Below are 63,558 nucleotides of genomic sequence, written 5' to 3'. Positions count from 1 at the left end.
CACACAAAAATTAGTATGAACCTACCGCATTTCCCTGCTTGGGACTATTTGTGTTGGTGACATCTGTAGCTTTTTCAGCACACGTGTTAGGGTGAGGGTGGGGAACAAATTCCAAAGCAGAACACATCGTTAATATAGAACTGTTTCAAGCAGGTCTCACTGCTTTCCTTCCAATAGTAGTAGGTCACTTGAAAAAATTTCTGTTATAAAGCAGATCCCCCAAATTTCTGTCTGTACCCCCAAGCATAAAAACCCACTTATGCTCCAACTTATGGTGTTGGGAGGCAAGGGGACAAGTATTACATGCGTCACAATGCAAACTCTATCTCTTATGTGTGTGACAAAAGGATAGAACTTGTTTCATGACGTCATAGGACAGATTCTGTCATGTTGGCTTCAAGGCTACAGCAGTTGCTCACAGCACTTAGACTCTGGCATTGTATCACCAAAATGTCAGGACTGTTCTGATTCATACCCCATTCTTGTGCCATGCTAGGTGAGGAAGGGGGTGTTGGAAGAAAACTAAATCTGAGTGTGAGATGTGTGGTGATGTAGAGATTCATATGAAGCCCAGATTCAAATCTCAACTTGCTGTTATTCAACCTTGTCTGTTTCACACGGCTGTTGTGGAGGTGGTACATGTGGGCAAATGTGTAGGAATGTGTTGGGAAAAAGGCAAGTTAAATTAAATGAAGGAGTTAATAACAGGATAGGCAAGAAACACAACGTGTGAACATTATTCAGGTTGGCTAACATTATTTTGGTAGTGTAAAATAGGTTTCCAGCTAACAAAAATAGGCTTCACAAAACAATTAGCACATTCATATAGAAGCAAGTCCAACAGGTTCAGATTTCTACTTCATAAATGTAGAAGGCTTGCATCTCTATTCAGAATAAAGTTGTGTATAAGATTACAACTCACCACTAAGCTGAACATTGTATACCTCCATAGATATTTCATGGTCCAAAGCACTGTGCCACTCAAACCCAGTAATTTGGAACAATGAGTGTGCATGAATTATTGCCCTCATATCCTATTTTGTGATGAACATTTTGAGGTTCAACTTATTGTGAGACTATAAAACATAATCTTTTAGGATCTTGTGGGCACTCACCCAACCTATGAAGCCACAATGTGATTTCTTTGCTTAGACATGGCAGGCTATGTGAACATAATAGTGCTATTTTGTCGTGGAGGTCAGTATTTTTCACATTCTGTAAATTCATCTGCTGTTTTTACTCTTTAGTCCAGCAGAGGTAGACATGCCTTCCCAGGCAAATTTTCACTTAGCTTCTTTTAGCCTCATTACTTCTTACAAAGTCCCTGCCTCTCCTTATTTTTCTAAAACTTGATTTTTATTTAGACAGAGCTGCCAAGGAGGTTAAGGTTTCTTTTCAAACCAGCTGGGCAGAATGCCACATTCAGTCCTAAAGCATCAGCTATCCCTGGGACAGATAATTGGAAGGCAACTGCACACTTACATTTTTGGACAATGTTTTGTTTGAACGAGTGATTAAAATCTACTATCAATTATTACATTGGTGTTCTGGGATTTGAAACCATAGTTTACCATTTATGAAGACGTCTGTGTAATTTGCTTCAGTGTCCACAAAAGAAATTTAGTTCCTCCTATCAAATTGTTTGTTGGCATGTCTTGTGATATCATAGATCCTCCCACCACTTGCACTCTCATTCATGGTGTCAAATACAAACCATCCTGCAGCAGTTAACTTACATTGTCAATAACAGCATTAAGAAAAGGATGAGGACTATGTGTTATGGTCTCCATTCTAAATCAGGTTAAGGAACGACCCTGGATTGGGCTGCAAAAATATGGACCATTCATAATGGAAGCTGAAGAAATAGTGTATCACCTGGTTAGCTGCTGCAAGAAGATCACCCAGACTTAGTACAAACAATGGTATGACAAAGTAACAATGGTGCGTTGGAAGATCTGCAAGAAAATACTATTTGCCTGCAAGCAAGAAGTGGTGGGACCACAGAATACAGTAGCCAAAGTACTACCGTGTTTCTCCAACAATACGGCCTCCACCAATAGGAAGCCCCAGCATGATTTATTGGCATAAAATCAAATTAAGCCCCTCCCCCAAATTAAGGCCCATATTAAACATGCGAAATGGGGGAATGGCGCGGGGGGGCTTGCCGTTAGGAAGTACTTTGTTGCATGCCCGGATATGGTGCTGCCTGCGTTGGTGGAGCACTTCATATCGGGAGACCTTCCGCCACCGTTAATTTCCCTTCCCCTTGCTGCCGTAGCATTACAGCAACGCCGCGGCGTTTGGCGCAGCCACGTGCAGCCAGTCAGGGCTCCTCCTGCAACCGAGCCCTGAGGAGACACTTGGCTTAGCTCCAGACGGGTCGGCAGTGACACTCTCTGGTGCGGCCACCTCAGCTTGCCAGCCTTGCCCCGCTATGAGACGATACTGTGACAGCCGCTGCTGCCGCACTCCCTTCTCTTTCCTCGCCTCTCCTCCCTTCTCCGGCAGGAGTGTGCGCGCCTGCTGCCACTGCCGCCGCCTCCTGAGGCCATCTGGGGCGGGCAGGTGGGAAAGCAAGCAAGGTGGCTGCGCTGTCTTCTTTTTCTCAGCGAAGCGCCGCCGCTTGCCGCCGCCACCGCCACCTGCGATGGCGCAGGAGGCGGTGGAGGCACCCAAATGTCACCAAGGCAACGAGTGCCTCCCCGCCGGGCCCTCCGCTCATCCCGCCAGGGCCGTGGCAGAGCCGTGCGCGCTGGGCAGAACCAGGAAACACCCGCGGCTTGCCTGCCACGGCCCTGGAGGCACTTCCTGTCAGCCTCAGCTAGAGAAAAGAGCCAGCCTCTCGGAGCACGCCGGCGTCTTTCCTCTCTCTCTATGTGTATGAAAGAGCTCGCAGGCTCACTGCCGCCCGAAGGAGGGGAGGAACACTCCACAGGCAAGGAAGGCGCCATGAAGGGCCGCGGGAGGGCCCCGCGCAGCGCCCCGCGGCGCGCACCGCAGGGGGGAACGCGCCCAGAACACCCCGCGAGGAGCAGGGACACCCAGCCACCGGGCAGGCCGCCTTAAAAGGTAGAAAGTGAAAAAGCTAAAGCACTCTGGACCTTTAGAATTCAAAGAGACAAACACCTGTCATATAAACATCCAGACTTAACAATTGTTTTTTTTTTTTTTAAAAAAAATGTTTTAAAAATAACAGAAGAAATTCCAGTTCAATCTCTTTCGTTTGGCTTTTTTTTTTTCTAGTGTTCTTCCTCTACCAAGTGAGTCTTCAGGCAGACTACCCAACTGCCAGTAGACTGAGCTTTTCATAAAGGGACAGAACATACTTTGAAGTTCATTTTATTTCACACCACATGGCAAATTAGCTTTCTTCCTAATTAAGGTTCAGTTTTATATGTGCTAATTGCCCTAGGTGCGCTTTAACCTGCACTTTAAATCTTTGATTAAATGAAGGTAATATTCGTAAATCATGCCATAGAAGATTCCCCTATCCCCCCCAAAAAATTTTTTAATGCTTTGGCTTACGTTATATATATATCTACATAAGAAAAGATGTGAATGTAAGAAAAACAGGTTTAAAGCAAAGGATGTTGTGGCCAGCTAACAAATTCTTGTTATATAGAGCAAGCTTCTCTAATTTGAATCCTCCAGTTATGTCAGAACAATTCACCAACATTTCAATTTAACGTGGTCAAAATGCCAGCTGTCAACTCCATCTCTTAAAACTGTCAGGGTTAGGGTCATTTGGTAAGGTCAATTTGATGTTCCAATTAATTCTACAAACATATATGCCAAACGATAGGCAAGCCAAAATCTTCTACCACTCTCTTCTCAATGCCAGATGATTTACACAGTAAGATTTAGTAGAACGCTTAGTTTTTAAGCATGTTTATTACTATTATTTGATAGGTGCCATTATAAATACATCAAGAAAGCAGTTTGGAACAAACCACTGCCTAATTTCTATTGCATTTCTGAGATTCCCTGGAAGTCATGGCATTTCAATAAAAAAATCCCTTTTTATGTTGTAGGACTACACTAAGAAACAGACACATTTGGTTTTTCAAAGCTTGCATATTTAAAACCAGATTCATCCAAGGATGTGTGTCCATCTTACTACCTTCATCATGCTCATTTTGTCTTAAAGGGAAACTTCATGTCAGGTAATTATATCTAATAGTCCACAGCTAGCTTCTGCTGCTCAACCTGTTTCAGATAGCACCGCCAAATAAACTCTTATTATGCTTTGGTAAGTTTGGCTCTAGCAGTGGTTGAATGCCACCTAGAGAAGGAAAGGTGAACTAAGTCATGCTAGAGAACAGAAAGCCAGCAATTGAGAATGAAATGCTAGAAAAACAGAACTGAGCTACAACATAGAGCTGTAACAATGAAACTGGTTGAATTTCTCAAATGTTTAAAAGTCAGCGGTGAACTATGTATCAAAGCTTTGGAATTTGTTTATCAGGAATTACGGTTTTATCCAGGGTGGAGGCAGCTGAAGGAAACATGTTGAGGAATTGGAATGTGGCATTGTTCCCAGATGTCAAGAAATGGTTGTCAAAAATGGATGATGTATCTCCCTTGCAGACATGTTGATCTTTTACAATAATATTTTATTGCATTATAGTCATTAATAAACCAATAATGGTCAACAGTCTGAAAGGTTATTCTTTCAGAGGTATTTTTTTACCGGTTCCCTCAATTCCTTCAAACATGACAAAAATTCTAATGTACTGATTTCGCTGGAAAAATTGAGATATGGTCAGATATATATATATACTCGTTTTGAAAATAGCCCATGTTTAATTGGAGAACAGTCAAACATCTGCACAGGGTACGTTTCATGACATTTTGTATTATGTCATAAACTGTTTTATGATAGTTTTTCTTATATTTTATAAAATTTCAATTCCAATGTCATGGGTCCCCAATTTTGGGTCCATTGTGTAAGTTAGCTTATTTGCGGTACCTTGGTTCAAACATTATTGCCTTATGTTGTACTACTTCGCCCAGTTAATGGTTACAGAAATAAGAGTTTTAGTAATATATAGATAAGGTTCAAGGTAGTTTTTTTTCTTTATTTTCTTTTTTAGTTTGTTTTTTTAGCTTGTTTGGAGATTCTCTTTTCTAATTTTTAAAAATAGCTTTAGATTGTTGTGTATACATAAAACAAAGAAATAAAAATCAGTGGAAGAAAAGAAATATGACTAATTGAATTTCACTTACTTTAAAAATAAACATTTTTCAGAGGTAGAAATAATTTGTTAGACTGGAATTTGTATGATCACTATTTTTGTAATGATCTATTCACCCTAATGAACAGGAAATCAGTTTTAGGTAAGATTATTTGGGCATGGAAATTTATATTCTAGTTTAGAAGACATGACGAGTTATTTGAGTATCATTCACACCGATAAGAAACATAGACTAAAAACCAGGGACAACAGCAATTTTCACAGCATTGTAACTTATTCCATGGTGATGTCTTTGGTCTAAAATGAAATGTTAACAAAAGAAACCAGAAAAGTAATCCCAGGCAGTCCAAAGTTTATTTCTCATAGGTGAGAAACAAAAGTATAATGGAAACCAAACCAAACTGCATGTACAGTATTGATTGTATATAATCTTTGCATGTAGTATTGCCTTCAACTCAGGTTGAATATTGCAAGCAGCAAGATTTGCTCATTCCTAGTCTATATCCTTCTTAGCCTTCATTCTCTTTGTAGAAATCTCTTTGCACTAGACTTTCCTTTCTCCCCAAAAAAGGTAATCCAACATCTCCCACTCCAAAATGACAGGTAGAGCAGTACAGCAATGTCCACAGGAATAACACTTTTTAAAAACAAATAATTCCACATTTAAAAAGTAATTGAAAAACAATCACAACAAACTGGATCGTATACTAATCTAAAATGTTTTAAAATGGAATGAGGCAACAAGGAATTCAGAAGGCAAGTCTAAAAATCTACAAATGGGAGCAATCTTCCAGAATTCTCAATGTAAAGATTAATAGCAGTGTTATCACTTCAATTCAGCAGCAGTGAAGAAAACACTTGAATCTGACAGATCTGATTCAGAATACACAGCTTCCTTTATTTCTAGCAGTCTAAGTCTAATTGCTGTGGAAAGTAAAGCACAAGTACATCATCCCTGCAAGCTAATGATGCTTTGAGGCAATAGATTTCATTAAAACTAACCAATACAGAAAAGGCCATGAATGAAGATTTTCTTGGATTTCTGAAGAGTGGAACAAAACTAACATGAAAGTGTCAGATCATAGATGTCTTTCCTGTCCCTGAAAAGAGTTAATTAAGGAGTGTTCATCTACTCAGCTTAGTCATGCATCTTTTAACATGCCATATTTATATATTTTAAAAATATTTAGGTCAGAATCCAAGCTATGCACTGAAGCATTACAAGAATGTGGGGATGCAATCACTGCTGGCGGTCTTCCAAAGGCATATCCCAAGATCCAACATCGCAGGAATTACCAAGAGATTGGAAAACTTATCCCCATACATGGGCCCCTCCATCTCAATGTTAGGGAGTATTAACATAAACTCTAGTTTTGCAAGAGATATGGATGCCCGTCCCGTGTACAATAAAGGTACCTACATATGTCATCTATAAGAGCTGTGTCTGTATATTAAATTGTATTGTAAACCTAATGCCTAACTCTAGGAAGGTGAATAGGAATCTTATTATTGACTTTAGCAGAGCCATAATCCTGCATGTTTCAGTATCTGCAAAAAAAGAAAGGCTCTTTGAAAAAGTGAGAATTATTAACCTCAAAATGTATTTTTTGGGGGAAATGTTCCTAAGGACAGTAAAATTGACCAGCTTTGCTCTTGAATATAAAGGGAGGAAAACAACTGGTCTGTCTTTCTGCAACTGACAAGCAATAAAGAAATGGAACTTAGTGAGGGAACAGATATTTGAGAATTATGTAAATATGTGTATGGAACGATCACAAATTTCAAAATATGAATGAGAAACCAGCTTCACTTGGATCCCCCTGCCCTGCCCCAACATGCACAGATTTAGCAGAATTGCAGCAAATAGGTTATAGCAGTTTTTAATGCAAGGGTCACACATTTATGAGTGGGGGGAAAGGGGGAGCTTTCTACAGCTTAGCAGCTGCAGCGTGACTATTCAAAAAAAGCAGAGCATCTGTAGCACATAAGGTGATGCAGGTTGTGGTGGCCTTTTCCTATGTACATATTTGTGTGCTGAAGCCTTTACAACAGATCAGACTTTGGGTGCATTGCCTGTGGCACTCTCAAAGCTAGCAATACCTCCCAGACAATGGCAAAAGTTGGGTTCTTGTTCCATTGATCACCTTGGACAAGACTCTTGGCATTATCTGCCCTGTAGCCCACATGAAGCATACAAAGGAAGCCAAGGCAAAGAAAACTCAGAATTATTTCACTTCTGACACCTCAGTGTTTAATACTTCATTTCCTTTTCAGGGAATGTCTAAGAATAGGCATTAAAGGTTTATTCTATGATTATTTCCTTAGAGACAAAAAAGGGGGGGCGGGGGGGAAATCCAGGAAGTTTCTGTGTGAGTTTGTATATAGTGCTCCTTGTTTTCTTTTCCTTTTTTTGTTTAAATAGCAATGCTGAATGATGCTTTCCTAGAACAAGCGCTTTATCAGGCCAAGGAGATTGTTGTAAAAGCGTCAGCATGTAGTTTGGCTTAAAATCTAAGGTCAAGTTTTACTATTATTGGTCAGAAGGCCTACCTGATATACTTTAAAGAAGGAACAGTCTTCTGTAGCTGCCAGAAAACAAAGGGCAACACGCTTACGTAAATATCTGTTCCTGTGTTAATAAGTACTATATGGACCCAATCCATACGTAATAGGATTGTGAATTCAAGGCATTCAACAGAATTAAATATTATTTTAAAAACACTACAAAAATTTGGAATATGCTTTGTAATACTCAGCAATCTCAAGACTCAAAAATGGAAGTGCTGCTTCCTAAAACTGAATATAGCACAGAAGGGCTTAGTAACCAAAAAAAGCAAAGGCAGTATAGCAATCAAAAAGTTATGCTGAAGAATGCAAAAATGCAAAACAAAAGGTAAAAACACACAGCCACGGGCATATAAACCAACTGGCTGACAGTTAACTTTGAATCATACTTCTCAACTAAACAAAAGATCTTCATAAGGCCTTCACCCGACCATGGGGCCTCTCCAGAGCAAGCAATTGCTTTGCCTTTGAAACCTTTTCAACTGTCTTGAGTGTCAAATGCAATTAATGCCAATGAATGGCAAGGGACAGCAGCTAATGATTTGCAATACACAGATTAATTCCCTCTTAACAAAGTCCAAGGCCTCCAATGACTGAAGAGTTTGTTCCCGTCAATCTCCTCCTCATATCTTGTTGACTTTCAAGTAGGGAATTCAAATCCAGGCCCGGTCTTCCTTCTTTTCTCTCAGGCACGATTCTGAGAGAAATCTAGAAAAGTCTTCTCTCTCTCTTTCTCTCTTTCTTTCTTTATCTCTTGCCAACCCCATTCGTTACTTTTGTTTTTGAATGACGATTTCTCCTCCTGGATGAATGGCTGTCACTGTTGCTTGAGGGTTTGGGTGGACTGTCTTCCATTCCTAACAAGCAATTGGGCACATACACAAAAGCACATAAGAGATAATCACTTAATTTACTCTTTGGTTTGGTTTGGTTTTTCAGTCAAGGCAAATTCTGGATTATTGAATGCATATTGAAAGTTTAGTTGAAACCAACATGCCATCTAGTGGTTAAGCTGCCTTCTAACTAATTTTACAAGTCATTAAGTAAGCTGATTATTGTGGAATACTCATATGGCTACCTTTTAAGCAACACCATGAAAAATCTGCTGAACCTTGAAAGGCCAAGCTCCTGCTGGATAGATGTACCTGATGCAATTTTATATATTATCAAATTTTATATAATTTTAAATATCATGGTATGCTACCTAAATTTTAATTATCATCACATTTTTGTAATGTGTATGAAAACCTCAATATATTTTGCTATTTTGGACTTAACTCACAGTTCTAGACAAGTTTTTTATAGATGTATTTTAAACATCATGTTAAGAATACATCAGTTCCATCACACGTACAGGAGAGCATCTTCAGAAAGAGGCCACGGGCGTCCTTCAACTATCGAGAAAGACTGAAACAAAAGGTGAATTCTGGTGTTCCCTTTTCTGTTCTTCTTAATGTAGGTATGGAAAATGCTTGAGTGCTACGATGTTGAGAAACTACTTTAATCATTCAAAGAACATTCGTTTTTCACATTGTTTTGGTGCACAAAACCTACTGGTGAACATGGATCCTTCCACCTGTTGAACATGGGGCTCCAGCAACTATTTAAATTATTAAGTATATTTGTAGCACCTTGGTTTATTATTGCATAAAAAGTTTGAGAGTCACAAGCTACCTCAATAACTCCAAAGGCCATGGAATAAGGTTTCCATGCAGATGATAGGACTGACTGACCAGGAGCCACTAATGTTTACATAATAATACTAATGCCTTTACAATTCCTCAAAATCTTCTAGAACAGACTGATCAGGATAGTCCTCTAGAATGTCTCAATAGATAAAATAATGCATAGTTAGATACAGCTCTTGTTAAACCCCTTTAATTCTAGAGATAATTATAATGAACCCTAAGAATAATATAGAGATCATCGGCAAAGGTGGCAAAGGGTATGAAAGCAGATTGTGTGAATTCACAAGTGCTTCATGAAAGCTTGAACTAAATGAAATTTTGGTGCTATTTCCTCCATTGATATGACAAATAAATATACCAGAGCAAGCAACAGTACCTCTAGTGGTTTTAGGGTTATGCCAGGACACATCAGGGATGTACAAACTTTCTTCACATTCTGACAATGTCTGTTGAGATAAATAATATAAAAAATAAAAAATAATATATTTTATAAATAATATAAAATGTTTGATAATACTTGTAGCAAAGAAACACTATCAGTTTAATAATTGAGATAACTAAGTTAATATTTGGAATTCACTTTTTTATTTCTTCTTCAATTATATAAATTTTATCAACAAGTGATAAAGGAACCCTTGCTCTCATCTGTAACTGTATGCAAATGACCATGTTGAGCCCGAGGGAGGGGGTCAAGCATGTTATAAGCCATAAGTCCCTGCAAGCCCACAAGAGAATGTTGAATGTTAATTCCGGCTCATTTCCCTTGATCATTAGTAGCTTAGATTCATGTAGAGAGCTTCTTGCAATAAATCTTTATACTCATTTGAACTGCCTAAATCTCTTCTTGACCGCAATCCTGTTTCACATCACCTTTTGCCCGTCTGTTCAAACACAAATGACTCATCATTTCCTCTCCAACTCTACTCGGCAAGAAAAAGTACGTGGAACGCAGAAAAAGACAACCAAGGGCAGATTTAGACCTAAGAATTCTGCCTCAATCACAGCTCAGAAATGCTGAATTTGCATGTTTGCACATCAACCAAATAACCATTTTCCTCCATTTTTGTACTGCTTGTTCCAAAGAAGCCTTCAGGAAATTAAAAGCAGAGAATGAGAGCAATAGCCCTCTGATTATTGCTCGTCTGTTGCATATTGTCAACTGAACGTTTTTATTTAATGAATGTATAATCTAATCTCCCTTTGCCAAAATAGTAATAAAAATACATTTAGTCACAAATTATGTCTTTATATGGAAGTTCACCTAAATGTCAACAAGTTATGGCTACCATATTTTAACATGTTTACCCAGAGGGCAACAGTCTACAATGCAAGAAATCTCTTGTGCCAAGTTTAGCATTTCCACAGACATTACCTTTTCTCGTCCATAATGGTCTGCATACCACACCATCCCATACAAACACAGAAAAGTAGTAACTGCCTATAACAGAAGAAAAAGAAGATGGCCTTGAGTTGGTCTTTTAATACTTATTTTAAAAAGGGATTTATGCCCAACCTCTCATTGGTATGACATGGCTTGCTAAAAGAGACAATGACAGTATTAAAAATGGAGGTCTTTTTCTACAGCAGTCAGAAAAGCTGCTAATATTACAACAGTTTTTTTAAAGTAATGTGCACTTTTCCTTGTCTGATCTTGCTTTTATTAGGTAATGAGGCTTCTTACGTATGTGTAGATCTATGTTTGAGTCTAAGGCACTTAAAACACTGAAACAAATACAGGACACTGTATTGCAACCCTTTACACTAACTTCAATATTGTCAGATGATTTATAAGTATTTATGATTTTTGTTCTCTGGGCCATGCAAATATATTTGGACAGCTAGCTTTCTAAATAAGTTAGTCAAAATCAATGATTAGAACAGATTCAAGAGACAGTTACAGACTACACCTTTAAAGACTGGTTGTAAATCTACTTTTTCAGCACGAGGTGGTCACTAACAGAGGACTGTTTTCACAATGTGGAAATTTTCTGCTTTGAATGCTCAATGGGTAAAATGAAGATTGTGACAGAGAGCTCACAAGGGCAACAATATGACAGAAGCTTTCTATATAACTGCACCACTATGCAGATGTTCAAGAAGGAAAGCTGCAGATTGTGTGATCTGTACTGGAAACTAGAAGGAAATATTTTATTTCCAGTGGAAGAAATCTCATTCTGATCTCCTGCTGGCTTTTGGTGCCAAATTTTGGAATGATGCTGTGAATGCTCTCATAAAATGACTATCAGGATGGAATTAGTTTACCATAAGGAAACCATCTTTTACAAAGCACAGATTTATCAGACTTTAGTAGGACCAATTTATTTTACTCCTGCTTATGTTATTACCTGAAAAAAAAATTATGAAGAGAGCTTTGATTACATTTTTATAAATTGCATTGATCATGACTTTGATCAAATAATTTTATTGTAAAAGTTTGCATTTTGGTCTGTAGACTGTTGCATTTTTAATTTTTATTCTTATTTATTGTTTTTTAAGTAGTAAATCACTCACAATCTGTTTTGTGTTAGGATGTAAACTTATAAAATAAATATTGAAGAAATAAAGACAATCTTTGTATACATAAATTTCTAGAGCAGATATAAGCAGGTTTTTACATTCTCAATTTCTATCCTGCCTGGAGCTGAACTAAGTTGAAGTATAAAATATCTGCAGGATTCATTGTCTTTCATCCTGTCACATCCTGTTATGTGAGAGAATGAATATTTGGTGACAGAATGTGCTGTTGTAATGCTGGTCTACATTAAACATTACAATTTATTATGAATTTGTCAGCATGTATTTAGTTTTAAAAAATCTAGTTGTTTTCCTATTTAGCTATCTTAATTAATGAAGGCAACTGAGAAAGGTGCTATTGAGAAAAAAAGTGTTGCAGTGGAACAACTATCTAAAATAGGTTATTGCTTTCCTAGTAAAATTTGATATAACATTTACCTATGTTTGAATAGCAAGGGAATCAACAGCATTTTTCCTGGTTATAACAACCAAGGAATTAAAAACAACTTGTCTTAAATAGGCATGTGATTTCTGTGAGGTATTATCCCAGTACCTCTGCAAGATGCCAAATTAAGAAACTGAGTTAAAATATAAATGTGTGCAACCTAAATGAAAAAAAAAAGTACTTACCACACAAAGAAGCCAAAATACAACATACAATATTTGTGTTTTGGAAAAGAGATCTTGACCAAATTTGATGCATACAATAGCTTCAAGGAAACCAATAACTCTAGAGGGATGACAAAAAAAAAAATCAAAATATATTGAATTTCTGTTTGAGACTCTATTTACTCTAATAATCTCACCTTGGTTTTGGCATAGTTTGAGAAGCATGTTCTCATCACTGTCAGGTTATGAATCAGAAAAGAAGATGCAGGTATCATCCAAAAAAATACATCACACAACTAATTGGATCACAGTGTTTTATATTGAGCTGGCACTGCTTTTTTTCTTTCCTTTTCCTTCCACAACATACTTTCTCATAAGTTTATGTTTGCCTCTTTCAGTGTTTTAACAATATACTATTTTCTAGCTATGTAATGAAGCTAAACTATCTGTACTGACCAGAATATTCATACCCATTTTTAAAACCCCTCTTCTTGATTTTCAAGATGCCAATATAAAGAATCTGATTTGCTCCGGATGATAAAGTCTGCCATAACTGCAATAAAATCAAAGGCATTTAAAAAAAACAAAACAGTCCAGAGTCCTGTAGACCATTTGTCACCAGATGTCCAGGAACTCCGACGCCTAGCACAATCCTTGTTGTTGATGGCGAAGAACCCATCCAGTATGGGTTTCTGTAAATTACATCTCACTGTATTGTTTATAGGAGAGACACTCTTCACCTGACTCCTCTGATGAGACTTGTCCAGTATAGTTGAACCTCTGGCATAACTCTCATCTACTTTACAGTAAATAGATAGTACCAGTGATGGTATTCTACTGGTTCGGCCTGGTTCTCGCGAGCCAGTAGCAACGATGAGCAGCGGAGACCAAGCCGATTCTCTCCACTACTGTGCTGTTAGGGCCACCTGCCCGCCCGGGTTCCTATACTCACCTCTGCTGAATTTGAAGCGCAGCTGCTTTGCGTGGCACAGAATAGTGCCACGCGGCAGCTGCTGAACCGACCGGGATCGTGCAGGAGGTGAGTTAGAACGCCTCTGCGCCTGTGCAAACGCCTCTATGCCTGCGCAAAGTGCATGTTTGGCACGTGCGTGCATGCAAAGTGAGTGCAAGCATGCAAAGCGCGCCCACCAAGCCACACCCACTGAACCGGTGGCAAAAATATTTGAATCCCACCACTGGATAGTACCTCACTGGGAGATTACTGTTATTATTGTTGTTGTTTTATCATATATTATGAGCTGCCAAGAGTCTGCTAATAATTAGACTGCCTTAGCTGTCAAAACATATTAATTTGGCCTAGCACTTCTCCATTCTTCATCATTTTAAAATCATTGATACTATCTAACGAAGATTCACTCCAGAAAGCAAGAATATTCTTTGAAGGTGAATCTTTTTCTCTCTATCTTTTTTTTTTTGTCAGAAGAAGGAGTAATAGCTATTCTGAATATACTGACAAGAGGCCCTGAGGCGAGAGCAGAACAAAGCAAGTGATGACAGAAAAATGTTCCCAACTACCTCCCAGCCAGCTGAAGAAATCAGCACGTTTCTACCATATCTAGTGTTAAATAAGCTTTTTCAAAAGGCCAGAGCATGCTGATTTGAACCCTGCTGTTTCTGTAACTTCATAACATGAAAATCTTTTGAAAGGCTAACATATTTTAGATGGGTATTGTTTGCCTTCCTCTCTTGCATTTGCATGCAAGAAAGAAAATAATGATTTCAAACAATGGCTTGAAATAGGTCCAGATATCACACAATGCAGCACAAGCTTTCACATCTTTCTCCAACAAATGAGAGGACAGTTGGAGAGTCCAACAAGCAGCAGAAGCCTATCCAGGTTGGTGGGCTGTCCTCTTCTTTAGCAATCACTGGGGCTCCAAAAAGAGGAGCCCAATCACATGCTCTAGAAGGATATTTGGAAAACTAATTCTTCCTCAATGCTCAAAGGCTGGGTTTTTATATTTTTGCTGAAATTAAAACTCTGTTACAGTCCTCCTTACAAATGAGCACAGTATATAAAAGTTAACAACAGAAAACCTACAGGCTTGACAAGCAAAAGCTTGCCAAAGCGGTTGGATCATCCTCTCGTTCTTCCTGCAGCCTCCTACAGACACGGAAAACCACATCTGGAGAGTCAAATGACTCCTCGGCATGGGTGTCCAATGGGGAACAGTAGCATGGAAAAAGGAAATTGCTCAAACTACAAACATATGCAAAAACACTATCTCTCAACAGGCCTTAGAATTCTCCTTTTATGTCATTGTAGATCATAGTGACACTACAAAATACACACAAGAAGTAAAATGAAGTGTAGTAGTGTGGTAAAATATCATTCACAAGAAACTTTCTAATCACATGATTTGAAGGGAATTGTTTCCTCTTCTTAATTAAATAGATTCACAGATCACGGATTATTTTTAATTATGGTATATTAAATAAACTATGCTTTTCAAACTGGAATGACCAAGCTTATACAATATGCTAAGCCAAAATCATCTGGTGGCTTAAAACAATGCATGAACCCAGCCAGTAAGTCAGATAACCAGAATTTCAAGAATTCTATATTCAACAACTTACCCAAATACCCAACACTGAGTTCCTACTCTTTTGCACTGTGTGTCTGTGAGATAAGCATAGTACTGCCTGTAACAACAAAAACAATAATGTTTTAGGGAAATAGACAATGGAGTATTAACTGAACATTATTTAACTGGTTGCCTGTAAATCTGTTTTACAGATAAAATTACGACTATGTTTTCAGTGACTGTTTGAAATTACAGTCACGCTGAACAAATGGCACTTATGCCTAATCCCGAAAGTATGGCTTTTGCAGTGCTCCTATGGTCAAAATGATCAAAATTTGGGGGCTTGGAGTGCCCTGCAGGACGCTTCAACTCTCTCTCATATCTCCTACCATCTCTGCCCTTCTGCCCCGTACTGCTGCCAGCCATGACAACAATATGTTCCTGCCTCTCTGCACTCCACAGGCCCTGCTATGCCCAACTGATCTTAGTCATCTTTCTCTGCTGATGCAAAGTATCCAGCTTGGTCATATGTAAAGGCCATTGCTGGCCAGGCCAGGCCTTTTTCCTTCCTTCAAAAACAGCTTGTGTTGTTCTCCAAACAGCATGTTCCATTCTCTCACTTCAGAGAGTCTTTGGAATGTATCTGAAGTCTTCTGAAGCATTACCAGAATGGGATGTGCTGTGTGGAATGCTAGGCCGCATTTATTCATAGGATCAAATCAAAAGCTTAAAAATAAGGAACTATTAATGTTATCCACCAAATTAATAATTGTGCAACACTGAAAATGTCTGGATAACATGACACTTGAGTTGTTCATTAATAAGACCTCTTCAATTGCTACATTAGGAAAAAGTTACAGACAAATTAATGATACATCAGAGACAAGAACCACAATTATATCAAACTTGGATGGTTTCCATGATTTATCTCAATAGCAATAGACTACAATCTGGTATACGCCATATACACGGTAAATTTTCAACTGCATAATACCTATCTCTTTATTTACATTGCAGCAGATCTCCTTGGCGTTCTGGATATGTATGCTAAACCATCATTAATGTTTTTTTCCAACAGTAGGCTTCCATTTCTACATATGAAGGAACTAGGTAAAGATTTACAATGATGAATGTAAAACAGCCAAAAATTACCTCACAGTTGGCGCTGTAATAATTCCAATGAAGAGAATCCTACACCAGCTTAAAGCGTGACTTGCTTGAAAAACAAATATATGTTTCAAGAAAAAGGTGTTCAACTCTGTCAACTAAAAAGAAAGAAGCAGAGAGAAAATTCAATATATTCATCTGGACAAACAAGACAAAAATAGAGCCATAGAACAAGTTTGACTTGTTCCAGAACAATAATATATACTTAGATAATAAATGCATAACTATTTAGTTATATAGTGACTTGGTTAGCTAATATATGGTATATATAAAATCAATATATACAGCATTTACGTAGCAGCAAATGAAGAATTTGCATTGTATTTCTCTCCATTAGAAGAATGAGATTTTAAATGCTCCTGTTTTACTGATAAAACACATTCATTTTTCTCTTTTATTACTATGGAATTGTGAAATTACAGATGTTCTGGAACAATACAAAAATTGGCTGATATTGGGGGGAGGGTTGCCAGAGACTGGAAGCCCCATCTGGGCGGGATACAGGCAGCACACGTCCCCTCCGGTCCACGGAAAAACCTGGTTTGTAAGCCTGTTATATTAAATAAACCCAGTAATTTCACCCATCCATTGCACAAAACCATAAATTAATTTACAAACCAGGCTCAATGGAATCAAACAACCACATAGTTTTAGCCCAAGTGCAAGCCTGATCAGAATGTTGGCTATGGTGAGGTTATGTGACAGCAGCTGTAATCAATCAATCAATCAATCAATCAACCAGAATAGAGCTGGGAGTTTGGAGGTCTTCTAGTTTAATCATCTTAGCTGCTCTTCTTTGCACTTTTTCTAAAGAACCAACACCTTTTTTGTAATGTGGTGACCAAAACTGGATTCAGTATTCCATATGTGGTCTTACTAAAGATTTATAAAGCGGTACTAATCCTTCACGTGGTTTGATTGTACGCCTGTTTATACAACCAAGTATTCTATTATCTTTTTTGGCTGCTGCCGCATTCTGCTGGCTCATGTTTAAGTGAACATCCACTAGGACTCCAATGAATGAACAACGAATCAATGGACAGAACAGGAGATCTCTTGGAAAGGGAGAGCGAGGAATAAAGAAAAAGAACTACCGTATTTGCCGGTGTATAAGACGACTGGGCGTATAAGACGAGCCCCCAACATTTCCACTCAAAATATAGAGTTTGTTATATACTCGCCGTATAAGACGACCCCCCCACTTGGAGGCATGTTTTTCAGGGCAAAAAAGTCATCTCATACGCCGGCAAATACGGTAAGTTGTAACACTTGGGGTATTCTGGATATAATTCTTGATTGACACCGACGCCCCTTTCCCCCAAACTTACAAAGCCACCAAAATGCTTTAGAGAGGCAGCTTCGTCTTTCTCAGGCTGGCACTCAATTCCTCTCCCTTTCTTTGTGACAGCCCCCGCGTGCATGCCATCGGGACTCCAAGGGTGGGGGATGGACAGCTGCCAACTCTGTGTATGTGTGTGTGTGTGTGTGTGTGTGTGTGTGTGTGTGTGAGGGTAATTCCGGCTATCTCTGGCCTCCGCTCGGTTTTAAAGTCGCTTGGCCGGTTCCCAAGTCGCAAGCGTGCGCTGGCCGGGAGACGCGGCGCTGGGTGGCGGCTCGGTGCCGGGAGGCGGATCTTTCTCTCTTAAGTGGGGAGGGGAGGAGGGGACAAGAGGAGGGACGGGATGGGACAGGGGGCAGGAGGAGGTCCCTTGCCTTCTTCCACCGCCCACCGGACCCTTTTCTTCCCAAGGGGACCCTGGAAAGCAGCTCGGGAGCCGGGTGGCCCTGCCCAGCGGGGTCCCATCAGGAACTTCCCGAAGACACCCCCGCCCCAAGCACAGCCCTCCCGGTCTTTCAAAGAGGGAGGGAGAAGCGGGAGGAGCAAATTGCCGCCCGCCCGCTGCCCAGAAGGAGGGGCGCCACAGTCCACCCCACCACCTTCTCCCCCACTCCCCGGGCCATTACGCAGCTCGGGGCTGGCTGGGCGAAGCGGCCCCTCCAGAGACCCTCCCGCTCCACCCCCACCCCACCTCCAGATTGGCCTCCGCAAGCACCCTGAGCCGGGCGGAGGGTGGGTGGGGGGGTGGAGGAGGAAGAGAGACTCCGGCTGGGCTTGAAGGGGCTTCGCAAGTTGCGGAGCTCCGCCCCCGTCGCTCTTGCACCGAGTGACAACAACGTATTTACCGGCGTATAAGACGACCCCCCCACTTGGAGGCATGTTTTTCAGGGCAAAAAAGTCATCTTATACGCCGGCAAATACGGTAGTTTGAAGAGTTGTCTCTCAATTAAGATTAAGAATATACATCTTCAACTTTTGCATAATAAAAGTAGGAATAACTACATGCTTGTGGAAAAAATAATAAATATTAAATCATTTTAGGAAAATGCTAAGTAATTGCATGCATTATGTAAGTACAGTATTTAAGTACAGGTAGCATTGCGTACTTAGCTGACCAAGTTAGCAAGTTATCTCACAAGGAGCTCATCATCTTATTATTTCTTGTGTAAATACATTTTTCTTTGTGTTTATCTGAAGAGAATTCTCAGGCTTGAATCCTTCCTTATATACACAACTATGGCACTCTTGCTTTTTCACAAATATATGTATATCTAGCATTTCCCTGGAATTCAACCCAGCAAATGGTATTATTTCATTTGGTTATGCATTAACAAAACAAATATAATCTGCTCCCCCACAAAACATCTACTAAGATGCCCTAAGTCTTTATTTGTATTTTACCTGCCATATGATCATGAAAAGGTATACCCCAGCTACTCGTTGAAAGGAGGACTTGGGATCAAACCAGCGAACGTAAGTCCAGCTTGCTGGAGTGAACTGTAAAACAGCTCTCTTGATTTTACCTGTGGTGGTGTGAATGTCCCTAAAAGCAGATAAAGAGGAGATCAATGTTTCATTTTTGCTTAACAATCAAAATTCAAAATGGTGTTATATATTGTGATATTGTTGCAGACTTAGGTCCTTTAATCCAGGGGTCCCCAACCGCCGGTCCGCGGACCGGTACCGGGTCGCTGAACAAGCCTTACCGGGCCGCTGGTTGCTGGGCGCCGCCATCTTTTTGGTAAAAAAGCAATTTTGCCAAAAAGATGGCGGCGCCAGCGTTGGTGAGCTTTTCCGGTAGAAAGCCATTTCTACCCAAAAGCTCACCAGAAGCGCTGGCGCCGCTTATTGACGAAAATCACTTCCGTGACGCCACCGGAAGTGATTTTTCGTCAAAAAAAGATGGCGGCGCCCAGCTGACGCCGGAACCGGGCCGCGGCGCCAGCTGACGCCGGAACCGGGCCGCAAGGCCGAAAAGGTTGGGGATCCTGCTTTAATCCATTAAGCAAGCAGGCAGTTTTCTCAATAGAAATTTGAAATAAATTGCTCAGTCACACAAAGGCTTTCCTCCCTAAATGTATCAAAGCTGAAAGAACAATTCCGTACCTTACTCAAACAGACACTTTTACTAAAAAAATGCCACTTTTTAAAAATTGCTTTCAAAGAAAAGGATTTGAAAATTCCAGGCTTTCCCACACAATTTTTATCATTTGACAGATGTTCTTAGAATTAAGAATTAGAATTAAGGATAAGTAAATAAAAAGTCAGTGATTATATCAATGCAAATGTTAGCATTTGCAGAAATTTCTATTTGCTTTTTATGTACACAAACAGTTTCCAAATACATTTTAAAGACCCATTTATTGGATGTCCTATTTCTATTCTACAACAGCGACCTCCATTCTAGCCTCTTCCAATTCTATAGGAATTTCCAGTCCTTTATTCATATTCCTGATCTTGAACATCTGACATCCTCTGGAAAGAGCAACAGTGTGGCTGAAGGAAGTGACATTTCCTCTAAATTACCAGGATAAGAAACTTAAAAGCATTCCTTCTTAATGTCTTTCACTATACCGGAGCACAAAAATAACTAAGGATATCCACTATTATTTTTGTACTTGTCATAATGGCATTCAGAGGAAATTTATCCTTCTTACTTCTAGCAGAACACAATAATAAAACTTCAAACACTAATTTGAAAAGCATCTTTCTGCATTCTAGCAACTACAGCATGAAATCAATTTTACTACAAGCTCTATGGATTTACTGTTACATGGACAAATGATTGTGTACATAGTTGAGAAGTATATAAAGAAAGACAGGTCTGTCCTTCTAATTCTATTGCCAGGATAAAATACAAGCATTGCAACCAGAAAGGAAAATAGATAAAACAAAGGTTCATGTATGGAAACCATTTTTTCAGGCATAGCTCTCAGAAGATAGAACTAACTCAATTTTTTTAAAAAAAATGCTCTTACATCAAATTCAACATAGAAAGGAACAGGAAACATAGGAAACCATTTCCTAATTTCACCCTTCAACTATGAAACAATTCATTTTCATGCTCCAATCCCACAAAACTAGTAACACAGTAGAAAGGACTTCCTTGAATCCAGTCATTGTGTGCCATTACAATCTCCTGCAATAATTTTTAACTTCTCAATGTAGCCTATATTTCTAAGATTTTCTGGTTGTGTCTCATCCAAGATCTATTCAGGTTTCATGTCTTATTTATCTTTTATCAGGACCAGCTTCAATCAGCTAACTTCTAATAAATTAAAAACTAATAACAAAGGTTCTTGTTTCAAAATTTCTTAGATTTACTCATGCAAATGAATCTGAAGGTGCGTCCATAAACACCCACTGGTAGATATAACTGGAAAATGATTCCAAATTACAATTTCATACAAGTACATATCATATTTTCAGTAATACAAAGAACTCATAAATATGAGGTTAAACACATCTATTTAAGTGTCCTACAATTAAATTATCCCTGTAATTGGCAACTTTCACTGTACAGGTAGTCCTCGACTTACAACAGTTCGTTCAGTGAATGTTCGAAGTTACAACAGCATTAAAAAAACTGACTGATGACTGTTTTTCACCCTCATGACAGTGGAGGGATTCAAATTTTTTTACTACGGGTTCTGTGGGCATGGCTTGGTGGGCGTGGCAGGTGAAGGATACTGTAAAATCTCCAGTCAGAGGTGGTATTTGTCGGTTCTCTGAACTACTCAAAATTTCTGCTACCAGTTCTTCAAAACTGGTCAGAACCTGCTGAATACCACCTCTGCCTCATGACCATTGCATCATCCTCATGGTCACGTGATCAAAATTCAGACACTTGGCAACTGGCTCATATTTGACAGTTGCAGTGTCCTGGGGTCATGTGAACACTTTTTGTGACCTTCTGACAAGCAATGAAGAAGCCAGAGTCACTTAACAATTATGTTGCTAATTTAACAACTGCAGTGATTCACTTATCAACTGTGGGAAGAAAAATCGTAAAATGGGGCAACTCACATATGAATGTCTCGCTTAGCAACAGAAATTTTGGGCTCAATTGTGGTCGTAAGCTGAGGACTACCTGTATTCCTATGAAACTCTGCAAAATAATATCTCATTAAAACAATGTTTATTAGATAGCACTTGAGACCTACTTGAAGCTTGCCCAGTGATAAGTCCTCATCTCCAACCAACGGCAAACCACCATGCCCAACCAGATGCCACCTCCATTACATAACAGGATGTCCAAAATAACTTGATCCCACCAGCATTCAGCAAAATTTGGCAGCAAATGCATGAAGAACAGCTACAGAATACAACAGAAATTTTGATAAGAAATTCAGTCTGATTCTTTTCAACATAAGAAACAGATTTTGAAAACATGGGAAAGATTTAAATACAATAAATGAATGTGACTAGCCAGCCTATGATTTCAGAAATAAAGGAAACTTTATTATATTTTAATTTTAAAGACCTACTATGTTCAAAAAAGAAGACAACAATAATATATTGAGTGATGTATTGATTTTCTGGTAGAGTCAACTTGTACAAAATAAAGTTACAGATAGTAATTTCTTTTTTTTTTTTTTCAGATAGTAATTTCAAATACACACACACACACACACACACACACACGTTTAGTCTTGCCATAAATTATCATATGGTAATGAATAGTTTATTTATTTAATACCCTAACATATTTTGAACAACATTCTATCCTTTTATCGATGGCATACCATTAATTCAATGATTACCATGGAAAAGGTTTGAAGGTTAGCATCTGTATAAAGCTGGACTTAATATGCAGGTGGATAATATAGAATATAATAGCGGTTAACATTGCCGTTCCTGTTTTAAGTCTCAATATGCTCTAGAAAATAAGATTTTAACAAGTATTCAGAATAAAATATGGGCACTTGGGAAGGATGTGTCAGAAATCCTTATAATCTAAAGAGCAACTGAGATTTTTTGAGACCTCTGTTGGATAAAATCCCTTGGAGCTAGACTGTTGAGTTCAGGAATTAACCAGCTGAGTTGGCTTTGGTTGATCTATTAGACTACATGAAGGCATTGTAGCATAGGGCTACCCTTGAAGAATATTCAGAATCGCAGCTGAGCTAATTCTACAGAAAAGAATTAGAACTGTTTTTTGCCACATAAAACTAGCTGTAAGGACTTTACATTTACGTCACATAATGCATAGGTATCATATATGAATTTCTTTTCTTAATAGATGAAAAGGTAGACACATTTTGCCACATCTGACCCAGGCTGCCAAATATCTGTTCCACCTAAAAGACAGGATAGATAATAGATTTCACTCCAAAGATAGCCCTTTTATCCTAAAGGTGCTTTTTCATATACCTTTTATATTTCTGCAACACCACCACTGGGAAAGACTAGTCTACGGTCTCAGCTGCAATGCAGTTCTCAGGATTCTTTGGCACCTCCAAACATCAGGTCATGGCAGGTGCCCTGTGCATTCATCTTTTTTCAGTTCCTATTACCCAACCTACCTCTGTCAGCTCCCAGGTGATGCTAATAGTCCAACACAATCCATAGCTGCGAATCAACAAAGCCTTCATTGCCCAGCCCCAGAAATGTCCAAAAGCAAATATGTCAAAATGACTTAGGATCCGTTCCCAGGTAATAACATGGCAATTCACAGCATATTCCTGTTGATGATTACAGAGAAAGGATGTAGAGGAAGAGAGACAAATAAGGCAACAGACACTAAAATTTATTTTAGGATAATTTTAGATGAAATAGAATAAACTATTAAAATACAACCTTTTCTGTAGCTTAGCCTTGTTCAGAAGCTCAACTATGTATTAGGATAACATCACAAATTATTAGACAGAACTGACTAAGTTGCCTCTTTATACAATATTAACTGACACATTTCCTCACAAAATAGAAACATGACCTTAAAAGAAAAAGTGTGAAGATTAATCTACATAATTCTGGATATGGCTAACAAAATTCACACCAAGGTAAACTAGAGTCTTGACCAAAAATAATTATTCTTATTTTTAGATAAGATTAGGTTGCAAGTCAACTCTGACAAGGGTGGGAGATTTTCCATCTTTGGTCCTGGATGGATAATACTGCCCTGTTCAGATTCAGTATGCAATCTGAAGGTTCTCCTGGACTCACAGCTCCTGCTCAAAGGTCTTTGAGTAGGGAGACGGGGCTTTGCACAACTGTATCACATACACCAGTTGTACCTACTCATGGTCTGCAAGGCCTTGCCTATGATCACTCTTGCCTAAGTCATCTCCTAATTGCAATGCTCTCCATATGGAGCTGCTCTTAAGGATCATCCAGAAGCTTCAGCTGGTCCTGAAGGTATCGACACAGGTAGTAATGGGCATAGTTCTCTACACCCATGTGACACTGATACTCCATGAGCTACACTGGCTCCCAAAAGGCTTCAGAGTGCAATTCAAGGTGCTGATCACCTTTTCAGTCCTATATGGCATAGGACCAAATTACCAGCAGGATCACTTGCTCTCAAGAACATCTGCCCAGCCTTATGCATGTTTCTCATGTGAGCATTGCCATTTAATGGGACCTAGGAAATGGCCCATCTTAGTGGCTGCCCTTCTGCTCTGAAATTATATCTCCCCCTTGAAATATTACAGGTCCCAGCTATGTTCATCTTTAGAGAAGCTGTTAAGATGTGACTTTTCCCCAGGTATTTAGGTCCAATTCAGTGGAGTTCCCTGTTGTATGGGGGGATGTTTTCTGTTTGTTTATAGTACACCGCTCAGAGTTGCATTGTTTTATGTTGGGCAGCCCTGTAAATCAAATCAAATAAATAAATACCATTCTGGTTATAAATAAGTGTCTTTTTTCTTGCTTTCAGGTTGGCAGTCTTTGAAAAAGCAAGGCACTAAAGCGGCAGGTATCAGGAGTCTGGCGTCCAGTGGTATACTGCTACTAGGGCTTAGCAAAGATATGCAACAGCTGCCTTCCAAACCTGCTGCTTGAATCACTAAGGTGCTTGGTTCTCTTGAGGAGTGCATACAACTGCTTCAAAAGCCATCCCAAACATCTGTGCACCCCTAAACATGCAAGGAATACATGAAAATTGCTGTAGAAATCTACAGTGGAATTATGAGAAGATGCAGCACTTAAACACTTGCAGAAGTAGATTCAGAAGGATGCTTCACTTAGCCCATGTAGATTTAGTTGTTACTTTTATTAGATACAGCATGCCTTCAAGTCTACAATCCATCCATTAAAAAAAATATGCCTACCACATTTTGGTTTTGAAAACAGAGGAAATATTTGGCTTAGCCCACTGAATATGCTCCTAAGCTACTATTCTTTGTCATCCTTCTGATTTTAGCTATTCCTTCTTGTATCTCTTTGCATGAAAACAATATCATTCAATGTCTAGAGCCTCTAAACCAGGGGTGTTAAATTCGCGGCCCCCACGTCACAAGCTTGTCCCACCCACCCGTTTTGGCAAAGGGGAAAAGTCGTGATACGTCATGTGATGAAGTGACACCGCGAGTTTGACACCCCTCCTCTAGACCTTCCACTACATTTCTTTTTAATCAAATGATCAAAAGTCAACATGTGATATATAAGCTTGCTGTGAGGATTCTCAATTTCCTAATACTTCCAAAAGATTCATGCACGATATTTTGCTTCTCATACAGCCATAGATTCATAGAGTTGGAAGAACTGGAAGGTCTTCTATCCAAAGATCTGCTGAGTACAGGATCCTCTCTTGCAGATGATCTTGCAACTTTTGTTTGAAGAGAATTCACCATTTTAGATGTAGCCTGACCAGCTCATGAACTCAGGAAGTTCCTCCTAATTCGAGCCTGATCTTGCTTCCTTGTAATTTTATTCTATTGGTTTTGGCTACCCTTTGAGGAAATTAAGAATAATTCCTGTGCAACATTCCTTTTCTGTGCAACATTTCAGATATTTCAAGACTGCTATCATTTCTCTTCCTTAGTCATTTTTTTTTGTAAACTAAACAAACACAAAACCTTTAACCACTCCTCCTAGTCTTGGTTCCTAGCCCTCCTCTGAATGTGATCCAATTTGTGACTGTCCTGCTTGAATGGTGATGCTTTGAATGGAGTTTCACCAAGGCAGAACAGAGTAGAATAATTAATTTCTGTAACTGGGACTCCATGTTCTTGTTAATTATCCCAAAATAGTATTTTTCTTTTTAGCAGCAACTTCAAACTGCTGAGTCATGTTTGTCTACTGCTGCTCACTCACATTATATTATGAAGATCAAGACAAGACTGCAAAATATTTCATAACAACACTATCTGTGTACACACCATAATGTCTGCTTCTCTTGTCGCATAGCGTAGGTTGGGATCCAACCAGTACATCACTGATTTCACTTGTTCAAAGTTAAGGAAGAGCAGGAATACCAGAAACAGAAAATAAAGTACACTCAAACCTAAAAGACAATAATACTTTTGGTGAATGGCTGTTTAATGTACCACATGCAAAAGTAACATGCAAGCTTACATAAGCAAAGGTTCATCAAGAAAAAAAGATAAAAATATTTTACTGTCTTAAAGCTCCTAAATTAAGCTTCTGTATTGTTATACTAACTCTCAAGGTCACAGGTTTTCTTTTCAATCTATATGCAAATAAGAAAGAAAAGGGAGCTTAGCAAAACATACAGAAGTAAGAGTACTAAGAGAAAAAAAAAAGAAAGAGGGAAAGAAAATATGAGGTACAAGGGAAGAAAGAAAAAGGCTTTGACTTCCGACTCTTTTTAGCACAGTATGAGATAAAAACATTACAACCTCAACTTTTTACTATTATGTGATTACTATTATGTGATTGAGGACTTTAGTAAATGCCTAGCCATTTCTATCACAATAGATCTATCTAATGGGCAAAATCAAAGAGTTTCTTTTTTTTCCCATCACAAGCATAAAATCCAGAAGTGATATCCACATAAAAAACATGTATTCTTCTCTTTAAAAAGAACAATCAATTTAACCATTACTCCTATTTTTATTTTTATCTGTATTTCATACATTGACAAAACAATAAAAGTTATATGAGGAAAAGAAGTGTGAGCGCTACTCTCATTATTTGTATAGCTTATTCATAGTTCTCAATCACGTGACAATTCTGCTAGGTTGCTACTCAACTAATTACCAAGGAAAAATTGGACAAGGTGAGAAGGATCAGATACAAACAGAAAGGCAAACATTTGGAAAGAAAAGAAGTCAAGAGCTATAATCCAGCTGTAGCTGTTTCATTTGCCTGAAGATTATGTTCTTTCAAAAGGAACTTGACACTCAGCAGGTCAAGTCCTACTTTCCAATGCCCATTGCAAAATTCTCACTGAAGTGACAATAAATAAAAGCCTTCCTCTGCCGTCTGTCTAACACTAATCCAGTATCATGTCCATTCTCTTATTATTTCATGTCCAATGTTCCTTTTAAAGGAACATACAATGGTGCTTAAAAGTTTGTGACTCCTTCTGAATTTGAATTTGACAAAATTCAAAGAACTGAAAGCTAATAATGTTTAAGAAGGATCTTAATTTTAAAAAAACCAATTATAATAAAAAAAAACATCAGTTGTATAAATTAATCTCCATTTTTTTAACCCTTGTTACTCTTGGAGCTGAGTTTTTATTCTAAATATTGGCTATATTGTGAACCACTTTTAAACATTTTTCACACAGATTTAAATTTAGAGATTATGTTATGTTTCAATGATTATATTGCATGCCATTCAGTGAATTTTTGGAAGAACCAAGTACAAGTAAATTACTGTAATCTACACAAATATTCAATAGACATTAAATGTATGAATACAGTATGTAAGTACCATCACAGTTTGAGCCTGCAAATTGTATTGTATGATGAACTATTCTAAAGCTTATTCCAAAAATTCTAATTGGTTTTATTTATTTATTAAACAAATTTATATAGCCACCCAACTCACACATTGGTGACTTCTTTTCTTAAAAACATTAAAAAAAATTTAAAGGGAAAATTTTTCTCACAATATCTGAGTATTATAACATACCTCTGCAGTAACACGGAGAGCATAAAATATATTCTACTACAAAATGGATTGTTGAAAGAAGATAGCCAGAGATCTGTAACAACTGAAAGTCATACCTTGAAAATGACTTACCAAATACCATGCGCCATATTGCAGGGTGTGGACGGGTGAAAGGGCCTATAAAAAGAAAAGTGTGAATACTGAAAATGATCTGATGGTTAAGCATTGAAATAATGTATCTAACATTAAGGCTTATCCTTACAGCTTGACTGCCTTGGTGCAAAGACACCTTACTAACCATTTTGCGGAGACGTATGTTCATGATATCACTTCAATCTCATTTTCAACCCATTGCTGAGGTACCCTAAAGCCACCTTTGGTTGTTAAATTTTAGAACTGATATTTTTCTCCTTTGTTTACTTTATTATTAATCATATCTCACCAAAGTAAACCCATCTCGCCAAAGGTGACTCTTGATGATGCACAATAGATAACACAGAAAATATTGAAAATAACAATTATAAATATAAAAATCATAGTAATAAGGATCCTAAGAAAACAACTGTAAGAGAAAGAGAATAAGAAATGCCCCCCCCTCCCCAAACAATGGAGATATCCAGACAAATCTCTAGTTGTCTCCAAGATTCCATGGCAACAATCTAAGATGCCTAGGAGAGGAATCTACAGATGATAGACCCATGAACAATAAATAATCTGTTCACCTACATCTGGCCAAGCAATTGCTATGGGATCACTGCTTTCCTATCCTACTCAATTTCTGGTCACTGTATCCCTATTGGCATTTTGTCTTGGTTGCACAGGTGTTGGACAGTAAAATCCCACCACATCTAGTGTTTCCAATCAGCTGTCATTTCTCAACCCTCCCTTTTTTTCCTGTGATGTAGGGACACAAACAATTATATCAAGCACAGGAGTGGGAAAATAGCAGCCAAGACAAACAGGAACAATTTTACAGGGAGAAAACCTCAAATCTGAAGTTAGGAAGCTCCAAATCTTTTTTGGATTTCCAAACATCTAGACAAATACATAGATGGTTCCAATTATGAGATGAGAAATTGGTATATATCTACCTTATACTTTAATATGATACAATTTCCCTTGAAGATGTTTCTATTGACTCCCCGCAGAAACCAATGCTGATTTTGAAAGACTTAATATTTGACCTTGATCTTCATCTCTGAGAACTCTTTATCACTCAATCTTTCATATCTTCCAGAAGATTGGGAATTTGATATTCCAACACGAAGAAAGTAAATGAATGGGTAGTTTCTTAGCATCAGCTCACTACATTTCATAGATAGAAATTTTTGGGGGGGGAGGGGCGATTCTAATAGTTAACACTGGGAATAGACCACTTACCACAATTGCTTTCAGTGTCATGCACTAAATATTTAATGGATAATAATAGTGCCCAGCCTATTCCTGAGAATGAATAAAGACAGTGGCAGCAACAATCCTTCCTCATGACTTAAGGATGGGAGGAAATTATTATATTAAAGCATATTAAAGCAGCTGCCTGGACAAGCCCTGAGTTTGAAACTAGGGCAAACCTTAATAGCAATAAGATTCTCACTAAAGTCATTAAAAAATTCTATGGTTGCAAGCATGTTCTTAGAATTTGTCAAAGACCTCTCAGAATTATTATGATAACTAAATCCAAGACTTTTGGATCTTCAGAATAATCATTAACAAGTTAGGATCTCATTCTCTTCCACAAATGAGGCAATAATCTGCAAAGAAGTGAATGTTCATTGGAGAAGATTGGAATGCAGAAGAGATAATTATAGTCATATATTTAATGGTTGATCAGGCTAAACCATAAATAAACCCTTACTAATGAAGCATCCATAACTATAGTGAGGTCCATATGCATTGGTTGAGGTAAGACATACACTGAAAGAATTCTGTATGTATATGTGTGTGTGCTTATATATATATAAGCATCTGAATATATATCTACTATACTTCTCTGTATTTTTCATACAAAAATACTTTTACGAATCTACATACTGTATAATCCGTAGCCAAGATTTCTGTTGTTAGAGAGATATGGTCAAATTTATCAATCTTATACTTGTCTCTGTGAATGGCACATTACCTTTTACAACCTGTTAGTTTCCATATAGGTTTGGAATTCTCCTTAGTTAACATTTTTGGGAATTGCAACCCCAATCCATTTGGAGAATTTTAGGATAAAAAAAAGTTGTGCCATATTTTACTTTTGCCACAGTCATCCACTCACATGTTTGTCAAAGTGATACTTCTTTAAAAACAATGGTCAGATTTTGACCTGCTATATCAAGGCTATGACTTGATTAGTCTACTAATTTTATCCTAGGGAACTTCTTTAAAACTCAGCTATCTCTTGTACATTTAGTCAGCATGATCAAAGCTAAGGAATGTCAGAAATAAAATTTCTGTGACATATTTAGGATGTAGATTCTCTACTCCAAACATTCCCTTCCTTTGTACAAAGAGAGGTTACATTTGTACTACAGTGGTTATCAATTTGCAAATCCTTTGCATTTCAATACTTATGCACAAATGTGATTTACCAGTACATTTTGCCATACCTTCAAGAATATCAAACAACGTACATAGCAATCACTCCCATTTTTTAACACAGCAATCATATAGGTTGAGATGAGTGAAATTGGCACAAAGTCACCCAGCAAGCTTCTATAATTGGGGGTGGATGTGATTCTGAGTCTTCCTGTTGCTAGTTACATAGTTAGAATGTTACCCAATCTCTAAAACTTTATTTATTTAATTTAATTTAATTTGTCAATGGCTTACAAGATAATAGGTTAAAGTATAAACATGAATACAGTAAATAGATATGAATAAATGGGGACAATAGGACAGGGACGGTAGGCACGATTGTGCACTTATGCACGCCCCTTACAGACCTCTTAGGAATGGGGTGAGGTCAATAGAGGATAGTTTAAGGTTAAAGGAGTGGGGGTTTGAGGATGTACAACAGAGTCAGGTAGTGTATTCCAGGCATTGACCACTCTGTTGCTGAAGTCGTACTTTCTGCAATTAAGTTTGGAGCAGTTTACATTGAGTTTGTATCTGTTGTGTGCTCTTGTATTGTTGCGGTTGAAGCTGAAGTAGTCGTTGACTGTTAGGACATTGTAGCAGATAATTTTGTGTACTACGCTTAAGTCCAACCATAGGCGGCGTAGTTTAAGGTTGTCCAAGCCCAAAATTTCAAGCCTGGTGATATAGGGTATTCTATTGCGAGTAGAAGAGTGTATACTCTTCTTGTGAAAACACTTCTGAATCCGCTCCCCCGCTCCCCCCCCCCCCCCCCCCCCCCCCGCCCCCCCCCGCCCCCCCTGTTCCCCCCCCCCCCCCAATTATATTAATGTCCGATATACAGTGCAGATTCCTGACTGATGAGCTGTATTCAAGTATTGGTCTAGCAAAAGTTTTGTATGCTCTAGTTAGCAATTCAATATTTCCAGGGGAGAAGCTTTGTAAGATTAGATTTACAACTCTTAATGCCTTTTTGGCAATGCTGTTACAATGAGCTCTGGCGCTTAGGTCATTTGATATGAGTACTCCAAGGTCCTTGACAGAGTGAGGATCATCAATGAGATCGTATCCGCCTAGTTTGTATTTGGTAATTTTTTTTTACCAATGTGTAGGACAGAGCATTTGTTGGTTGAGATAAGGAGTTGCCAATTGTTTGACCATTCAGACACATAATCAAAGTTGCTTTGAAGGACAGTAGCATTGTCGATGATGTTGAATAGTTTTACATCATCCGCGAAGAGGACGCAGTTGCTTACAAGGTGATCGCAAAGGTCATTTATATAGAGTATAAAGAGTGTGGATTCTAGAATGCTGCCTTGGGGGGACACTGCAGTTAACTGGAGCAGGGTTTGATATAGTGCTCCCTATTTTTACTATTTGTTGCCTGTTTGACAGGAACGCAGTAATCCAACTTATGAAGGAATCCAGAAATGCCGTAAGTTTAGTTTTAACAGTAGTTTGTCATGTACCACTGAATCAAAGGCTTTGCAGAAGTCTATGTAAATTCCATCTGCACTTTCTAAGCAAATTAGAACCTGCTAAGAATTGAGGAGAAGGAACATACCACTACAAAGCAAAAACAATGAGGGCAGTTCTTTGCAAATTACTCAGCTATGACTCTCAGCAGGACCCAGATAACTTCTGATGTGATCATAGCATTATATACTAGCTGAAGATTGAAATCCTTAACATAATTTACTTAATGAACAAACAAACCTTTCGGACACATTGGGGCTAAACTGTGAGGAAACATAGGATTGCGCAGTAAAGGAAACAGCAATTTCATGCTGAGCTAATTTCATTATTACTTGTTCCCTTGGGTTTAGATGTTTATTTTCAAGTCATTTTTACAGGTTTATTTCTTCTTAATTTGCTTTGTTCCAGTGATAGGAAAAGAACCAAGAGATTGGTACTATTGACTGAAGGGCAAGAGAGTCAAGTGGACTAGGTAAACTCTCAATAAACTGGACATCAGATATCCAATAGGCTATCAAATAGCATGCACATAGGCTGAATTTATTGTGGAAAACTCTTGGCTGCAGAACTGAAATCAATACCTTTTAGACATACCACCAAGATCAAACATAAATCTAGATTATATGGCTCAAAGTAGATTAATTTAAATTTTGAAAGAGTTCCTGATCTACAAATATCCTGAACTGCTGAAAGAACACATCTACTTAGCTTTATGGTCTTTCCTTTAGATTTATTTATGTCTGCCATAATCAGGCATCTGGTTTTGCAACATATACTTCAGAGGTCTCCTGTAAAAAGAGATAGTGTACAATTCTAACCAGACATGATTTAATGACCAATAATTTGAACAACAGCTAATGCTTCTATAAACCACAGCTCTGTCCTGAGGAAGTATTGCAAAGTGCTTATGCTGCAACTTAATTATCAAAGCCAAGAATCAGGAAAGTACCAACTAATTGGCAAGGGAACACAGCCAATTTCATAGGAATTGGAACAAGGGCACTTAACAGCAACCACATCTTCCATGACTAGCATCATCTGGAATTCAGTCCCTTCCTAAGAACAAACAGCTACAGCAGGGGTGCCAAACTTGATTTCATCGAGGGCCGCATCAGGGTTGTGTTTGATCTTGGGGGCCCAGGGTGAGAGTGGCAGGGTGGGTGTGGCTAGCATGACATCACTTGTGCTGGGGGGATGGCTGAGGTGGCCTGAGTGCTCTGCCAGGAAAAACAGGCTCCTGAGCTCTGTTTTCGGCTGGAATGGCCTCCTGCAACCCTTTGCCAGCAAAAACAGAGCTCGGAAGAGCCACATGTGGCCCTCGCAAGCCCCGTTTTCGCTGGCAGAGGCTGGTCCTTTGCTATTTCCAGGGCAGCCCTGCAGCCCAGATCTAAGCACCCTGCAGGCTGGATCCGGCCCCCAGGCCTTGAGTTTGACATCCCTGAGTTATAGCTTTTAGTCAGAAAAATCAATATAAACTGCTTTTTTTGGGAGGGGAGGGGGGTGAACAGCAATAACCATCCACCATAGATAATAATGGCTGAAATGCTACCTATTCTCATACTAAACACAATGAGATCATATTTTTGAGTCAAAGAAGGACTGGGATTTTAAAATGCTGAACAGCAAGTTAAGCAAGATTTACCGCATGGATGTTCCTTCCAAATCTGAGCTTATGACCACAAAACACTCTCTACATATGCTACATTATTTTTCAGGCACTGTCCCAAATATGTAAGGGCTACAATTAGGGTCAAGTCTCCAATCACATAAAGTCATATGGGCATTCAAGCATATGTGGTCAAACAGTGCTCCCACACAGGATGGAAGGCAATTGGTATACATGCCTCCACCCTGTGTTTTAGCACAATTCATTCAGGAGAAGACATGAACAGGATTTTTATTTAGTGATAATCAGTAAAAGGCAAAAAAATATTACCCTCCCAAGAAGAAAACAGCTGTAAACAAAAGCATTTTCTTTGGGAGATACAGAAGTACTAATTGATTAATTAAATTACCGTATAATAAAAAAGTAAAATAAAATATATAAAAACATTTTAAATTTAATTCCTTTGAAACAGTAAGATTCATGCCCAGTAAAGATTTGTAAAATCAATCTGTCTTTCCAAGATTACAGTATTAGGAACTTAGCCTAAGTCTCAATTATAACAAAAAAAAACCTGCTGCAGTTACATATGCTTGTATGTAAAGTGACAATTGCTTAACTTTTAGATTTTCAATGTAGGCAAGAACTCTATGACATATTTTAATAATTTAGCATATGCAGAAAGTGTTTTTGTCGTACACAAACACTGAAGAATAAATAACTGGAATCCTAAAAAAAAAAATTTCTTGCAGTAGTTGCCATAGATTTCAACAAGATTTCCTTTAAGTATCAAAGCTGAATTCAACATTTAATTTCCTTTGATTAAAGGACTTCGCTCTCTTTTTCAACTGTGTTAATGTGTATGCGTGTCTGTGTTTATTCTACTTTGTGGGGATGGGGAGTCTGGAAATGAAAATCTTATAGCAATCTTCAGTTCAGTGTAATTCTCAAAAGAAAAATGTTAAACACAGTACACATAATATTATTATAAAAATACAGTAAATAAATATTCATGAAAGTCACGTACAGTGATGGTACTTACCATTGGGAAAAGCTAGAACACTGATGATTAGAAAGAAAAATATCACACAGAGGATGCCTTTCCAAATGTTATCTTCAGGGGTTGAATCATCTCTTTAAAAAAAGAAAGGCAAAGTAAAATTTAAACTCATTCCGTTAAAACCCTCTTGTTTTTCCTACAAAAGTTCAAGTGAAAAGGCAAACCAACAAAGTCCAGTTGCCTTTTAAAAAGCACCTTTGGGACAACCATTCTCAAATTGCTGACCAAAATAAAGATATTGACTGTAGTATCCAATCTGAAAAACAGAGAACCACTTTAGGAACACTATCATCAGATAACTTTGGTTAAAAAGTTCTTTATATTGCCCTCCTCTTATTTCAGACAAACAAAAACTGGAGCTTTCTACTAAATAGAAAGTTAGGTTTAATATAGATGTCTGTGACAAAGGAGGATTAGCTTTTTTAATGATTTCATTGTAGGTAAAAGGAGGCTGGCTCTTTCTTCTGCCAGTTCAAAAGTATGAAAGATTTGTACCGTCGATGCAATCACTGCATTCTGGTATCTTGAATCATTGTGCTAGTGGACATGAGGGAAAGAGGGAATAATTAATTTAAATAATTCTGTGCCAGAGCATGTGTAAGAGCAAGCAACAATATTTAAATGAGAAAAATTCAATGAAATAACTATGATACACAAGCTAAAATTAAGAGCAGAGCGTCCTTGAGTTGGTGCCATAATGGTTGAGGCAATGGAATTTATTCCTTAAGGCCAATGGCAGAAAAATCCAAAAATCCAGCTTCTGTACACTAGACATAAGAGCCTTCATCTTTCTCTAGACATAAAAGCCTTCATATGTACAATTCTGTACATTTAAAAGTAACTCTTTCTTACATATTGGATTATATGTATTTACTTATCCAAAAGATTGATCACACTATTGTAAGAATCAACACTTCAGCACATAGAATTTGACTTTACATCATCTGCTAATTATTTTTGGATATTTGTTTGTATTCGTTAAGTGTTCTATTTTGTATAGTTAGCATTTCTATTTTCTATAGAAATAAAGCAGACCATTGTGACTTAGTTTCTTCCAATTCGCCTACAAAGATTTACCACTTGTAGTCACTTCAGTACAACGATACACTGAAGGAATTAGCATAAATGACATGCATAGATGATGTGCTTTTATGGATATGAACATCATAATGCATTGGTGAAAATTTGTGCAAGACTGTAACAATCTACGCTACATGCACATCTGTAAACATACATGCATAATTGTGTAAATTATCAATTAAATACAATTCATGCTAGTGTGGAAGGTATTTTTACATAAGAATATGTAAAATTGTAAGGGCAATGACAGTATTCATAAATTAAAATTTTTATAAGGCAAAAGTTTCCCCTGTCCAGTCATGTTCAACTCTAGGAGGCGGTGCTCATCTCCGTTTCCTAGTTGAGGGAGCCAGAGCTGTCCCATCATGTGACCGGCATAACTATACAGCCGAAGGCACATGGAACACTGTTACCTTCCCACCAAAGTGGTCCCTATTTATCTACTTGCATTTGCATGCTTTGAAACTGCTCGGTTGGCAGGAAAATTAAAATAACAAAAAATAAGAATTAATTCAGCAAATTCAGTATGACAAGAGATCTACATGTGTGCATAATTATAGGAAAACTGACCAATATGTTTGCTGGATGCTGTCACCTATCTTGTTCCTTTTTTCCTTCAATAGCGAGGTTATCTTTATTTTAGCTGCCTCTTACTTTTCCCCTCCAAATGGATTAAGGTTATTGATCAATAGTTGACAGTTACCTCTATAAATTTATGTCATCACAACAAGGATATTGCACCAAATGATTCCATCTACAGTATACAAAACTTTGGGAAGATGAGATTTTAACATTAGTGGCAACCAAAAAAGGAATAAGAGCTGCTATCTTGTTTCCAGAAGAACTGTTCCACAACAGCTGGAAACTGGTATTGTGAAGACTTTTAAAACAAAAGTGTCTTTATGAACCCAGGAAAAGCTCATTGTTAACATAAATTGTTAATAAGAAAAAAGTAGGAAGGAGTAGGAAGGAAGTAGGAAGGAAAATTCCAGACAGCTCCTTCTTTACTGTTTTTTTTATCTTACAGTATTATCTAAGTGATATATATAACAAATATATATATATGAATACCATACATGTAAGTACCCGCGAAAACTTAAGAAAATATATATATATATTTTTCTTAAGTTTTCGTGGGTACTTACATGTATGTTATTCAGGTTTGTTCGAGTATTTTCCCACGTCATTGTAGTTGTGCTTTAAAGTTGTAGCAACGTTTGACAGAATCTCATCTGCCATCATCAGGCTTCTGTATTGTGTTCATCTGTGAGTCAGACAAAAAGTCTGACTCACAGACGAACACAATACAGAAGCCTGATGATGGCAGATGAGATTCTGCCGAAACGTTGCTACAACTTTAAAAGCACAACTACAATGACGTGGGAAAATACCCGAACAAACCTGAACACACACACACACGCACGCACACACATATAAACCAACTAGGAATCGATGTCTGATTCACTCATTCTCCTTTTCATTTCTCTCTTCCAAACTCTCTTTATTATCTCTCCCCATTGATTTTAGCTATTATCATTTCCAAAACATCTTGATAGCTCCCCACCCTATCTAGTCCACTAGAGAGAACAGAACTTCTCATTCTTTTTGTTTGACAGTAGAATGAGTCACAAAAATTAAATATACACATATTGACTTCCCACAAAAAAAGTAAAGCATAAGTCTGTGTCTCTCTTCTCTGAAGTAAATGGATAAGTATTGTTTGACATCCTCTTCTTGCACCTAAGAAATTTAAGGCCTAAAATTAACAAAGATGCTACTTACTCAGGAAAGTACTTCAGTTTTTACTACTGTTGCAACTTGCACCCTTCTTCTCTGATGAAGCTCAAGGCAACTAATACAGGGTGGCCAGTCTCCTAAGCTGGCATTAGCCAGATCTAAACTGAATCACTTCTGCAAGGCTGAAACACCATGTTTATTTAAACTTTTTGCTCTCACCTTCCCACTTTTAAAAATTACAGATGACCCTCAAAGAGTTTTTGTTTGTATAGGTTAGCTTTTGCAGTATTTACAATATTCATAATTAAAATTGACATATTTATGGAGTATTTATTTAATGAATCATGTAAAAGCAACAATACAAACCCATTAAATATGGATTTAAAAAAATTTACGAAAAATACCTGCATTTTTCAACATTTTTTTAAAAAAATTAAATACATTATTTTAATTTTCTGAAAATTTCTTCAACAGATGGCAAATAATTTCGATCTTGCAGACCCCTGAGGGTATTAGGGGGATTCCCCAAGGTTAGGAAACCCTGCATTAAAGCATATATTCGGAAAGCTGCCACCCCGTAATGTTACAGGACGATGCTCCCCAAAGCAGCGGACCGGTGCTGAACACTTGCACACATGAGGTCCCTGTCCAGCATCCAAGCCGGGCTGTGTGTGTGTGTTGGGGGGGAACCTGCCACAAAACTGTGCCGGTTTAGGGTCGCCCATCCTGTGCCGAAAAGACCAGCAGATGGTCTCTGCGGCGGCTCTTCCTCTCACGACAGCCGGGCTGCCACCGCGCCCTGCCCCCTCGCTCCGGTCCCGCCGATACCTGGTGAAGGCGAAGGCCATGAGGCTGAGGATGGTGAAGCTGAGCAGGGTGATGGTGTGGGGCCGGTAGAAGAACTCCAGGGTGATGTCCTCCACTTGCTGCTCGTTGATCATGCGGAAGTGCAGCCGGTAGTTCACATCGTCCTTGCTCAAAGTGTGACTCCCCACATACGACGCCATGGCTGCAACGCCTTCCCTCCTCCTCCTCCTCCTCTCCTCTCCTCCTCGGCGGCGATAGCGGGCACAGCCTCGCCGCTCCCAACCCTCGCAGCTCCGCGGAAGAGAAGGGAAAGCAGAAGGAGGCGCGCCAGCGGGCAGCGAGGAGACGTAGCCGGGATGGGAGAAGGGGCGGCGCGTCGCTTTAGACGTAGCCGGCAGCCGCCGCCGCCGCCGCCACGAGGAAGGGCTGGTCGGGGCCTCGCCTCCTGCTCTTTGCGTCAGGAGGAGCGCCTTGCGAGCCGGCGAAGGCGACCCTCGTGAAGGCGAGGGGTGCCTCGCTGCAGCTGGGCAGCCGTTGGACGCCCTCCTTCCTTCAGGCGCAGCTTCGAACTGCGGGCCCTCGAAGGAGAAAAAAACCTCGCGGGATCGAGAGCCTTGCAGCGTTGCCTGGTCCGGGGTGCAGCCGGGTGAGTTGGTCACTTCTCGCGGGTCCTTCCTCGGAAGTAAGCCGGATTTCTGTGCTCGGTGGAATTTACTACAAGTCGTTTTGGGGCGTCTTGTAATGTAAGGGATTCTCTGGCCGTTCCTGGAGTATCCCATCGAGGGGCACCCTGATGTGGGCATCACGTTGAGGTGACCGATGTTGGAGTAAATATAGTACAGGTAGCCCTCGACTTACAACAGTTCATTTAGTGACTTAGACTAGACTTAGAACTTGGACTTAGAGTAACTTTATTGTCCCTTTGAATGTGCATTAATCGGCATGCATTACAATGAAATTTCGTGCTCTTTAAAGAGTCTCCACCTCCAAAGTGACCCTTCAAAGTTACAACAGCATTGGAAAAAAAGGATTTATGACCGGTTTTTCACACTTACTGGCTGCTGTAGCATCCCCATGGTATCGTGATTAAAATTCAGATGCTTGACAACTGACTCATGTTTATGATGGTTGTAGTGTTGTGTTGGGGTCATGTGATCACCTTTTGCAACCTTCTGACAAGCAAAGTCAGTGGGAAAGCCAGATTCACTTTACAACAGGTTTACTAACTTAACAACTGAGGTTATTCACTTAACAACTGTGGCAAGAAAGATCGTAAAATGGGGCAAAATTCACTTAACAAATGTCTTGCTTAGCAACAGAAATTTTGGGCTCAGTTGTGGTTGTAAGTTGAGGACTGCTTCTATTGTAGAAATCAGGGGACATGCATTTTAACTAGACACCCATTGCATTTTCTCTAATTTGGGATCCTGCGTTCTTGTGATGGATGGTGGGAGATCGTCCAGGAACTCTGAAGGGTCAGAGATTGTGTACCTTCCTGCCCTCCAGTTACTTCATGTTGTCTATAAAAATGAGACAACAGAGAAAAAGGATGGCTGTATAACTACCAAACTGTGTCCCAAATTTTATCTAATTTTGGTTCTGCCGATATATTAACTGTAAGGAATTTTTCTCCACAAAGCAGCTAGAACCCTACAGGGATCTCATGCTATTTCAGTCATGTTGGCTGAGGATATAGCAATATTTTCTTGGGGCGGGGGTGGTGGTGGAAACCCTACTTTAGGGATGGATTACTGGAGCTTTATATCATAACTGTCTTGATGTGCTACTCTGATGAGTCCCACCAGCAGTTTTTAAAAGAGGGCTGATGTTCCCATTAGTGTTACAAAGGCAATAGGATGAACTATTGAATGCTTTTTAGGCCTTGTGATTAATGTGATTAATTAATTTTAGACCCTGTAAATAATTAGGAGTTCCCAAAAGTGGGCTAAAGCAAAAGCAAGATAATAATCCCCAAACTATGTACACTACAAAAGCAGACTGGTTCTTATTTTGATATTGATGGTAATATAACATCTTCTAGTGTATCTGATAACAGCAGGACAGGTACCAGGTCTCTAATGTAGGAGCAGACAACTATTTCCCCTTAAAGATCTTTTCTTTCTTTCTTTCTTTCTTTCTTTCTTTCTTTCTTTCTTTCTTTCTTTCTTTCTTTCTTTCTTTCTTTCTTTCTTTCTTTCTTTCTTTCTTTCTTTCTTTCTTTCTTTCTTTCTTTCTTTCTTTCTTTCTTTCTTTCTTTCTTTCTTTCTTTCTTTCTTTCTTTCTTTCTTTCTTTCTTTCTTTCTTTCTTTCTTTCTTTCTTTCTTTCTTTCTTTCTTTCTTTCTTTCTTTCTTTCTTTCTTATCAAGGTCACTTCTTTTGTCACCGAACTATGATGATATATAATTTCCTGTTTTATTTATTAATTAATTTGATTTAAGCACTGCCCAACTCCAAATCAAGTCATGACTGCACAAGGTTGAAAAAATAATTAACAAGTTTATCTACTTTCCTTCATTGCCCTATCTGCTGCTCCTTCACCTTCAGCAAATGATTCTATGTTAGAGCAGGTATACCCAGCCCACAGCCCATGGGCTACATGTGGAACTGGAGAGCTGGTAATGTGACCACAAGACCTCCCCAATATAAAATTTGCTATTTCTGTATATTAACTATATGATATATTTTTTATATCGAGCCCAAGGCGATTCCTTTTCACTCATTGCAGCCCAGGCAATCCAAAATGTTGGACATGCCTGGTGTACAATCACTTACCACTTGATTGGTTGATTGACTGAACTTATATACCTGCCCATCTCACTCACATGTGACTCTGAACAGCATACACAATTAAAACATAGACTAAACAATCAACACAATTCAACTATTAAAACCAATGAAAAACAATTAAAAAGCTACAATAAAGAAAAAGACAAGAGTGCAGTCTAAAATTACACTAGCCTTTTGACAGGCTCCACAGTTCCATGGGATCTCCATATCCCATCAGAAAACCAAGTTTTGAGAGCTTTCAAGGTTTCCTATTCTTAACATATGGCAATAACAGTTTGTCAAGCACAGGAAATCAGAAGTCCAGGCAATTCAAATGAATATAAGTTTATTACATGCTAATGTTCTATACAAGAATCTGAACTACTAATGGTCAAAGGAAATTTGTGGTAGATAAAGAGTCAAAGGAACTCACAGTGGGCTGAACTTAGATCTCCTTCAAGCATTTTTGACCCCTCCCTCGAGCTTAGCCTGGTCGTCTCCTACATCGTCACTGCAAACCAGTATTACAAATCCTTATTCTGTCTAACAAATAAGTATAAATATTCCTTTGGTCTTTTCTTACAGATCTTAATTAGTAAGATGCCTTTGTGGACTCGACAGTTATCCAGATGCTGCTCTTTGTTAAATGCATACAATATTATAAAGAGTGCAGAGCTGGGAAAGGAATCAGTAAAAATGTGGACACCTTTTCTTGAACCATCAATGTTGAAGTGCCTTTGTCCTTACGGATATTATTGCCACATGCTGTTAAAGAACTTTAGAACTTTGCATCTGGAGAATCACAGGCAGTTCTGCAGCTCAAGTACTGAACCCCACCAGACTTCACTTTCTGTCATTGACAAGCCGAAACCTGAGATAGTACCTATTTTAGATACCGAAGAATTGCTTCAAGGTAAGTAACAAATTACATTAATATGATGTTGAACATGATATATCGCAGCACTACATCTAAATTTGTTCGGTTTTATTTGGTCTTCCTTTTCTGTTAAAAAATTGTTTAGAATTTATTGTTTGCTATAGTATTTAAATCACATTTTTTAACTGAGCCTGAGAAAATTATTTGATAGAGGGTGAATCTTATACAGATAGTTCCCAGTTAATAACAATAATTGAGACTGGAAAAGACCTACTCTGATCCAAGATGCTTCTGGATTGGTCCTTCCCAGCCCTGAACCTCAGCAAGTTAAGGGACTAACTCCAATGCACACCACCCTTTACCTCCTTTCATATCTCTGCCTTTTTGGCTGCCTTACACTCCACCAGCCCAGCTGGTCTTCACTGTCCTCTTCCTGCTAAGGCATGCCTATCTAGCCCTAGCATTCTTGTCCAAATCGTGTGTGGCCTTCCTGCAAAACCCCTTTGTAGGGTGATAAAATAGGTTATTCAGTATATGAGTTACCCTCAGCTTCAAACCTATCCGGGTTCATTGCAAAAACACCTTTTTTTTCCTCACTTTATGCAATGTAATTAGAAATGTCTGATCTCAGCTTTGAGCAAGCCATAGTATACTATTTTATTTAAATTAGCAATGATTAATGTTGCTTGTGCAGTTATAAATATGGCTCTAATATAATTATGCTAAATTTCCAGTCTAAATCTCAATTTCCAATTGGGTTCACACTTTAAGGTATAATATAGCTTGTTTGATTTTATTGTGTTAAGTAATCCCAGACAGTTAACAGTTTAATACAGTGTGTGGAATCTAAAGTGTGTGTCTGTCTGTCTGACTGTCTGTCTGTGTGTGTAGGAGCAATTATACAAGCATGAAACTTGTGACACTATCTGATTGTAAAAGCAAATTTGTAGAATATTTTCTAGAATTATAACTTTCAGAAATGAGTTATAAGTTTCTTCTTCAGAGCCCCAAATTTGGAAGTGAAGGGGGGGGGGGGTGAGTGTGTGTGAGAGAGAGGGAGAGGGTTATTTATATATATATAAAGCCATCCAGCATTGCCCTTTGGTAAGATGGGTGGCCAATAAATTTTTATAAATAATAAAATGTGGAGACTCAATCAAACCAAAATTTATTATGTTGCCAGAGGTTAGGCATGAGTTTAGATTATTATACCCACTGTCATTTTTATATAAATAATTGGCAAATTATTTATTCATATATTTGTTTATTTATAAAATTTATTAGCTACCCATCTTGCCATATAGTAACTCTGGGTGGCTTACAATATTGAAAGATAAAACTGAATAATATAAACACAATGCTATAAAATCAACCTAGCTAAAAAGATAAGGGGAAAATATTGTTGAGTTGGGCAAATATACTGGTAATTATGGCAAAATGGCAAAACATTGGCAATCTTTGAGACTCTAAATTGCACCAGATTTATTGCTTCAGGTTTCGTTGGATGCCATAACAACAGAACTAATCTAATAAAAACTGGTGGGTGGGTCCTAAACAGTCATGCATTGTCATCGTCAAAAATTCTATATGTTATTATTTTGGGGTTTCTCATTTTTTAAAAATAGCAGTCTTCAATAGACTATTTAAAAGACAGAATCTCCCTTCCCCTATATTTTGAAAACAAATAATAATCAATTTAATCCAGAATAATAAAAGAATTCTCATTAGGGTTATTTATCAATAGCTAAGATAGCTCAGCTCTGTTCACCATATAAATGCCATGTGTTTGGTATTTTATCACTTCCTTAACTTCAGTTGTTTTTTTCTTTTTCATGAACTTAAGATTTGGACGATGGCTTGCCTATATCTCCCTTGGAGAAAATTTCAGAAGATGAGTCTCTTCAAATCAAAGCTGCACCACCACCTCCGTTAGAATCTTTCTCACTTAGAGATTATGTTGACCATTCGGAAACATTGCGCAAATTAGTGCTTCTAGGTAAGTATAGCTCCATTTGCTAGACACTTTGTGATATGTTGAAACTCTGTGATAATCATTTTTACTATATAACAACCTGTCATGTTTGAATACACAACACATTCATGTTTGCAGAATATATTTCTATCGTAAAATGGTAGCTGGAAGGTATACTCTATTGCAGAAATATAATTGAGGGCAGAAAGCACTTTTGCACAATTTCTTTGTAATAGAAGGGTTCATAAATACAATAAATTCATGAAAAATTTGGAAAACAACTTATTTAGAATTATTATTTATCTACATGTACCTCAGGATGTATACAGTATTACTTATTACCTTTATAATCAATATATTAACATTTCTGTATCTGTATCATACTAAAGTATGTGGTGCCAGTAATCAATATTCTTCTGAGACCTTTAAAGAATGGAGCTGGTCTGTTGATTTTACCAGAATGGTAGGAATCAATGAGGCTTGAGCTCTTTCTTCCATAATCCCTAGTTATTTAGAGTTGCTATCTATGTTTACTCAATTACATTAAAAATGACTATAAATGAAAGATTGTGCAGTGGAGCTCAAAATTGGATTCAGACATGATCAGACTGTTGATGTCAATGTGACTTAAGATAGTAAATGTGTACCTTAAAGTGATTGATTTCATTGGGGTTGTTCTGGGTATAAAAGTAGAACACATAGCTTTTAGTGTTTGCATGTACAAAATTAGGCATACTATAGGATAAATATTTATTTTCACTGAATAGCTATGTAATCTGTTTTTGAATTCCCTGCAGGAGTCAACTTGTCCATTGTGGAAAAACATCCAAATGCAGGCCAGCTTCTTGTAAAACTCGATTTTGAAACTGATATTAAAAAAATCCTTCTATTTCTTAATGATATTGGTTTGGAAGATACACAATTTGGGGCATTTCTCACTAAAAATCCTTATATTCTCAATGAAGAGGTTGAAGATCTAAAAACAAGGTAAGGACATCTGGGCATTCCAATTCCCTCATCCACCGAATCTCAGCTATTTAAATCTGCATTGGGTTGGAAGTCATTGGATTTCTTGTTTGCTCCAGTGACACCATTTTAGAATGGTGGGTTCGGTATGGTAACAGGAGCTAAATAAGCACTGCTGGCATGAAGAATAAAAGCTGGTGAGAAAGGGAGGAATACATGAATTCTTAAGTCTGCATTGGACGGTGGATGATTCATCTAAGAGTATAGTCTTTTGGGTCAGTAGATTACTAAACTTGCCATTTTCCAAATGGACTTTGTGTAGCTGGCCAAAGTTTTTCCAGTCCCAAATTAAGCATACCAATAATCCTCATTTAGCAATCATTCATGATTGCAGTGGTGATGAAAAAGTAATTTTGTGACCAACTCTCTCATTTACAACCTTCACAGGTCTGTAAATCAAATGAAGTCTGATGTAAGATCATAAGCACAATCATGGTATCACTTAGCAACCAAGTCACTTAACCAAGTACCAGTTCCAATTGTGGTTGTTCAATAAGGGCTATTTGTAATTTGCTTAAACAAGTATAGCAGCTGCTATGTAGAAAGAATGCCAAGTTCTGTTCCTTATTAAACATGATTCCTTCCCAAATAGAATCCAATACAATGCATGCATTGAATTTTCATGGAGGTTTTCCTGAAGTTGGAAAAGAGAAATTTTTGTTTATTTTCAGTAAAATTTGTAATGCATTCTGAATTGTAGGGACAGAATTTGATTGTTGAGACTTGACTAAATACCAGGCATGTGTTTTTCATTATGGGGCAAAATTACAATTCCTTGTCAGTAGATAGAAATGCAAAAATAGAAGGTTGATTAGAGATTCAATTTGTTTTACTTGCCATTTTCTTAAAGGCTTATTATTATCCACATATTCTGGTTGAAGGGAAAATCTAGCGTTTTATCAACACGAAATATTTCAGCAGTTACATCTTGAGTATAATATAATTAAAATGGCATGAAAAGAGATTTAGTATACAATAACATTGAAGTTTGAAATATTTAAGAAAATCAAAAATTAAGTGGTTATATATATTTATATATTTATATTTATATATATTTAAGTTATATTTATGATCAACTAAGGAATTCTGTAAATCATGCAGTATTTTTTGATAACCTGTTCAAGGGAAATGATTATCACTAACAGCAGATATGAAAAATATTTTTTTAAAACATGGAGTCTGAAATAGGAGTGCCATAACAGCCCATTGAAGATAGATAATTCTTAATAGGGCTACAATGCTGGTTGGCTGTTGGTAGCGGAGAAATTGAAACACTTTCTAGAAGCTTAATTTCACACGACAATATTTGCGCATCTTATTAATGGAAGATGTAAAAATGAGCTGGATTTTAAATTGATTCAAGTGCAAGACCCACATCTCTTAAGTTTCCAGAGGATTTATATAGCAGTGTTTTAAAAAGGCACCCATGGTAGAAATTTACAATCACCTCAGATGCTGCTGAATTATGGCTGTAAGCCCTTAAATCACTTGCTAGTGTGCAGAAAATGCATAATTAAAAAACTAATTTCTCAGAGTTCTCAGCATGACAAGGAAATGTTAAAATCAAAGGAAACATTGTGTTTTTTCCTTGTAGCACACAAAAGAGAAGAAAGATTAAGCGGCATTGCAATTGCTAAAAACGTGGTTTCTGTTGTATCTGAATGGAATCAGATTGTGAATGCTATTAAAGCAAGTTCTGGTGAAATGGTAGATTCAGAGATGGGATAAAAGTTCAGTAATTATAAGACTCTTTTAACATTATGTTAGTTTAGAAAATGGAGTGAAAAGAAATAAAATAAATAATTCCCTTATATAACCTTCCAATCTTCCAAATTTTGATGGTGTGAAAAGCCTGTAGATTGTTTCTGTGTAATATTTGGAGAATATACTACCTACATTTGGGGGAGGTTAATTAAAACAAAAACGAGAATATTACAGTTTGTTCTTTATAAGCCAGTTGACAATGCCAAGAACCTGTTAATTTTGGGGTCCTTAACAAGTTTTTTACTGTCCCTTTTGTAACTACAACATTATAGTGGAAATATTTATCCAAGTCTGTTCGGCCAGTTTACCCTCAATGCTTTCTGAGATTCACAATTGACCTTCTGTCCAGAAAGCCTGCTTTCCCCACAAACAGGTTTTCATGAACTGAATAGTATTAAAGATTCTATTTTAAGAAATAGGCTAGAAGAACAATGAATGTTCCAGATGAATTCCCAGCACTTTTTCCATGGTTATGTCTTGGGCAGAGAAAGAATGTAAACCTTTAGAGCCACTGTTTGATAACCTTTCTTGATTTATTTAAACATACCATTTAAGTTCATTAAGACCTTTTCCTTAAAATCAAAATGTATTTGCATTCAATTGCTTATTTTAGTGTAAGCTATATGGGATACTAAGATCACACCGCAAAACTCAGTATTGACAGAACTTTTATTTAAATGCAGCTGGAAATTGTTAACTAATTCTTTAACTTTTTTACATTATGGTTTTATTCTCATTAATTGGGAATTGTGGTATTTTGCTTTAGTCAAGACTTTTCTACCCTTCATTTTAGCTGCTTTGCTTGTTAATATTATTGAAATATCTGCTACTTGGATAGATAATGCCGGGGACGTGGTCATTTGGATAAATGGTTGCCACTTTGCTTTCTTTCATTATAAATTAATGTATTTCCTTATTTTCCAGGGTTGACTATCTAATATCAAAAAAATTTCCCAAAGAAGCAGTTACACAAATGGTCTTAAGGGCTCCATGTTTACTCCTCCTCTCTGTGGAAAATCTGGATGATAGATTGGGTTTCTTCCAAAATGTACTTGGACTAAATCCAAGAAAGGTACCTTTTGCTTTTCTTTAAAGACCACTTTGGATTGAAATGAGCACTGTGTGGCATTTCATTTGTATGGAATTCAGCAACAACTGGAGAGAGATTCATAATTTCTATTTTGATTATAGTACATATTTGTCCACAATATGTGAAAATATAATTGAAAAAAATCATCAAAAATCAGACAGTAAGAATCTTTTTCATTACAAGAATTTAAAATTTCCTATTATATAGACATTTATCTAGATGGCAGAGAATAGCCATTATAACCAGCTTTCTGAAAAGAATGTATATGGTATAATATTGCTGTAGTTTAGCCAAAAAAATTCCATTGCAATGGAAGTTGAAGTAATTGAGTCATGATGATCAACATATGTATATAAATTGTTGAACCTGAAATCCTGTTAAGATTTTGCCTATGTTATAAAATACACTGCTCAAAAAAATAAAGGGAACACTTAAACAACACAATGTAACTCTAAGTCAATCACACTTCTGTGAAATCAAACTGTCCACTTAGGTAGCAACACTGATTGACAATCAATTTTACATGCTGTGCAAATGGAATAGACAACAGGTGGAAAGCATAGGCAGTTAGCAAGACATCCCCAATAAAGGAGTGGTTCTGCAGGTGGTGACCACAGACCACTTCTCGGTTCCTATGCTTTCTGGCTGATGGTTTGGTCACTTTTGAATGCTGGCTGTGCTTTCACTCTAGTGGTAGCATGAGACGGAGTGTACAACCCACACAAGTGGCTCAGGTAGTGCAGCTCATCCAGGATGGCACATCAATGTGAGCTGTGGCAAGAAGGTTTGCTGTGTCTGTCAGCGTAGTGTCCAGAGCATGGTGATGCTACCAGAAGACAGGCCAGTACATCAGGAGACATGGAGGAAGCCGTAGGAGGGCAACAAGCCAGCATCAGGACCGCTACCTCCGCCTTTGTGCAAGGAGGGACAGGAGGAGCACTGCCAGAGCCCTGCAAAATGACCTCCAGCGGTCCACAAATGTGCATGTGGCTGCTCAAATGGTCAGAAACGGAGTCCATGAGGGTGGTATGAGGGCCTGACGTCCACAGGTGGGGGTTGTGCTTACAGCCCAACACCTGCAGGACGTTTGGCATTTGCCAGAGAACACCAAGATTGGCAAATTCGCCACTGGTGCCCTGTGCTCTTCACGGATGAAAGCAGGTTCACACTGAGCACATGTGACATGAGTGACAGGGTCTGGAGACGCTGTGGAGAACGTTCTGCTGCCTGCAACTTCCTCCAGCATGACTGGTTTGGCAGTGGGTCAGTAATGGTATGGGGTGGCATTTCTTTAGGGGGCTGCTGCGAAGGAGAGAGAAAAGGGAAAAGATTTGTTGTTTTTTTTCCTCCTTTTCCTATACTGACAGCAAAGAGACTTAAGCAAGTAATTGGAAAAAAATCCACTTTGACATTAATAGGCATTTAATGCTGAAAATAAAAAGTCAAAGGGATAATAAAGATTTCTGGATAATCAAAAGCTTTTGAAAACAGGCAAGGACAGAAAAAGAATAAAAGGGCAGGATCTGGAAGGGAGGAGACTGCCTGGAATTAAAACGAACTTACAGCAAAATCTCAACAAGACTTTCAAAAGATACATTTTAACTGAAATATCGCAACAAAAACCCCAGGAAGAGAAAGTGGAAAAAGAAATAACAAGAAATAACTCGGAACTATTTGGATTACTTGATGATTTCTGGATTTTTGGTTATTGTATTTGAATGACTAAAATCAATCGGGTGGTTTAAAACTGTTTAAAATTGTTTAAAATGGCTCCACTTTTAGAAGAACTGAAAATGGAACTTAAAAAGTACAAAGAAGATGCACAAGAAGGGAGAGGTTCTTTTGGCTTCGTATTTCAGTTTTTAGAAATGGAGATTTGGAATTATGAGAAACAGCAAGAAATGCCTGCAGAACAAGAAGATTGCGACAAAGAAGAAGCCATCTTTAATGAACAAGTAATCTTAGGTGGGGGGGGAAGGAAAGGGGGGAAAGAGAATGGAAAGTTTTAAGATTGGGAAAAACAACTCCCCCCCAAAATAGAGTGAAAAGTAAGTATAAAATCAGAAAGCAACAGAAGACGGAAATGCAGAAGAGAGAATTAGAAGTAGAGAGACAAGGGGGTAAAAAGGTGAGGGAGAAGAAGAGAGGGAAGAAAGGAAAAGAAGTTATAAAGGACAGAAACAAAATATAGAGAAAAGGGGCCTATTTAGAGATAATGGGTGAAAATTTAATGGAAAAAGGGATTCTGCAAAGGTACATAAGATAGTATTGTTATATTAGAAATAGAAATAATTTTAGAAAATATGAAACAATGATTAAAATGTTTGATAAAATAGCTATTGTAATTCAGTGGAATGCTTGTCAATAAATAAATGTAACAAAATGAATATTTAATGATTTACAAAACGTGAAGAGAAATAAGGGAAAATTAATTATGGAGATTAGATGTGTCTTTAAGGGAGTATGATATTTAATTGAAAAGAAGTGTTAAAGATGTTAAGATTTTAATGATTATTAATGATAGAACTGAATTGGAATGGAATGAGGGTTTATAATTACATATATTTATAATCTTTTTTTTAAAAAAAGAATATAGTGTGTATTATAAGAATGTACCAAGCAGAATTCGATTGGAAGTTATGTATTATGTATTATATTGAAGGTCATAACCTTAAGGTATATATTGAAGTTTAAATAAGAGTTGAATGGATGTAATTAAAAGATATAAAGGTGTCATACTCCAATTAGTAACTACAGGAGAAATTTGTTTAATGAGAAAACATAATATGAAATTGAAACAGAACAGACAAAAGTATAAATATAATGATTTGAATTGAGATGAGATAATCAAAATAAAATTGAGAAAAGTAAAAGAGGGGAAAAACTATATAGAAAATATAGAATAGTATAAAATATGGAATAGAACACAAAAAGGAGCATGAAATTGAGTTTTGTGTCTGTATAAAGAAGTTCAACCCGGGACCATGCTATTTTCAAAAAGGATGTTTTATTTGTATTTTGTATGTGTGAAAATCCAAATAAAACTTTATTTTTTAAAAAAAGAATATTTCATTCATTCAGATCTATGATGTCTTATTTTTGTGTTCCCTTTATTTTTTTGAGCAGTGTACATTCTTATATTATTTACACTCTGGATTGTATATCTGCTTGTATATTGATTTTTCCTTACATAACCATAACACCCAAATAAGGAAATCTGTGTCTAGCTGAGGTACAATAGCTTCCCATGAATAGCTGAGGCACAATAGCTTCCCATGAATAGCTGAGGCACAATAGCTTCCCATGAATAGCTGAGGTACAATAGCTTCCCATGAATAGCTGAGGCACAATAGCTTCCTATGAATATGGCTGCCACTCTAAACAGAAGCATAAGTAAAAATAGAAGATATATCACTGCTTGCTTTTAAAATTATATATGTGTGAAAACTGCCAGTATATTAAATTGTCTCCTAATGTGATTTTACCATACTATATACGTCCATATTTTTTCAATTAGAATCATGTTGCCTATATATATAAATATACTCTGCTGATGAAATACAAATGTTTATTTTAACCTAAATGTATATTATTTAATACATATTCATTTGTTTTTGAATGTAGACTAGAAATCTGGTAACCCGTCATCCAAGATTGCTAACTGGCAAACTTGAACCAATCGAAGAAAATCTTGCAGTAAGTCTCCTTCTTTTAGCTATTATTGTAAATTATTCAATATTCATTATTCAACTCATAAAAGTTGTTAAGAGTCATGCAAGATAGCAACTGGACCAATTTTCACAGGTTCCAGTTCTACCTTATACTTAACATATAACAAGAATAATACCCTAGTACAGTGATGGTTAACCTTTTTGGTACCGAGTACCGAAACTCGAGCGTGCACTGGAACCGGAAGAGAGCAACTGGCTGGCGCACAGGTGCATGACGGAACCCAGAAGAGCAGCTGGCAATGGCGGGCGTGCCCACAGAGAGGACTCTACGTACCATCTCTGGCACGCAAGTCATAGGATCACTATCACAGCCCTAGTACATGTAAAGTGTTTTGCACAAGCCCTGTGACTTTGAAACAAGTTCCTTTAAGTTCTTTATAAATATGATAGAAAGCTAGTGCGTGGCAGTACTTTGTATAATAACTTGTGTGTTGTTGCTCACAAACCACAAATAGGGGGGGGGTATGTTTAATGAGGTGTGTGAACCTCATTATGTGTCAGGTTTATATGACCTATGTTTATATAACAAAAAATGGGCTATTTTTTTACTTTTTTAAACATGGCATTGTACAGTGTAATCCTTATATAGATTCAAGTGCAATCAATGAATGTTAGAAATTTTTTTGAATGCTCAATAACAGTAAACTCTGTATGTCTGTTGAAAGCTGGGACTTTATTTTCTATTTCAATATTCTAAAGATACTGAGAATACAACTCACACAAGGATTTTAGAAAATTATAACTTGTTTTATTTTGGCCAATCCACAGAACTTTGTTGAACATGCAATATTTTTAAAAATTGAGGAGGAAATGCTTCATTTTTTTCTTGGAAATGTTGTCCCAATATTTTCTTTGACTTCTTTCAAATTTCAAAATTGATTCATAGCAATCACTCTCTTTTTCAGGTGTATGAAGAAGAACTTGGATTTAGTAAGAATGAAATCCGTCATATTGCACACACAGTCCCTAAAAACTTAAGTACAGGAAAAAAGAAGTTAACACAGATTTTTGATTATGTACATAATGTAATGGGCATTCCCCACCAACTTATGGTACATTTTCCTCAGGTAAGAATCTTGAGATGTATCTAATTACTAGTCATTGGAGCACAAAATGTGAAAAGTAGCTTAAGGGAAATTCATGCAGATTGTATATCAACATAATCGATTCAATAGATGGCCACCATCTCATATATGTATCTCTGGGTGGCTAACAATCAAAAACAATAAAAAGAGAAGAAATAACATAAAATAGCATAGCAGCCAAAAACATTATTAGCATAACCACTATCAAGAAACAAGCTCACCCAATTCTCAAGATGTAAAGATATGCATTCATGTATTTTTAAAAATAAGTGAAATTGTCCATATTTATGAAACTTACTTGCACATATCACTAGTTTTAATGACTTGTTCAATGCCATATTTGCCACTGATTTCAGTATGACATGCCCAAATAAGGTACATTTTTCATCCTTTTTCTTTTTTAGATTTTTAATGCAAAGTTATTACGAATCAAAGAAAGACATCTCTTTCTTAAGTTCCTGGGAAGAGCCCAATATGATCCAGAGCAACCAAGCTACATCTCCTTGGAAAAATTGATAACCTTGCCAGATGATGTGTTTTGTGCTGAAGTTGCTAAAGCAGAAATAACAGACTTTGAAAAGTTTTTGAAAACGCTGTAAAGAACTGTTTAAAAAATATAAATACATCTGGTAGTAGGCCTTCTAACTACAAATTTTGGCAAAACTGTCATTAAGTAAAATGACTTCTAAATATGCAAACAAATTTAGAAATAAGATACAACTTATATCCAAGTGTGCTGATAAATGTTAAATAAGAAAAACAAACATCATAAATCAAATATAAGGATGATTGAGCATTTATAGTCATGAGTGTAGCCACTTGTGTTTCCCATCAATGACCTAGATGTATTGTTTACAGAAGTATAACAATATCTGGTTTTAAATTTATTCCACAGTGAATAAATCAATATTATTACATACAATAGAAAAGTCTGGTAGCATTTTTTCAGACTAACATAAATGTGAGATACAGCTCACTTCATCTGTTGCAGAGAAGTTACTAGACTGATGGAAGATTTAAACTGGGAAGAGGTGGAGGAAGGAGAAGTTATGTGAGTGCAGGTTACATTAGAGGCAAATTAAAATTTCCCTATTAAATATACTGTGTAACCATAATTATAAATCATCCCAAACCAAAAGTCTGTTTTTCATCCATTTTAGAAGCTGTATTAGGTCTGTCTATGTTTTACATGACTGCATTCTACAATTGCATAATTTTGTAGCATATTCCAACCCCCTACCGCACAAACTTTTTAAAGGGAAAAAATTGATTACTTGATGATTAATGAAAATTCTTGATTGCAGTGAATATATGGTTCTGCGCCTTACAGGCAATCTGATTTGACTTGTAATTCCAAAATACATTTTCACATTGAACTATTCTAATAAATAGTAATCCAAATGATTGTGGAGGTTAACTCAGAAGGAAAATGGAAACCTAATATTTGGATTTGGTACTTTCTAAAACAGGGGTCCCCAACCACCGGTCCACGGACCGGTACCGGTCCGTGGAACAAGTCCTACCGGGCCGCTGGCTTGCTGGGCGCCGCCATCTTGTTTTGATGAAAAAGTGCTTCCGGTGAGCTTTTCCGGGTAGAAAGCTCACCGGAAGCACTTTTTCATCAAAACAAGATGGCGGCGCCCAGCTGATGTCGGTACCGGGCTGCGCCATAAAAAAGGTTGGGGATACCGGGCCGCGGCGTAAAAAAGGTTGGGGATCACTGTTCTAAAACATAGCATGAAGATGTTATAATTTACAGTTTACTTGTATATCATCCAGAATCCCTCTGTGAGGGAGATGGGCAGTTTCTATATTTGATAGGTAAATAAATAAAAAATATTTTATGAACAGTTGTGGATTTTTTTCATTTTTCATATTGGCATTGGTTCAAAGGAATATATGTTTTGTTCAGTCTGCTCATTCACTTTGTGGGAATTCAGTACTTCGTCAGCATTCAACTTGATTATCTGGATCATTTGTAAGCATTCTTACTTGATACTTTTTCTATGATTGTGGAATATTTTATTCATTTATTAGATTTTTATCTCACCTTTATCACTTTATAAATAACTCTTTACATACACTATACACATGGGTATATAATACAACTGAGGATCTAAAAGCAGAAAGCAACTTGAATTTGATATCAAATGATATTCAAGATATAGTGTGATATGTACCGGTGTATATCACTGAATTAATTTGAAATATCTACTATTGATACAAAAGATAAAACTAAAATGGCAAAAGTTGGCTCCTGGAGAATTAAATCCTGCTCTGCAAAACATTCTTCATGGTTGCTTCAGAGTTAAATTTCAGACAGTTGACTTGCTGAAATATTCAACCTTTTATCAGTTTTCATGGTCTTCACAGCATGACAAGATCTTTTCCAGCTTTCACAATCTGAGATTGAACAGAGATTCATCAAAAGATAATACTGCAAATTTTCTCAATGTTTAAACATTCTCAAGATCTGTAATGCATACCACTTTTGACAAAATACTTAAATAAAGGCTTTTTCTGCCCCGTGCCAGAAAAATATCATACAAAGGAATAATAATCTTGGCTTTCATTTTAGAGCTGTTTGAAACTACTCTCTTAAACCATACTTAGGAGAAACCTCCATTACTCCCTCTGCCAAATTTAGTAGACTCAATTTATAAATTAAGAGTCATCTTGACTATCCATTTCCCACTGTCGGCAGCAACCTTGTTCACTGTCCATTGTCTTGTAAACAATTTACCAAATCAAATAAATGTGGCAGCAACCTTGTTCACTGTCCATTGTCAGAAAACAATGAAGCTTAATTCCTCTTGCAGACATCTTACTATTTTTTTAATTTAAAAAACCACACACCCATATTTATTGTATAAAAGGAAACTTGCCGTTCACGCTTCGATTGTACGCGGCAGGAAAAAGACACATCGCTGAGGACCGTCCAAGCGTTCATCACGCAGAGTAACGTGCCGTTGACGCCAGCGTCACGTGACAACGCGGGGCCGTGAGCACGTGGTAATAAAGACCTCGCTCCTTTTCCCGGCAGGCAGTTCGGGTTTTGTAGAGGTGAAAATGGCGGGCAGGGCACCCGGTACGTAAGTAAAGAGATCGTTTTAGTCCGGCCACTTTAACCGTCGAAGAAGGCGGCGTATTTAAGGTTGTGTCGTTTTGTGACCCAGACAAGCCTGGTTTAATCGGTAGTGATGGTAAGAGGACGTAAGACACGATAAGGGTTGTCGACCACTCAGGTCTGTGTGTGTATGTACAGCATCGCTTTTGTACGTGGCTCCTTTGAAGAAAAACCCCCTTTGAATTTAGCGGTGCTTTGAACTCTGGAAAGGGCGGGCTGTCCTGCCAGCTTCTAAATGGGTTGTTGGTTTTACTGCAGGGGCCTACGTGGGCTCTGACTCCAAAGGAGTCTTCTGTCAAACAATGAAAAAAAAAGTTTTTATGAAAGGATAACTTTGGGGCTTCGTTGGGATTATCCTCCTCTTCTGAAACACTTGGATGTGAAAAGGAACTCTAAAAAGATCTTTAGGATAGCAACTAATAGCACATATTTTTGCCCTGTCCTTTTTGACTTTCAAGACTCTGTCTTCTCTGGTCAGAATATATGCCGGTGTTGCTAGTCATCTATGAGGTTTTTAGTGGTTTCTGAAGGCTATATGGCTGCTTAGTTGGGGGATAGTTTGAAAAAAAAAAGGTATACTGTACAGCCGTCCTAGAGGAAGAGGAACAGAGTAGAAATATAAATTTTATTTTAGTTCTCTTGATATTGGTGTTAGTGGCCACAGGAGTTTACCTAGTAGGGAAAGAAGTTGATAACTCATCAATTTTATCAATATGTAATCAAAGGGGATTTTTTCTGACCACTGTTTTATATCTGTTTCCTGAATTTGAGAATACAGAAATGCTGCCAGATTTATTTGGTTCCCAAAGTTTTCCCCTTTTCTAATTCCAACTTTATCCCGTACAGTTTTAAAATAAATATTCTGCAGTATTGCCAATGTGATTAGTGTTTTGTATAGGCACAAAAATATAATACCTAAATTATATGGGGGATTATATAAAGGAAGCCTGATAAGAGAATATGCATTATTCTATGTACTAATATACATTAGTTAGGGTATATATGTACTTCTAAATAAGTATTGAGTACTTTTATTTAGTTCAGAATCGAGCATGTGTACTTGAGCATGTGTACCTCGCAGTTTTTAGAATAGTGTTGATCTTAGCTCATTGTAAATCTGGACAATTCACATATATTTCAATTTCAGCATAAAGGGATTAGGAAGTAGAAGAACAATATTTAGATTGGAATACAGCAGGGGTGTCAAACTCGCTGTGTCATGCGATGTATCAGGACTTTTTCCCCCTTCACTAAACTGGGCAATGGAGGGGCCAGCACGTGATGCATCTGGCCTGCAGGCCACAAGTTTGACACCCCTGGAATACAGTAAAAGCATTACAGGAGGTAATGCTATAGGAGTTTTAATGCTATAGGAGGTTTTTTTTAATACTGCATTAAGTGGAATATTTACTTCTCATATTATTCTTGCTGTTGTATTATTTTAAGGTTTTTAAACTATCATTCTGCACATCCTTAATGCACTCCAATCCTTTGAAGTATTGGTCTTCAACTGTAATCACTAATACATTTGAAATTATATGGCACAAAGTAGAAGAAAATGTTTTCATCTATAAAATGTGTAACTAGCAGTTCTCTGATGAAGCCAACAGTTTTGTTCTGAATACAGTTAAAACTATACACATATTAAAGGTAATGGTCATAAATGTAACAAAGTTTATTAATAGTATTCTGTCTGAACTTGTATATTGAAAAGTCTTTTTACTTACACCCAAATATAATGTATGCAAATTCTTCTTTCTCAGAAATAGTGCACTTGTTTCTACTGTTGAATTTTTCTGGGCCGACAATCCTATTTTCTAGGATTGAAAGTGTTGCAGCCCTATAACTGCATCTTACTGTATTTGTAGTTCTGAGAGTGTTGGGATATGGATATGGAACAGGTGTAGCATCTTAAGTTAACTGATTGATACTTCTAGTTTCAGCTGGCGGTCGTCTGTTTGAGAGCTTTCGCAAATGGTATTACAATGCACAAGGATTCAATAAATACGGTGGGCATTTTCTATGAATATTTTTAAACTATAAATTTTATTTGCTAATGTGTTACTGGTGTATAAGTTCTTTACTGAATTGAAACAAAATCTTTTCAAACATGCTGTTCATTGTATTAGTCACAAAATAAATGATAAAAATTAAAATCGGTTACTCTGAATTATTTAGTTTTATTTTGTAACTAAAGACAACTACTATAGCTATAATTTACATGTTAGTCATTGGCCACATTGTCAATTGTTTGTACATTTGACTAAAGTGAAATAGCAAATTGCTCCAGCATCAACCTATATTTTTTATTTCATAATGTCATCAATTTGGATAGGTTGTAAGGCTGCTGACTTCCAAGCAACCAGATATAAATGTGTTACTACCAACTATAGCTTATAGGCATCACTGAAGATAAACTGTCTATGATAAACTGTCTACTTGTGCATGTTTATTCAGAAATGAGGAGTGGTTCAGAAACTCCAGATAAGGGACTTTTGAATGGCAATGCCATGCAACCCATCATGAAAACATTTAAATGGGTCTTTTGGTTATGCTGGAATTGGAAGTAGGGTGCTGGAGTGACTCATCTATGATTCATTGTCCAGACATTTTTAACAAATCTATAAAAAATAATTTCTTGATCTCCTATCCAGCAGTTAATTGCACAGTGGGTTGCCAAATGCAAGCTTCAAGACATTAGTATGCTTTAAATGCTAAATACTTTTTTTCATCTAATTGATTGACTGGTATTTTATTTTTCTGTTGCAGGATTAAGGCGCGATGATATACTACATGAAACTGATGTTGTCAAAGAAGCAATAAAGAGACTTCCGGAAGATGAATATTATGAAAGAATATTTCGCATCAAGAGAGCAGCCCAGTTGAGTCTGACACATGAGATCCTTCCTAAAGATCAGTGGACAAAATATGAAGAGGTATGAATTCTTGTATGCAGATTAATAAAAGGAATCCATTGTATAGGGAAGATTGGTTCAAAGCAGGCAGGAATATCAGTATCCTTGTAGAAATTAAATGTTTAAGATATTTAAAACCTTCATTTTATAGTTAAAAATCCTCCCAAAGAAATTTCTGCTAATCTGAAAAGAATGTGTGTGAGAGATTATAAATAAATACATTTGAATTTAATAATTACCCTGTGCAATGCATCAGACTCTAGTACAATATTCTCAATCTTGGCAGCTTTAAGTTGTATGACCATCTCCCATGCTGCCTAGGGTATTCTGGAAAATGAAGTCCATACTTCTTAAAATTGCCAAGGTTGAGAAACACTGCTGTAGTATATGAGGTCTCTCCATTCTACTTACTGGTTCCTCATTTCTAAGAAGTTTCATCCCTCTTAGGGAATGAAGTAAAGTTATTATTTACTCTCCATAGTCATGGCTATACCTAGCTGTGTTGAATTCTGCCAGTAATCAAATCAAAATCAAGACAAGCTATGGTGTAATGCAGTGTGTGAAGCTAGCCACAGAATAGTTTGACCCCAGAAATATGTTGGAGGAAAAGGGTTCCACTATTAGTATCATCAGAAGTTGACAGTTTCAATAACCTTGCCTGGTGTAGAATGAATGAATGAATGAATGAATGAAATGAATGAATGAATATATACACACACACACACACACACACACATATATACATACATACATATACATACATACATATACATACACATACATACATACATACATACATACATACATACATACATACATATACATGGTATTCAGTTTTGTTCGGGTATTTTCCCACATCATCATAGTTGTGCTTTTAAAGTTGTAGCAACGTTTCGGCAGAATCTCATCTGCCATCATCAGGCTTCTATATAGTGTTCGTCTGTGAGTCAGACTTTCACGGCCGTTTCTGTTTTAAATTTGGTGCTAGCCTACTGCTGTGCCAGAATGGTTTTTTCTTCATCCTGATTGAAAGATAAACCAGTATCCAATATTTATGGTTGACTGGAAACCCCTTTTCATGAAATAGGGAAAAATGCACTTATGACTTGTGATTTTATGGTTAGAAAAAAATTGAATAATACCATCGAAAAAAGAGATTTTTTTCTAATCCTAGGGACAATTTTGTAAATGTATTCATATGTGCTACCAAGGAAATCAGAATCAGAAGCTTCTATTTTTTTATTCTTTCTTTTTGCATTTTTGCTCTTTCTTTACTGTTTCTGCTGTTCATTAGCTTGTATTATTTTTTGTGTGTTTTGTAAAACTTTAATAAAAATGTCTTCTGTCTTATTTTTAGGATAAGCCTTATCTATGGCCACATGTGGAGGAAGTTATGCGTGAAAGACATGAAAAAAAAGAATTCAGAGATAAATAATTTTCTGTCCTTTAAGCAAATGTTTTCTTTAGAATGTAATTTGGGCAAAGATTTTGAATACTTTGAATGCTGAGCAAGAATTCTTTGCTTAATTATCCGGTTCAAATAAACGTTACCAAATCTTTTTGGAATCCTGTTTCCTAAGGTGCAAAGAACTACTAGTTACAGCCACATTACATATTGACATGATGATCGGCAAACTTCATTCCAGTTGTTTGAGTAATTCTTTTTGTCATAATACAGATGTTTCCTGCAGTTGGGAGAATAGATAAGCAACTATCCCTTTCTGTTTGTTTCTGCTATTCTAACTCTTTTTTTAAAAAGGTATTCATGTGCATAATAACTGTATATCTGTACATAGAGATGGAAATAGAGGCATAAAAATTATGTCAGTGATGCAAAATCAGGATCACATAGTTTCCATCATATTTTCCCAGAAAGATGGAATGTTCTATTGATATGTTTTTGAAATCTCTAGTTCCTGCCAAATTTCAAATCCAATCATATGACATAATCTGAATTACTCATTTGATGAATTTACTAAATAGTTGAATGTAACTTCAGTCTTGACAGATTACTTGAACATGGGTTCATTTTGCATAAAGATCCCATTAAACTCAGTCCATGTTGGCACTGAAAAATTTCAAAATTTGTTTATTAAAGTTGAAATTCTACTGTATTGTATAATAGATTGGTCTCTCACTGATAGTAAGTTATTTGCATTGGGGTAAACTCTAAACATGAATGAAAATATTTATTTTCTCTTCAGATTCCTTGTAAATGGGAGAAAAATAGAAATGTGTTTCCCCACTTTTTCTAATGCCTACATTATGATTAGCAAACTCCGATGGAATTTGGCATTTACATATCTGTTGAACATTCCTTCAACTGACGCAATAAAAATTGTCAAAGTAGAAGTGCAAATTAAGTACGTGCTCCTGGTTAAGTATGAATTTATTATGCAAAAAAGCAATTTCAGATACTCCTTTTATTTTTTTAAATAGAGTAACTAATTCTGTCAAATTAGGGCCTACTTCTACAGTAAATAGGATATAGATTTTCATCCAGTGGATATAGAGAATCAATCTCTGAACTACAAAACAGCTTGTTTACAAGTGGGAATTAGGTATTGCAATAAGCTTCCAAAGGTTACCTAGGTTATGAAATCATATTTATTTTCTGGAGAAATATATGATACTGCTTAGCTATAAAAATTAAGTATTGTTATAAATAAATTGGATTTTATTTGTGTAAGTAAAGGATTTGCTTGTTAATGTGTTGTATTGGTAACTCAACATAGCTTTAGTAATTGACTGGAATTTAATAATTATGAAATGTAATAATTATTGACCAGAAGTTTCAAAGTTATTGTTGCTTCAGATATTTATTCAGTTCTATTACATCTACTTTAGTATAGGTTTTACTGCACTATAACCACTTATGCAGTGAGTTTCTTGGCAAGAAAAGGGAGGAAAAAAATTGTTAAATGATGTCCGTGGGAAAGTAAATCCAGAGAATATCGGTGTTACTGATTTTCTTAGTAGAGGTCATTCACCAAACATTAACATAACCTCATCCTGAAATACACTGCTGGTTTTTAATATTGCTAATATGGATACCAACTTTGTGTTATTTTATTTTTCTGACACCTAATTCTTTATCCTGTGAAGAGAGGAATTGCAGGATTCGATCCTGCAATAGTGTTACTAGAGTACACTTGAAGGCATATTATTCTATTGAATCAGATTACAAAACATGAGATCAAATCTTCAAAAATAGGATCAGCCTCACTACTGCTTTTGCATTTCAAGTTCCTGGCCTTCAAAGCACAATTGCTCTGATGCCCTGGTACGAAGAAGTCACCTAAGATTTTTCTTTTCAAATGCCCAAGATAGCACAATTCATCATAAAAAAATTTGTATGTTAGAATATATTTCCATGATGGTGCACTGCTGGATGACTTGAATGGCCAGGTAATTGGCATTGATTTGATGGCCTCTAATTAAAATCTGTTAATGCAATCAAAAAACTGTACTTGCCTTTTCTACAGCTATGTCAATTTCCTGCTTATAGTTTGTGAACAACCACAATTTTAAGATTATATCATCTAGACATCCCCCGTTCTATAGCTGTGCATTTCTTTTGCCAGGAGAGGAACTTTGTATTTGTCACTTAGATTTCTTGTTGTTTTGTTTTCAGTCGTTTTCTGTAAGACATCAAGAACATTTTCAAACTTTGTTTCTGTCTTTTAGGAGCTTAGTCTAAGTTGGAAGCCATCCAGAATTCTATTGAGAAATAAAGTCCCTGTATCCAGAGAGCAATTTGAGTGGGGAAAGCTATTCTTTGTATATGAAATCTGTCACCCAATTAAGTTGGTGTAAATTTGATTGGTATTTCCTCTGCCAAAGGATGCATTAGATATTGGAGAGTGGCAGTGTAGAATTTGCACTTAATAGGGTGAACTTCAAATTCAGTGAAGCCCAGGCCCTGAGGTAAAGCAGTATCATTCGTAAATTCATAAATAGCAATAGCACTTAGACTTATATACTGCTTCATAGTGCTTTATAGTTTCCCAACCTTTCTGTCTTTGCAGACCAGTGGCAGGGAGGGGATAATTCTGTGGAAGCAGGACCAAGCGCACCCACTGGTCACACAAATGGAGTATACAGATCATGTCAAACCAATCTTATTTCATTCTTCAACAATAGTGACTAAATTAGTAGACCAGCAAAATACTGTGGACATAATATACTGTATTTGGATTTCAGCAAGGCATTCAATAAGGTAGACCACAACCTATTTCTTGGTAAGCTAGAGAAAAGTGGAATAGATAGCACCACCACTAGATGGACTCTCAACTGGCTGACAAACCGTACTCAACAAGTAGTCCTTAATGGATCTAAGTCTACATGGAGGGAAGTAAGCAGTAGAGTGCCACAAGGTTCCATCTTAGGCCCAGTACTCTTCAATATCTTCATTAACAACTTAGATGAGGGAATAGAAGGGGAACTTAGCAAATTTGCAGATGATACTAAGCTGGCAGGAATAGCTAACACCCAAGAAGATAGGCTCAAGATCCAGATGGATCTTGACAGACTAGAACACTGGGCTATATCTAACAAAATGAAATTCAATGTAGAGAAAAGTAAAGTCCTACACTTAGGCAAGAAAAACCAAAAGTACACATATAGACTGGGTGAAACCAGGCTCAATAGCAGTAACTGTGAGAGGGATCTTGGAGTATTAGTGGACTACCAGCTAAATAAGAGCCAGCGGTGTGCAGCAGCAGCCAAAAAGCTAATGCAATCCTAAGTTGTATTAACAGAGGGATACAATCAAGATCAAGGGAGGTACTAATACCACTCTATAAAGCCTTAGTAAGACCACACCTAGAGTACTGCATCCAGTTTTGGTCACCACATAAAAAAAGATGTTGAGACTAGAAAAAGTACAGAGAAGAGCAACCAGGATGATTAGGGGACGGAGACTAAAACATGAAGAAAGGTTGCAGGAACTGGGCTTGGCTAGTCTAGTAAAGAGAAGGACCAGGGGAGACATGATAGCAGTCTTCCAATGTTTAAGAGGCTGCCACAGAGGAAGGGGTCAAGCTATTTTCGAAAGCGCCTATAGGCCAGACAAGGAATAAAGGATGGACAGAGAACAATCAACCAATGGAACAGCTTGCCCTCGGAAGCTGTGAGAGCGTCATCACTTGAGACTTTCAAGAAGAGATTGGACTTCCATTTGTCAGAAATGGTGTATGGTCTCCCACTTGGGCGGGGGGGTTGGACTAGACCTA

At 37.3% G+C, this 63,558-nt stretch overlaps 3 protein-coding genes and 1 long non-coding RNA gene across 6 annotated transcripts; 2 read left to right on the top strand and 2 right to left on the bottom strand.

Moving 5' to 3' along the window:
• Positions 1-5,530: 5,530 nt before the first annotated feature.
• On the bottom strand, positions 5,531-38,171 carry PTDSS1 (phosphatidylserine synthase 1). The gene is made up of 13 exons (XM_026690636.2): positions 37,993-38,171; positions 34,330-34,421; positions 27,779-27,823; positions 25,945-26,069; positions 23,149-23,307; positions 21,787-21,938; positions 19,025-19,166; positions 16,270-16,382; positions 15,170-15,235; positions 12,593-12,692; positions 10,821-10,886; positions 9,825-9,894; positions 5,531-8,617 (listed from the first exon to the last, which is right to left on the bottom strand). The coding sequence occupies exons 1-13, from the start codon at positions 38,169-38,171 to the stop codon at positions 8,508-8,510; spliced, it is 1,419 nt and encodes a 472-aa protein (XP_026546421.1). The 3' UTR covers positions 5,531-8,507.
• A 153-nt stretch (positions 38,172-38,324) lies between these two features.
• Positions 38,325-54,132, top strand: MTERF3 (mitochondrial transcription termination factor 3). 3 transcript variants are annotated; one of them, XM_087962027.1, is made up of 9 exons: positions 38,325-38,653; positions 41,323-41,650; positions 43,458-43,610; positions 44,384-44,573; positions 47,301-47,448; positions 51,091-51,162; positions 52,103-52,264; positions 52,687-53,753; positions 54,019-54,132. In XM_087962027.1, exons 2-8 carry the CDS (start codon positions 41,338-41,340, stop codon positions 52,879-52,881), a joined length of 1,233 nt encoding a protein of 410 aa, XP_087818153.1. In that variant the 5' UTR covers positions 38,325-38,653; positions 41,323-41,337; the 3' UTR covers positions 52,882-53,753; positions 54,019-54,132. The 3 variants fall into 3 exon arrangements, with proteins under 3 accessions (XP_087818153.1, XP_026546433.1, XP_087818154.1); XM_026690648.2 differs by having other exon boundaries at positions 38,336-38,617; XM_087962028.1 differs by having other exon boundaries at positions 38,419-38,813.
• On the bottom strand, positions 54,122-55,279 carry LOC148131519 (uncharacterized). The gene is made up of 2 exons (XR_015748980.1): positions 55,168-55,279; positions 54,122-54,685 (listed from the first exon to the last, which is right to left on the bottom strand). It is a non-coding gene; the product is annotated as an uncharacterized LOC148131519 (long non-coding RNA).
• Positions 55,280-55,323: 44 nt separating this feature from the next.
• UQCRB (ubiquinol-cytochrome c reductase binding protein) lies at positions 55,324-61,788 on the top strand. The gene is made up of 4 exons (XM_026690657.2): positions 55,324-55,370; positions 57,347-57,418; positions 58,179-58,345; positions 59,682-61,788. The coding sequence occupies exons 1-4, from the start codon at positions 55,352-55,354 to the stop codon at positions 59,757-59,759; spliced, it is 336 nt and encodes a 111-aa protein (XP_026546442.1). The 5' UTR covers positions 55,324-55,351; the 3' UTR covers positions 59,760-61,788.
• The last annotated feature ends 1,770 nt before the right edge of the window (positions 61,789-63,558 follow it).

The sequence above is a fragment of the Notechis scutatus genome, chromosome 3, assembly GCF_049901735.1.
Source record: "Notechis scutatus isolate UNSWTSFEM ecotype Mainland chromosome 3, rNotScu1.2, whole genome shotgun sequence".
Taxonomy (NCBI): Eukaryota; Metazoa; Chordata; class Lepidosauria; order Squamata; family Elapidae; genus Notechis; species Notechis scutatus.
The sequence above is the reverse complement of the archived record's forward strand: the minus strand, read 5'-3'. Positions and strand labels throughout refer to the sequence as shown.

What these genes read in the sequence shown, in the direction of transcription:
- PTDSS1 (XM_026690636.2), bottom strand. Translation starts at nt 38,171, where the DNA reads ATGGCGTCGTATGTGGGGAGTCACACTTTGAGCAAGGACGATGTGAAC. An exon ending in AATATGGCGCATGGTATTTG is followed by an intron (nt 26,070 to 27,778) that starts GTAAGTCATTTT and finishes ATTGTCTTTTAG; the next exon opens with GTTTGAGTGTACTTTATTTT. An exon ending in TCACCTGGGAGCTGACAGAG is followed by an intron (nt 21,939 to 23,148) that starts GTAGGTTGGGTA and finishes TGTATTCTGTAG; the next exon opens with CTGTTCTTCATGCATTTGCT.
- MTERF3 (XM_087962027.1), top strand. Translation starts at nt 41,338, where the DNA reads ATGCCTTTGTGGACTCGACAGTTATCCAGATGCTGCTCTTTGTTAAAT. An exon ending in TACCGAAGAATTGCTTCAAG is followed by an intron (nt 41,651 to 43,457) that starts GTAAGTAACAAA and finishes CATGAACTTAAG; the next exon opens with ATTTGGACGATGGCTTGCCT. An exon ending in TTATGGTACATTTTCCTCAG is followed by an intron (nt 52,265 to 52,686) that starts GTAAGAATCTTG and finishes TTTCTTTTTTAG; the next exon opens with ATTTTTAATGCAAAGTTATT.
- UQCRB (XM_026690657.2), top strand. An exon ending in ACAAGGATTCAATAAATACG is followed by an intron (nt 57,419 to 58,178) that starts GTGGGCATTTTC and finishes TTTCTGTTGCAG; the next exon opens with GATTAAGGCGCGATGATATA. An exon ending in AGTGGACAAAATATGAAGAG is followed by an intron (nt 58,346 to 59,681) that starts GTATGAATTCTT and finishes TCTTATTTTTAG; the next exon opens with GATAAGCCTTATCTATGGCC.